A 61,247-nucleotide genomic window follows, 5' to 3' on the forward strand; every position below is an offset into this window, starting at 1 on the left:
ATTTATATTCTACTTGGAACCTCCAACATAGAACGTATATCTAACATGCAACATGTCCGAACGTTTGGATCAAATCTGAACATGAAAGACTCATTATGCTTTATGAAAACCCTTTGAAAAACCATGCAACCCTTAAGATGTGGTGTTCATCTTAAGTGAAATTACAATTATTAATCACAAGAAGCCAACGCCAATTTTAGGGAACCTTCCAACCAAAATTGCATCAAATTACTTTTCTAAAGATCCTAATGGTGATCAGGCATTAAGACAATTAGATAGTTTTAATCACAGTGATTAGTAATTCAAAGTGCACATGCAATCAATCATAAGCAATTAAATAAAAATTACATATTAATGCTAAGGCTCAAGGCTTTGCCCTAGCAAAACGAATTAGTTACGCATATTCATAATTGAAATCATAGAAAATATTATTAAGAAAAGGATTGAAAACACCTTAAAATAGAAAATCTCCAAGAACCCTAGCCATTACTCTCTGTCTCCAAAGTTGCATAAAAAAACCATATCCCCAAACTAGGGCTGACTAAGACCTTTTATATCTCCCTCAAAGCCAGCCGCACAAACCCTAGGAACCAAGTATCTTATTTCCACTAGGAAGCTAACTAATAATAAAATATATTAAAACATAAAGTCCTAATTAAGTTAGGATAAACTGCACAAAAACTGTCAAGCAACGTTTTAGCCTCAAATCTCCTTCAAATCAGGCCCATAATAGCTTGTTTTGAAGATCAGGAAGTTCTGAACATATCTCCAGAAGGCCACGAACCCATCCGAGGTCATCTTGAGCTCCAAAAACGCAAGTTAAGCCGAAAACGTCACTATTCCAGCACTGTGCATTGCTCCTTTATTTTATCGCCAAAAAGTAACCGCTTGGTGGAAAAATATGATATTTTGATACGATCAAGCTAAGTGACTCACGAACATCCTCCAACTAGAATTACTCCAAAATTCGTCCATTTGCCCATGTTTTGCTCCAAAAGAAGTTGAGAATCCTATATTGGAAATGCAATTCAAAGTATCAAAATTCTTCCAAATTATTAACTAAAATATACTAAGAATAGGGTAAAATATATAATATGAAATTGGCTCAACAAACCCAAACTTAGCTTTTTGCTTGTCCTCAAGCAAAATAAAACTAGAAAACAAAAATAAAAACTAACAAACTAAAAACTTAACTAAAACTAACTGACAAAAATTTCAACCTTCAAAGTTGCAATCCATAGAACATGTTAAAAATCAAAACATCTTTTCAAAAGTTCCAACCAATCTCACCACAGAGTCTAAGCCATTTAGAATCAATTAGAAAAGAATTCACAAACTTCGATTGGTGTAAAGTGAATCAACATAGCTAAGGAGACTCGACTAAAACTTTACCTCTCGTCCTTCTTTATTTCACACATACTAACTTTAAATATAACTATTTTTTTGTCTTTCTTCTTTTCAATTTTCTCTTCCTTTTTTTTTTTTTTTTTCATATATAATATTTTTTTTAGTAACAGTAGTGGTCGTGCAATGTCAGTTCACTTAAGCTTTCGATTCAACCCATGTAGCAAGCTTTAGGTCAATGACTCCCAAACCACTAGGGCTTTAGGGCACTAGGTGTAGAACACCCCTAAGGACTTATTAACTCGAGCTGAAAAGGCTACGAAACTAACCAACCACCCTGCCCTATGCCAAAACTTTACCGTTTGACGCGAGAATCACTGCTAATTAGGCAGGACTGGCCCGGTTACTAGGTAAAGCCTCGGGTGAGACAATTATTACTTTATAACACATACTAACTTTATGTTATTTAGAACAAAAATTAAAAATGAAACTTAGACTAAAAGCAAGTGTTTCAATCTCAATCCCCACAAACCATGTTGATGTGAATGTGCAAATTGTCAAAGTATAACTCATGAATTAGTGTCTAAGCAACGATAAATAGAAAAGACTCTAATGTGAGATTAACATTCACCTTGTCTATTTGTTCTAACGTTTAAAATATTCTATGGATATTAACTTAAAAAGAATGAAAATTTAACTTGACACAAAAATTAAAAACCTAAAATGTTATTTCCTACCCCCAAACTTATTTCACACTTTGTCCTCAAGGTGTGGAAAAGAAGGAATAAACTAAAAACTGGAACTAAGATAAACTAAACCATGTAAAAACATGAAAATAAAAATAAAGAGAAAAATAACTAAAAGAGAATGAATTAACAAAATAAAATAAAATAAAATAAAATAAATGAACAAGGAAAGAGATACCTGGGGTGTCGAACTCATGAACACGTGGAGTAGAAGGCTTGGATCCTTGCATATGCAGTGGGCCGCAAATAAGGAAAAACTTAAAAAATTGGCATGTTTTCATGTAGCCCGGCAGGCCATCTTGGGGCTCACACGCACGCCACACACGGGGGCCGAAAACCCCTAGCTTTTAATCCCACATTGGATCCCCTTTGTGAACTTGTCTCGAGCCCAGAGCCAACGGTTCTCTTCTTTTCATCAAACCCAGAGCCGAACAGCTCTTTTTTTTCCCTCTTTTAACACAGCCTTCTCGAACAGACATGAAAGGCTCCAGATTTGTACACGTGTCGTGCATCCTGGTGGTGAGTTCCTTGGGATTCCAACTGAAAAGCTCAATGATGTTCCATTGCTCTCAGAAACCATTTATCTCTAAAATGAAAAATAGATCTCCTTCCCTCACATTTCTCTCATTTCCACACCCCTCTTGTGACATCCCACATCGCTTAGGGGAGTGATCCTTATATGTATATTCTCATCCTTACTTAGCACGAGGCCTTTTGGGAGTTCACTGGTTTCGGGTTCCGTAGGAACTCCGAAGTTAAGCGAAAAGGGGGCTAGAGCAATTCCATGATCGGTGATCCACTGGGAAGTTGATCGTGAGTTCCCAAAAACAAAACCGTGAGGAAATGGTAAGCCCAAAGCGGACAATATCGTGCTACGGTGGTGGAACGAGCCCAGAAAGTAATCTGTCCTGAGCTGGGATGTGACACCTCTTCACCCTTAGCCGTTTTTCTCAACCAAACCTTTCGTTTCCCATGCCTCAAACCATCATGGATTTAAGCTCAGATCGTTATCAACGTCATTCCCTGAGCAAAGTTATGCTCAGAAATCAGAGATTGGAGTTCCATCCGTACATGCAAAGGTAAAGATCCCTTAATCACCTACTATAGCTTGTGTGTGACCAACAAATCTTGAAAACCTGCTTAAATATTCATGCATGTGTGTTTTCTGTGAAAAGGTACCCTCGATCTGCAAGGAAAATGAAAAGAACTGTACAAATTACAACCCAGGCTCGCAGATACAGAAAAGATAAGTGGGAAGAACAGTCTAACATCATAGATCCATGAACTCAAAACTCACAGATCACAATGATCCACGAATCTGAAGGTATACAACTCGTCTTTTTCACCGATATAGAAAAAGATATGCACCTTGAATATGGACCCGAGGATGAAATCTATACAATCTTGACTACCCCCAAACTTGAACGCTGTAATAGTGATATGCTGAGTTTATATCTCATTTCAAAGTTTGTGGTTGTAGATTCGGATAACCCAGCAAGGCACAAAATCAACTGGAGCTACTAGGAAGCCAAGAGAAAATCCTAGATCCGCATTTGCATAGGTACAATCTCGAACTTGCTCCATACTTCCTTCATTGATTTATACTTTAAGTAACTGATGTGGTTGATAGTAAAGTAGACTTGCTGCTAGGTGCATCCAGTACTTTCATTTCAGTCTCTTGTTTGTGCCTGGACTGTTTTGAAAGCAACCTGCATATTCGTAGACTTGTGTATCAGATTCACATAGATACTGCTAGAAAAAGATAAATTAAAAACAAATATTTGTGTAGTTTGCATTTTTATTTTTATTTTTTTTGGATGTTTTCTGTTTCTATTTTTGTTTTTTTTCCAATTCCATAGTAAGTGAAACAAATAGTAACAAAATTAACAACCATAAAATAGGTGATTGAATTTAAAAGAAACTAAAAAGAGTAGGGATAGAAAATTGGGTTGCCTTGCAACAAGCGCTTTAGTTAACGTCCATAGCTAGACGTCGCCGAAGCTTGGTGGTCAGATCATTGGTTCCTTTAGAGTCAATGACTCGCGTGCACTAAACTTCCTTAGGAATGGCTTTAGTAAAGACTTCTTGACCTTGAGCACACAACCCCTGCCCTCTTTTTGAATGTCCACGTTACCGTTATGAAAAACCTGCTTAACCATATAAGGGCCCTTCCACCAAGACTCTTGTCTACCTGGAATTGACTTGAAATCTGAACTTAACAACCATACTTTTTTACCAGGCTATATTTTTTCGTAACTTGGATTACCTTGCAACTTTTTATTCTTGCCCTTGACATTTTGGTGTTTTTGGTCCATCTAGTTGCTCGGATCTATTTTTGATTTTTGCACTTCAAGCAACTGAATTTTGTGATGCTGTGCTTTACCATCACACTCATGAATCACATTTTGAGTCTTTATGGGCAGATTGTCAGTTGATGATCTGGTCACAAATTTGGTACGAGGCAAACCATCTAATGCATCAACACGCATGCATTCTTGCTTGTCACCTGGATGTGTGATAGCTTCAAACAACCTAAAAACAACTGTTTGATCTTCAACCCGGAATGTTAGAGTTCCGGCTTCAACATCAATAAGAGTCCGGGTTGTTGCCAGGAATGGGCGGCCTAAAATGATGGGTGTTGTCAAATCCTCATCCATGTCCAACACCAAAAATCAACTGGTAAATATAGATTGTCAACCTTAACAATAACATCTTCAATGACTCCTCTAGAATAGGTAATTGAACGGTCAGCCAATTGAATAATGCTGGAGGTTGGCTTCAGCTCTCCTTCACCTAAACGTTTAAAAACAGAATAAGACATTAAGTTTACACTAGCACCTAAGTCAATTAAAGCACTACTAAAATCACAATTTCCAATGGTGCAAGAGATAGTAAAACTCGTTGGATCTTTCTTCTTTGGAGGCAATTTATGCAATAAGACCGCACTGCACTGTTCTGTTATAATCACTTTTTCAAAATCCACAAGCTTCTTTTTCTTTGTACAAACGTCTTTCAAAAACTTGGCGTAAGGATGGAATGTTCTCGATTGCATCAATTAATGGAAGATTAATTTGAACTTTAGCCAAAGTCTTCATAAAATCTGTCAACTGTTGATCTTTAGCTTTACGCTTCAACCTTTCAGGATAAGGCATTGGAGGCACATAAACACGTTCTGCATTTTTTGTGGTAGCTTCTGCAGTATTTTTGGATCTGTCTTGTTGCTACCCAGAATCTGCAAAAATATCAAATTTTGCAAAATTTCCCGAAACTGTTTGTGGTTGTGGCGCTGCCTGCAAATTTCCAGCGCAGTTTTCATGTATGTTGTCGTAACTTTTGCCAGATTGTAAAGTCCGTATAGCGTTGCATTCTTCTCGTCCTCTTGGATTAGGTACTGTTTGACTAGGAAATGTACCCAGTGCTCTTTCTGAAATCTGCAACGCAATCTGCCCAATTTGTTGTTCCATATTTTTCATTGTTGCACGCATATTTTGGATTTCCTGATTGGTCTGTTCAAATCTTGCATTTGTAGTAATTGCTAATTTTTCAATTGCAATTTCCCAAGTAGCCTTAGGTGCAGCAGGTTGCTGTACCTGCTGTTGAAATTGTGGCTTTGCATGTTCATCTCTATCCCACTTCAAATTAAGATGATCTCTCTAACCCAGGTTGTAGAAATTTCAATATGGGTCATTTCGAGGACGTTGAAAATTATTAAATACATTAACTTGCTCTGCTGTAAACTCCGGATAAGCATCTTTATGTGGACAACTCAAAAAATCATGGGTTGTTATGCTGCAAATACTGCAGGCAGCTTCTAAAGGCTGTTGTACAGCAACCTGTGAACCTGGAATTATTTGTAATAACATGTCAAATTTTGCATCAAATCTTGCAAGCTTTTTCGCCATTTTTTCAATTTGTGCCGACATATATGGTGAACCATTAGACATCTCAAAAACAGACCTAGATTGTGGCTGCTTAACTGCCTATTGCTGTGTATCTGCTGCTATTTTCTCAAATAATAAACAAGCGTCTTGTGCTTTTTTATCCTTGTATGAACCTTCACATGAAGCATTGACAAGAATTTTTGTAGTCATATTTAGTCCTCTGAAAAATATGTGCATTTGATATGTACAGTTAATACCAGAATGTGGACATTTTCTAATCAACTCTTTGAACTGTTCCCACGCCTCATGAAACTCTTCATTTGGTTTTTGGGCAAAAGATAAAATTTGAGTTCTCATGTCAAGAGTTTTTGAAGCTGGATAATACTTGCTTAAGAATTTTTCATTGAGTTGGTTCCAAGTGCTAATGCTTCCAGATGGAAGTGTGAGGAGCCATCTCCTTGCTTGATCTTTTAGAGTGTATGGAAATAAACGGAGCTTAATAGATTCGGATGAAAATCCTCACCAAAATATTCTTGCATCCCATTAAAAATTCTGCAATGTGCATGTTAGGATCGTTGGTTGAGAACCCATGAAATGTAGGTAAAATATTCAACATGTGCTGCTTTATTTCAAATGTAGACCCTTCCTCCACTTCCGGATAAGTAATGCAACTTGGTATGTTAGTGGCATGAGCTGTTAATGAATTCTCTAAAGGTTGCCCAGCCTCTAGAATAACAAATGCCATTGTTTCCTTACTGTGCATATCCTCAGAAAATAAAGACTGCAGAAAAGTCTCCTGCAAAGAAGGAACCCACTGTAAATTTTTCTCCCTGCGTCTCCTCCGTACAATTTGCTCAGGTTCTGGATCAAAATGAAACAATTTCTGCACTGCTGAAAGGGTGCTGACCATGCACATATTGTTGTAATCTGCACTGTTGTACTGCTGTAATTTGTAAAAATAAAATAATAACGAATATTACTTTTGTTATTTTTTTTTATGTGTATAGACAGCGATAACTAATGGAAAATCTGATTAGAACAAATTATTTTAAATAATCCCCGGCAACAACGCCAATTTCTTGATAGAGATTTTACCACACACGCAAACGGGTTAAAAACTCCTATATTACTTGCAAGAATGACAAGGTTGTTGTAGTATAAACGGTTCTCGCAAGGTCGTTCTCCACATGGATTATTAAATAATTCGAAACAAACGAAATTTCAATTAATTATTGTAAAGCAAAAAATTGAGATGATTGCTTTTATAACCTACTTAAATTAAAACGAATCTAATTAATAAAAATAAACTAATCTGCAATATTAAAGATGAAGGGGAAAGAAAACTGTTTTGGAAAAATCAAATTAAGAAAGCACTAGGGTTCCACCATCACCTAGCAATCCTATGCATTTTTAGCAATTACTTATGATCTACACATGCCACTTTGAAGGTTAGGTTTTCCTAATTTATATTCTACTTGGAACCTCCAACATAGAACGTATATCTAACATGCAACCCGTTCGGACGTTCGGATCAAATCTGAACATGAAAGATTCATTATGCTTTATGAAAAACCTTTGAAAAACCATGCAACCCTTAAGATGTGGTGTTCATCTTAAGTGAAATTACAATTATTAATCACAAAAAGCCAGCGCCAATTTCAGGGAACCTTCCGACTAAAATTGCATCAAATTACTTTTCTAAAGATCCTAATGGTGATCAGGCATTAAGACAATTAGATAGTTTTAATCACAGTGATTAGTAATTCAAAGTGCACATGCAATCAATCATAAGCAATTAAATAAAAATTACATATTCATGCTAAGGCTCAAGGCTTCACCCTAGCAAAACGAATTAGTTACGCATATTCATAATTGAAATCATAGAAAATATTATTAAGAAAAGGATTGAAAACACTTTAAAGTAGAAAATTTCCAAGAACCCTAGCAATTACTCTGTCTCCAAAGTTGCATAAAAAAACCATATCCCCAAACTAAGGTTGACTAAGACCTTTTATATCTCCCTCAAAGCCAGCCGCACAAACCCTAGGAACCAAGTATCTTATTTCCACTAGGAAGCTAACTAATAATAAAATATAAAGTCCTAATTAAGTTAGGATAAACTGCACAAAAACTGTCCAGTAATGCTTTAGCCTCAAATCTCCTCCAAATCTGGTCTATAATAGCTTGTTTTGAAGATCAGGGCGTTCTGAACACATCTCCAGAAGGCCACGAACCCATCCGAGGTCATCTTGGGCTCCAAAAACGGAAGTTAAGCCGAAAACGTCACTATTCTAGCACTGCACATTGCTCCTTTATTTTATCACCAGAAAGTAACCGCTTGGTGGAAAAATCTGATATTTTGATACGATCAAGCTAAGTGACTCGCGAACATCCTCCAACTAGAATTACTCCAAAATTCGTCAATTTGCCCATGTTTTGCTCCAGAAGAAGTCGAAAGTCCTATATTGGAAATGCAATTCAAAGTATCAAAATTCTTCCAAATTATTAACTAAAATATACTAAGATTAGGGTAAACTATATAATATGAAATTGGCTCATCAGCGCACTATCATCAACACTGGCCAATCATCACACCAATAAAGAGGACAACACTGAAGAAAAGGTCTAAGATGTCTTCCACATCACAATCCAAGAAGACAAAGAAGACGAAATCCCCGAGGAAAACGTCGTTGTTGCGCCACCACAACTCGAGGATGGGAGCAAGCCAAGGTTGATGATCTTAAGGAGCTCAACTTAGACACAAGCGAGGAACCAAAGCCTATCTTCGTAAGTGCACTACTAAGTGCGGCAAGATCGAGGAGTACTACCAACTGCTAATCGAGTACAAAGACATATTTTCTTGGACCTACAAAGAAATACCCGGCCTTGACCCTACCATTGTCGTGCATCGTCTTGCAGTCAAGCTTGGAATGCGTCCAATAAAGCAAACTCAAAGATGCTATCGATCCAAGCTCATCCCACAAATTGAGGCCGAGATTGACAAGCAAATCAAACCAGGCTTCATTCGAAAGGTGGAATACCCTAAATGGATCTCTAACATCATCATTGTCCTTAAGAAATCTGGACAAATACGTGTTTGTGTAGATTTTCACGACCTCAATGATGCTTGCCCGAAGGATGAGTTTCTGTTGCCAATCATCGAAATCATGGTGGACGCAACCACTAGCCACAAGGCATTATCATTTATGGACGGCTCCTCTGGATACAATCAAATCCATATGGCTCCCGAAGATGAGGAACTAACAACCTTCCGCACTCCAAAAGGTGTTTACTACTATAAGGTAATGTCATTTGGCTTGAAGAATGTTGGAGTTACATATCAATGTTCAATGCAGAAGATCTTCAACAACATGCTACACGAAAACATAGAATGTTATGTAGACGACGTAGTTGTCAAGACCAAGAAGAGTTCTGATCACTTGAAGGATTTACAAATGGTGTTCGACAAACTACAACACTACAATCTCAAGAGGAACCCGTTGAAGTCTGCATTTGGTGTCACCTCTAGGAAGTTCCTCGGCTTCATTATCAAGCACCGTGGCATTGAAGTGGACCAATTGAAGATTAAGGCCATTCAAAGCATGCCCAAGCCAAGGAATATACACAAGTTGAAAAGTCTACAAGGAAGACTAACCTTCATTAGGCGCTTCATCTCTAACCTCACTGGACACTGTCAACTCTTTAGTCGACTCATGAAGAATGACACTTCACTCATATGGGATGACAGATGTCACAATGCCTTTGAAAGCATAAAACGGTACCTGGCAAGCCCACTTATCTTGGGAGCTCCCATGCCTAGAAAGCCGCTCATCATATACATTGCCACACAAGAAGGTTCCATTGGAGCACTCTTGGTGCAAGAAAATGATAACCAAAAGGAAATAGCACTATACAACCTAAGTAGAACTCTCATTGGTACTGAACTTAATTACTCACCGATTGAGAAGATGTGTTTTGCCTTAGTCTTTGTTTTCCAAAAGCTAAGACACTACATGCATGCTTACATCATCCACTTAGTTGCTAAAGCTAACCCGGTCAAATATCCAAACCAATTTTGACAGGGCAACTAGCTAAATGGGCATTGCTTCTCAATCAGTATGAGATCATCCACGTCCCAATTAAAGCCATCAAGGGACAAGTGTTAGCAGACTTCCTTGTCAATCATCCAATCCCAGCCGATTGGAAAATCTCAGATGACTTACTTGACGAGGAGGTGTTGTACATCGACATCTTCCCATTATGGACGATGTTCTTCGACGGATCCGCACAAGCAGACGGAGCGGGGGCATGAGTAGTATTCATGTTGACACAAAGACAATTACTACCCTATTCCTTTTGACTAAGCAAACTATGCTCCAACAACGTCGTTGAGTACCAAGCGTTAATCATTGGACTCCAAATGGCGATTGACATGGAAATCACAACACTAGAAGTGTATGGTGACCCCAAATTCATAATCAATCAACTCTTCACTGAATATGAAGTAAGGAAAGATGATCTCATCCCATACTTTCGGCTAGCAACTCAACTACTACAAAAGTTTGAGGCCATGCCGTTAGAACGTGTGCCAAGAAAATAAAATCAAATGGCGGACTCTCTCGCTAACCTAGCCTTAAGTATGGCACTAGAAGAAGACGAAGTTGCGGATGTGCCAATTTGCCCAAAGATGGGTGATCTCTCTCGTTACTAAAATGCTACTAGATGACACAAACATCGTCTTAGTACTTCCAGTCGACACAAAAGAATAGAGATAACCGCTGATCGATTACTTGGAGTATGGAAAGCTTCTAGATGATCCTAGACACAGCTCTGAAATACGTCGACAAGCACCTCGCTTCCTCTACTACAATGGAACACTCTACTGATTCTCTTTTGAATGAGTACTTCTGAGATGCTTAGGTGAGGAAGAAGCCGATCAAGCCATGGAAGAAGCACACATAGACGTATCCGGTGCACATCAGTCTGGACCAAAGCTACATTTCCAGCTCAAAAGAATGGGTTACTATTGGTCAAGCATGGTGAAAGATTGCCTGTAGTATGCTAAAAAGTGCCGAGCCTGCCAATTCCATGTCAACTTCATACGTCAACCACCTGAGCCATTACACCCTACAGTTGCTTCATGGCCGTTTGATGCATAGGGATTAGACGTTGTAAGACCAATCACACTAAAGTCATCTATAAAAGAAGCCTACATCATAGTCGCAACGGATTACTTTTCCAAGTAAGCTGAAGTCGTACCCCTAAGGGAAGTCAAGAAGGAAACTGTCGTCTATTTCATCAAAGAGCATATCATCCATCAATATGGTGTGCCTTGCTATATCATCATGGTTAACGAAAAACAGTTCTCCAATCAACTCATGGATGAGCTCTTCGAGAAATACAAATTCAAGCAGCACAAGTCTTCTATGTATTATCCTCTGGCCAATAGTCTTGCAGAAGCATACAACAAAACAATGTGCAATCTCCTAAAAAATGTGATCAGCTGAACAAAGAGAGATTGGCACGAAAGAATAAGCAAAGCACTTTAGGCATATAAGACGACACATAGGACTCATACTTAATAACCAATATAACAGAAATGCTATATGGCATTATCTAGAAGATGAGTTAGTTATTATAGGTAGAAGGGTACTGTTGTAATTAACACTTATGGATATATAAGAGGTGATAGGGCTTTCATTTCAGTAAGTAAAACATTGTAATATTTTTTGAAGCATTAGTACAATCTCTCTCTTTCTCTCACTCTCTCATTTCCTTCTTCTTTGACTCTGTCATCCATTGATCTTCATAGTTTTGCAATGTAGTTAACATGGTATCAGAGCCACCTGGCTTATGCTATGGATTCTGGTGGTTCCACTTCTCATTCGTTTCATCTATTTCTAGTTTTACTTATTTTCTAATTTTTATGTTAAAGATTTCTTTCTTTGGTGCTTCCGCAATCGTTCAGTTCGTTTTGTAATTTTGGGGTAAATTTTTGTTCTGGGTTGTGATCAAAGATCATCGGTGATATGATATCTTGGTCTTTGGAATTGTGGCAAATTTTTCTTCATCTGTAAGCTTGAATCTTAATCCTTTAGGCCAAATTAGAAGTGGGAACTTCTTGGTTCTTGAATTGGGGATTTTTTTTCGGCCTTCCTGCCGTCATAGTTCGTCATCACAGTAGCATCTATCTTGGCGGTGATCTCCTTGGCCGTGTGCTTCTTGGCAGCTATCTCTTTGTTTCTGAATGTTGTTGGCTAATGGGTTCCTGCTATCACGTGTTTGATTTTATGATTCAGTGAAATTGAATGTCAGAACAATGCAACTACATATCTTGGATGTAAGTGTTTGAGGTTCTACTATCCTTTCTCAGTCATTCTTTCACTTATGAAAATTGGGTTTAATCCTTTTCATCCAATTTAAGGCATGAAATCATCACTTTCGATGATCTTTTATGTGTTTCAAGTTGTTTTTCTAATATTGGGGTTCAGTATTGTCAGAAAAAGTATTTTGTTGATGGTTTATGGATTTTACTTTCAATTGGGTGATTCTTAGTGACCTGTTGGTGAAGTTACTCATGGTATACAGAGAGTGTTAGTCACATCCTAAAACACACATGGCATTGTTAGGCTGAAGATTGACTTGCAGAAATGAATCTTTCTCTCTTTAATGGTATACATGTTTGATGAAATGCACATCTCAAGTTGTTTTGTGAAGTTGGTGAAGACATATGATTCATGTTCTATTCTTTGGTGTGGAGTGATCTTGTCGATATGGGTTTATATTGAAATTTGGGGTTTTATTTTGTTGTTTTTGGATGAATTGTCTGAGATAAACTACTGTTTCATTCAATGATTTTTGTTGGATTAAGATTTCAAGAAAGTGTCATTCTTTCTTGATGGATAAGAAAGTATCAATCTTTCTTTGATTCCATAGAATTTGTCAAGAGTATCATTCTCTTGATGCTTTAGAATTTGTCAAGAGTGTCATTCTCTTGTTGCCTTAGCATTTGAGTCAAGAGTATCATTCTCTTGTTGCCTTAGAATTTTTCAAGAGTGTCATTCTCTTGTTGCCCTAGCATTTGTGTCAAGAGTGTCATTCTCTTGCTGCCTAGAAGAATTCATTTGTGTTTTTTTTTCTTTTTTGATTTCTGGATTATACTTGTGTCTTTTATCATAGCTTCACCAACGGCTAAAGTTGTAGTCTTGTGTGATGATAATGGAGTGAGTAGAGGTTTTGGTTTGTGTCACAACTCTTCAAGAAGCTGCAACAGCTCTTTGTAATCTTTTGGTCAGCAGTTATGTACATTAGGAGGAAGTTTTGAGTGGGTAGACATGCCACCAGGTTTAACCGATTGGGTAGAAGAACTAATTGTAGGCATGATATGGAGATCATTCTTTACCTAAGCAGCATTGAGAAGTGATGCAGCATCTAAAGGAAAAACAACGCGTGCCTCAGCAGCAAACGCAACGACTCTTACCATACTATCAGCCTTCATGGGACTACGGTATAGCTTCAACAGTAGTAAATTGCAAAGAGTTACTTGTTGCATTTGTTCCAGCAAGCTTGCTGTCAAGTTAATCCAAAGTTGGTGTTGTTAAAAGTGCTACAATGTTGGATCATCAACTTTATTCGAAATGGTTACTGTCAGCATCAAAAGTGGAACTTGTATCAAAGATGTGGGACTGAACATTCAATTGTGGATCACTTTATATTTTCGAGATAGCAAGGTTGTCCAGATACAATACAATTTTTCGAGCACTAAACAGCTTTTATCACAACTCATTTATCTTCTACCTTCCATTTGCTCTGACAAACATCCAATCAGGTGGAGCTTCCTTGGCTTCTGTTCAGTTAGAGTTCAAGACAATCGAAAAGGTGTTCACAAAAGCTCAACAACTTAGGTTTAAGGCACTTGAGTTGGTGTTGAAGAAGGTACTGAATCAAACTGATGCGGCAGAGTTCTTGGTTGCATTCGAGGGAATTCAAGAAGCAAGTCACCAATTTGCAGTAAATCAGAGGTTCCAAAAGGGTCCAATCATAGTGCCTTAATGTCAACAACTCTAGACTATCATACACTGCTCCAAACTGCAAGAGACAAGGGTTTGGGATTTCCTGCAGTGTTTAGCTTCATAATAGTAATTGCAGATGTATTTATAAAAAGATTGCATAGTCCAATGTTTGTAAAGCACTGTAAACATCTTACTATTACTGTTTCAGATCAGTTTCAAATGCCTGGATGATTCAAACTTTACTTGGAAATTCCAAGTTCGGTTTGAGGGGGAGTAATAACCAATATAACAGAAATGCCACTTGGCATTATCAAGAAGATTAGTTAGTTAATATAGGTAGAAGGGTACTGTTGTAATTAGCACTTGTTGATATATAAGAGGTGATAGGGCTTTCATTTCAATAAGTAAAACATTGTAATATTTTTTGAAGCATTAATACAATTTCTCTCTTTCTCTCACTCTCTCTTTTCCTTCTTCTTTGACTCTATCATCCATTGATCTTCATAGTTTTGCAATGTAGTTAACAATACCCAAGTTACGTCGTATTCTCTCGTATATGGCGTGGAAGCTGTTCTGTCACTCGAAAGTCGAATCCCCCTTTACTAAGGATGGCTATACAAGAAGGCTTAACTAAAGAGGAAAATGAAAAGCTACAACTTCAAGAGTTGGAAGCACTCGATGAAAGAAAGCTCAAAGCTCAACAACATTTGGAATGCTACCAAGCACGGCTATCCAAGGCATTTAACAAGAAGGTTTGCCCAAGGTCTTTCCAAACTGGAGATCTTGTCTTGGCATTACGAAGGCCTATCATCATAACTCACAAGACAAAAAGCAAGTTCACATCAAAGTGGGATGGACCTTACGTAATACAAGAAGTCTACACCAACAACGCTTACTTAATCATGGCGGAAGACGGCTTAAAGATCGACCCCATCAATGGCAAATTCTTGAAGTATTACTACCCCTAAACCAAACAAGCAATGCTTATTACCTGTATGAGCCTAAATTGCATATGGCACAATGCTCCTTGTTCGTACGAGCTTAAAATGTGGCACTCGACACTTATTGTTTACATGAGTTTAAAAGGTGACACTTAATGCTTCTCACCTGCATGAGCCTAAACTGCACACAGCACAATGCTCTTTGTTCGCACGAGTTTAAAAGGCGACACTCAATGCTCCTCGCTTGCATGAGCCTAAACTGCACACGGCACAATGCTCCTTGTTCGCACGAGCATAAAAGACGACACTCAACACTCCTTGTTTGCACAATTTTAAAAGACAACACACAAAGCTCATCGCCTGCACAAGCCTAAACTGCACATAGCAACAATGCTCCTTGTTTGCACAAGCTTAAAAGGCGACACCTAACGCTCTTGGCCCGCAAGAGCATAAACTGTGTACGACAAAACAAAAAACAAAAAAATCAAAATCATCATCAAAATACTCACCCAACCAACTGTATGCATAGTAGTAGGGGAGTACTGCAACACAATCTTCAGTGCTCATTCTGTTCGAAACAATACTCAAGTCATCATAAATATTAGCTAAAATCAAACAGCAAGGCTAAAAGATTCACTTGCAACCATCTTGTTAGCCACTTTAAAGACTCCAGGACGAATAAAGCTGACGTCATCTTTGTGGAAAACAAACTTACAAAGCCAACAAGCTAAGAAAGCGGCTAGGTAAGATTCTTCCACGTGCTCTGATGCAACGCTAAGATCCTCAAACACTTTCAACTCGGCAAGGACACAACACCTAGTTGAACTAATGGCACCTGATGGGTCTGAGGCTCCCTTTGGCTTAGTAGTCTTGTTGTGGCCACTTTTCTTCGAAGGCTTTTTGTACTTCATAGCATTCAAATACCAAAATCGAATCCATGAAGAAATCTTCACACCTGACTTACCCTGAGCCTCCTGGGAAAGCTTATAATATGCCCAAAACAAATAGCAACAACTCGCAGGCAATCCTCAGCTATTTCGAGAGAAAATTCATCCACGCTAGGAACAACCTTGTCATAACACTTACCATGGATTGGCAAGCCTTCTATCTTGTGGAGATCCCAAAGTGAAAACAACATCTCCCCTTAAGTCGTGTGAAGTGTGTTGGTCACTGAACACCAATGCTCAAAGAATGCACGAATGATGGAAAGATGACAATCATAACTAAACAAAGATGCATATACAGCGTGATAAAGGCCCACGTTAGTAAGCACATCTTTGGATCAGCTCAAGACATCTTCAAGCCACTCCCAATAAAACTCAACAAAGACGGCTTCTCTAGTAGTCGACAAGGTGCTATTCCAAGTCATAGCTCCGCTATGGATGCGATCGCTAATAAGCTTAAACGAAGCCAGTGGATTGTCACGAACATGGTGTGAATGACCCAAGATAAGAATCCTCGATGTACATGCTTTCTTCTTCGTATTTGGCCGACCAAAATTTGTCACCTCCTAGGATACTTTAGAAAACCATGACTTGATATGCATCGAGTTGTCTTTTGCAGGAAGAACAAGCGCCTTAGGGCCAATCAACAGCACACAAAGTTTCAATGTCGTTCCCCTATCTTGAAAATCGCCTTCCTTCGCAAGAATAGTGATGGTATTGCTCATAAAACACTTGAAAAATACCATGGCTACAACAAAACAAACAAGGCAACATAAGCATAAGAGTGGGGCAGCAAAAAAAAAAAAAATATTGCTTCACTAAAGCAAAAGACATGCGAGACAAACCTCGTGAGCATTAAAGAATGACGATGACAAAGTCACAGCGACAAAAAGAAATCAACCACAAAGCTTGAGCATCATAGCAATGAGGGCAGCTACAAGACAGTCTTCAAAATCATGCTACAGCAGCAAAGAAAACCAAAATGCTACGCAATCGCACTACGCAACCCCACAACAATTACGTAAGCAGTTTCTTGCATTGTACGACAACATCACCACCGAAGGATAACTGTGACCAAAAAGCACTACACAACGTAACCCACTGCAGTCTTTTGCATAGCACCATGCGGTAAAAAGTGATGCACTGCAACAAGCACCAAACAACAAAACTCACGGCAACAAGCAGCAATTGCACACGACACAGCAGTAAGCACATTGGTAGTGCACGGCAAGGGTAGTTTGTGACAAAAACACACACCCAATTGCCTTATAAATAAGGGTCAATTGTTTTCTAATGCTATCGGGAGAATACATACCAAATAACAAAAGAAAAATCAAAACAAGGAAGCACATTCCAACTGCAATAAGGAAGCAATTCCAAGCAAAAAAAAAAAAAAAAAAAGGAAGCTGATTTCGGCCATAAAGAAAAAAAAATGTTGGTTTTTGCAACAAAAAAATCAGCAAAGAAAAGAAAAGGAAAAAAAAAAATGGAAAGGGCTTCAGAATTTCCAAAACATCAACGAAAAGTATCTCTCCTTGCCAAAATACAAAAGGTTATCCCTCCAAAGCAAGGACAAGCCTTCAAGTTTCCCAAACCAAAGGGGAAAACACCCCTTTGACTGAAAAAATAAAATAAAATAAAACAAAATAAAAAGAAGAAAGGGAAAGGAAAAATGCAAATCCTACTTACCCAAGGACAAGTATTAAATCTTTCTAAAACCTTGAAGAAAACCACCAAAGCTTTCCAATATTTTGAAGGAAATCACCCTCATTACCAAAATTGAAGGAGATTCCTATCTAAGGAAGGAAAAGCATTTTTACCACAACCACAAGGAAAAAAAAAAATCCAAATCTCAAAATACACCAAATGTAATTTGTCAAAATTATGGAAAATCAATACGCACAATAAGTATGTGCCGATTTATCCATTTCCAAAATTTCATTTCTTTCAAGATCAAGCCTCTATGGCCCTTGAAGAAAAATTTCATTGCTCTCAAGATCAAGCATCTACAGCCCTTGAAGAAAATTTCCAAGAAAATTTCCATTTCATTCAAGATTAAGCCTCTACGGTCCTTGAAGAAAATTTTCATTTCATTCAAGATCAAGCCTTAACGGCCCTTGAAGAAATATTTTGTTCAAGAAATACGCCTTAACAACCCTTGACAAAATTCATCCTGTCAATTCAAGAAATACGCCTGCAACGCTTGAGTGAGAACATTCACATTGCAGGACTTCAACCCTTGAGTGAGAACATTCACATTGCAGGACTTCAAAACACGTTTCCTACATGTGACAAGCACATGCCTGCAACGCGCCTTGAAGTGGGGGCATTTGTAGACATGTAAATTTCGTTGCATACAAATGATGCTTCATAAAGCTCCACGTGGCATATGACTCATCACAAATAGATAAGTCATCAAAGACATGCGGCACAAATCAAGCAAAGGAAGTACAAAACCTTCCCAAAAGTCTGTAAAATGGATAAAATCCCTCTTAAAATCACCAAGGGGTCCAAGTTGCTCCCAAAACCGAAAAGAAGGCTAAAACATCTTCATAAAACAAGCAAGAATTGAAGATTGCTCACAAAATAGGTAATAAGCCCTATAATTCGGCCAAGGTAAAGGAAAGTGGTTGAAACAAGACACAAGACATGCCTAAATTCTCCCATGGATGAATCAAGACACAAATCAAAGCCAAATCGATCCAAAAGCAAGCTTTGAGAAGTCTATAAATATAAGGTCCCAAGACAAGCACAAAGGGTGGACAATTTCTACATTGAAGGGTCGAAATTCTCACAAAAGAAGAACCTCTGCCAAATCTTTGAAGACTAATACACTGCCAAAGCTCTCTTCGAAGAACGTACAACCAAAGCTGAAGCTTTCTTTTGACCAAAGCTAAAGCATCCCCTTGAAGAATCAACAAGCACTTGTGTCGATTCTTTCAAGGCTTTGTTACAAGCTCAAAACTTGTAACAACGTTCGATTCAAGATCAAGTCGCCAAGACCCTTGGATGAATAACCTATGCATCTACATCAAATTTGAAGATTGAATCAGAGGAAAATTGTAAACAGAGATTGTAACCTTACAAATTCATCAATAGAATTCTACTTTGTACACGTGTTCTCATTTCATTTGTTACAGAATTTTCGTGTTCACAGTTCTAGGTTAACTAAGATCCATTTTAGTGCACATTTTAACTCTGACAATCTTAGTTTCTTGGACTAATCTCTTTGCAAATAATAAAGAACATATAACACAAGCAAAGGGTAAGATAAGTAAACTAGAAAAATGATAAATTGCACAAGATGTTTTTGGTCGGAAAAACCCACCTCTGGGTAAACAACCGGGGACTCTCCACTGAGTCCAATCCACTAGTGAAATCAAGATCCTTACAAACTAACCACACAAGCTCAATTCCTAGATCCTAATATGGAGCAGCTTGTACCTTTGTGCAACCTTGCTTTTCACGAGGTGGACTTCTTTAATCTTCACAAAATGGTAGCTCATCTTGAGCTCTTCCCTTGTGGCACCGAAATCCAATCAAATTATGCAAATGATGTTATGATGAAGTTGATGCAAATCTGGATATGATCATCTAGTCAGTTTCACCAGGCAAACACTTGAAAGATGAAACTGATGCGAATCCAAAAAGAGATCAACTCAAAGATTTGAAACTGAAAATGCTTGACCTAAAACAAAGATCAAATTCACAAAAACAATGCAGCCTTAATAAGCAATGATCTGGTATTTAATGCATGAATGTGATTTTGTGGCGAGGGTTTTCAAGTGAAAACCAAAGGGCAACTCCAAGCTAAAATCAACCTTTTTCAAAAAAATTAAACTCTCATGCCAAGTTGAAATGAAACCCTAGATGAAGCATTTATAAAGGGCTTTGTTTCAGACAAAGAAAAGGGATGGAAAGGCCACGTGTCATGTGCCAAAGCAATCAGAAAAAATCCAGGGTTGAAAAACACTCTTGGGGAAAAGGCTATCAAAAAGCTTATTTGGGTTGCCTTAAAGTGTGTGCCCAGCTCGCGTAACAGCATCGAGAAGATTTGACTAAACAGAACCACTAGACCAAATAAACTGGAAATAATGACGTGAAATGCATATGTATGAACAAACCCTTGATGAAAGTATTTAAGCTCTTGAAATGATATTTCTAGCAGCATGATCACAGAGAAGCAATTAAACCCTAAATCTAATATAGCATATGTGGTACAATTTACAACATCTGACAAGGGAAGCCAAATACTAAAAACTAGACTTCACAATCTCCCCCTTTGGCTTTCCTTGACAAAATAATCCAAACCCTATATATAAATTCACCCAACCTCACTCAAGAGAACACAAAATGACGAATCCTGCAAAAAAGTACTCTTGACAAAGAACAAGTGAAAAGTTATCATGGTTAACGAAATTGCAAGGAAGTAAATTGTTTAGCATTGTACACGATAGCAACACAACACAAATTTTTCAAATTTTAATTTTCTCCCCCATTTTGTCATGGCAAAGACAAAGGATGTAAAATGAATGAGATGCCATGTTCATTAAACAAAATAAGCGGATATTTCAAATAAGCTCATCAAATAAATATCCAACCACAAATGAAGTATATAAGAACCAACAACAAAGACATCAAATAAGTTTAAGCACAAGGTACAATTCTCGGCACCAAAATATTGAAATCATAAAAGCATGTTAATGAAATCTGTTCAAAACACTCATTTGTTTAGGATTAGCAACAATAGCTGAGCCAAGAGTAGCACAAACAAGATACAACAAAAAAAGAAGTTCAATTGCAAAAGGAAATTGTTCGAACAACCAACAATTAACTTGAACTCCCCCAAAATGTGTGTTTTCCAAAAGTCATACACTCATAAACTATACCCCCACCCCCCCCCCCCCCCCAAAAAAAAAAAAAAAAAAAAAACCTCACTCCTCCATAATGTAGAACTCCTCAGATTGAGAAGAGCCATCTGAGCGAAGCTATGATTCTGATGCATCAATTTCTTCAATGATATCCTTAGAGAATAGAGTCTTGGCAGTATCAACAACATCATCTTCATCATCCGAGTAGGTAAACCTTACATGCTTTGCCTTGGGAATTGACTGAGCAGGAGATTGATAAACTTCATGAGAGATTCCCTTTCACTTGGCATCAAATATGGTAGCCATTTTTGCAGCAACAGCACCAGAATTACCAGATGTGGCAGCAAAAAAATAAGAAGCAAATGATAGGGCCACAGGATGTTAAGGTAGAAACTTAGAAGCGCACATAACAAGCTCAAGCACAAAGAAGATTGGTCCCATTAATGATTGAGAGATACGGCTCATAGATTGTGCAGGAGACAAATGACTCATGTAAGGTGAAGTTATTGTTTGACCCATTGAAGATTGAAACTCAACAAATTGTTTTCAAAGGGAATAAAGTTCAGACTCAAGGTAGGCAATATTTCTCTCCTGAGATGCATTAGGGGGAGAAGACAGATGAAGATCACCATGAGAAATGGTAGACATCACGTTGCTCAAGTTCAAGAGGCCCTTGTCCAATTCCTTTGTGGACCTAGGACAAACATCATCTGGGTGAAATGGGACACCAACACACTAACAGATAAAAGTTATGAGACAATGATTAACAGTGGAACCACACCGTTGTTTGCTGGGACGCTTAGTCTTAGACATGATTAAATGAAAAATTAGGAAAACCAAATGGCATATTGGAAAAACTCATCATAGCATAAAGAACCCTAGTAGCTTCTAAAGTACGATTTCCTTTGTTTGAGGATCCTACAACATTCCTACGCAAAAAATATGCCCACGGTCTATATAAAGGCTTAAGGCGAGACTTTGACACTTGATTCTTAACCAGAGCTACAGAAGAGTCTAAGTAAGCTTGACGGTGGTAGACATGAATATCATAATGATAGGTGATTAAATCAAAGGAATGTATGTTGGATGCATTGAAGGGTTCTAAGCCTAAAATATCACAGATGACATTGGAATCAAAAGGAATATTAACACCACTGACATACACTTGACCTCTAGAATCTGGAAATTTGGAGGGAACATTCGCATAGAACTCTTGAGCCACTGACAAAATAAAAGTGGGAGGAGGGGAATTCACCTTATGTAACTTGTAATGGTCTATGAGATCATTTGCAATTATGGCATCTTCTATAGGAAGATCATCCCAAACTACTTGACGCTCTGGAACAATAGCCCTAGCAATCACCACCTTATAGAATTTCACAGCCCGAGTTGTAAGAAAGGTTGGAATGACAGATGATTCAAGAAAGGTGGATGCAACTTTCACGGATTAAGACCGAGTTTGACGACAAGGAAGAAATGATTGAGAACTGGAGTGACATAGTGATGCCTAACTCAAAGACATGATGGCAAAGATTTCCCGCAATAGTTGATCGAAGCTTGAAAAATAAAAGGGGTGTACGGATGAAAACCAACGACACAAGTAAAGATGAATGTAAAAACTTGGTGAAGTTAGAAAGGGTAAATACCTTGGACTCTATGAAATAATTTGACACGTAGAGATGAAATCAACAATTGAGATTAGAAAGGTTAAAACATAACGGACAAAGACAGGAATACCCTTAATGAACATCTATTTTCCAATGAGTTCCAGTGATCGGACAGAAAAAGCAAACCCTCATTTTGAGAACAATTTAGTATCAAAACAATAACCCCCAGAGCATACCACGCTCAGGACCAAAAAATAACACAGAAGACAAGCACAAACTTGGTACTATTAAGCTACAACTATCCAAATAATTCTCAAGGAGAGCCAGGATAAAAAACAGGTCCAATGTCTATGCTTCCAAGCAAAAGAACTAAACTTAAATAAAGACTTGAAATGAAATATGATATGCAATGCTATCTATAAGTCTTCAAAGTCATACATGGATAGTAAAGCAAGGATTAACACATGTTCATAAGGCAACCATTATGTGTCAAGGTATGGGAATGGGATTGGAGATAGCCATCTTTAAATCATAACATCATTCCACTAGGCTCAAAGTTAATTTTAAGGCTTTCCATTAAGTTCAAGAAACAACACTAGGAACATAAATTGGCCTAAAAAGCAAAACACAAAACTACGCACAATGGGAAGCCAAAGCCAAATGGAACTTTGAAATGGCATATGGAAGTAAGAAACCCAAGTCATTTGATATGGTTGGTGCAAGATGTATTTGAAGCACCCCAAAACATTTTTATACTTTTTATGACAAGTGGGAATGATTTGATTGAACATGACATTGCATGTGAGAACATGTTTGTAGGGAAAAATGATTTAGATTCCCCTTTTTCGATAAACTTTTGAGAAAATTGCTCATATGTGATGGTAATGATACTCAAATTAATGATTTTTCTTTTGTGAAGCATTGAGCAAGAAAGCAAGACAACAATAGATGGTGTTTGGCACTGGAATTGATACTTAAACTCAATTTATGGATTAAGTGGAGTCACTGCAACCCAATCAACCAAAGTAAGCCTAACCCCACAATTAACATAAGTTTTTTGCTAAATGAAAGAATGATTTTTTAGAGACTATCAACCAAACTAGGGAGAACCTTTGACATCATAATGGAAATATTATTCAAGGTTAATCCATAAAATATCACCCATGTATGACAGTTAAGAGATGCAAAACAAGAACAACAGAATTGACTGATGAGAAGGTTATCTAGTCACATACAACTAATTAAATTATACATACAATAAAGAAAATTGGAAGCATAGTTGTTCAACCTATTCAGTTGATAGCACAAAGAGCAACAGACCATCGAAGATTTTCATGCCATTAATGGTCTAAAGTGCTTATGAGATAGTTAGTTAGCTAGTTCTCAAATGAAATTAAGATTGAAGAACATGCCTTTCTTTCCATAAACTCACCAATGAAATGAAATTGAGTTCCAAAATGATTTATGGTTACGTGCAAGATAGGGCCATTCCAAAAATCAATTTCACACGTACTATTACAATGAAAGAAAACGACCAATAGTTTTACACCAAAGTTATGCCACAGATACATCAACCACAACCGAATATCACAAATAGACAAAACAAGGTCACAATTTGCAATCGCATGATAAAGATAGACATACCTTTGTTTTTCAGTGCAATTGACAATAGAGACTGTTTTCATGTGAGACATCATAGATTGTTTTTCCAAGTTGGATGATTCACACAAATAACTTTGAGAGAATAAGAGATGGCTGCCCCTTAGAACCCACGATATATAGGTTTCTTTGTTCCAATTTGTATGCCCACCACCTTTAGGAATGACAAGAGAGTAGCAATTACCTTTGAACTTGGAACAACCAACATATTCTTTTTATCTTTTTCAATAATTTTGCAACGTCTCTTTGAGAAACGAATTGCATCAGCAACATCATCACACAGTTGGCTGATGCTCAGAAGGTTTGTCTTCAACCCAGCCACATAACAGACATTTTCAAGCTGGGGAAGTTTAGGAATCTTGACAGCACCTTTTCCAGTAATGTGGGCCATGCAACCTCCACCAAACTCAATGATATTGCCATTAGTAGGTACAAGTGATAGGAATGCCTCTTTGTCACCCATCATATGATAGAAGCATCCACTATCAAAGTACCAAACATCTGGTTTAGGAGCATAAGGAGCACAGTGAGTTACTAGACATTTATCAGAAACCCTTTGAGGATGACTCGAACATGACTTGACCTTGCCAGAGCTAGAAGAATCAACCAATTGAGCCATTATGTTGATTTCCACAGCTAGTTGATCAACTTTACTTTTTAAGTCATTCTTCCTTTATGAGAATAGTTTTCTACACCTAGGTCAAATATGACCAAATTCACCACAATGATGACGCGTGGAAATAAATCTTGTCCTTGAAGAGGTACTGACCATAAGAGTCACAAACAAAGATTCCTCCATAACCTGAGAGTTTATGCTCTTTAAGCATGAACCACTATCCACAAAAACAAGAGCATTATTGGCATCATATGGACTTCTAACACATGGAACTTCGTTGAATTTTTCAGCATCAAGAGTCAAATAATCAATTTTGTACACAGCCTCATTCAACTTAAATGATAGCTTTAAGTTAACCTCATGAAGCATTTCGTTGTTCACCTTCAACTCCTGAATTTATTATAGTAGTCTTTCTTGAGATATCATCAATTCCTGAACTTGAGCTTTAAGGGATGTAATAAGATCATCTCTTTAATCTTCACCAATGCAAATAGGAGCCATTTCATTTTCTCTATGAAGTTTAACTTGAAGAAAAGTGACTTTCTCATTCAACTTTGTTCTGACTAGACGAAGAGACTCAATTTCTTTTTATAGCTCGGACACCTTCTTAATTAGCTCCATATTTTCCAATTTTAAAACACAAGTCTTCTAGAACAAAGAGTCATACATGTCAAACACATCATGATGCACTACATCTTCATAAACATTCAAAACATCATCATTGTCATTAGTAGAGGCTTATGTTATAGATGCAACAAAGGCAACAACCTTTTCTTCATCTTCTGATGACTTGTCAAAACAGACATAATCTCCATCTTCATTATCACTCCATGTGGGCATCATGGCTTTGTCACATTTTTTACTTGACATTTTGTTATTTGCACACTCAACAACACGATGTCCTCTTCTACCACATTCAAAACACGGTCCAGGTACACTTGGAGAAGACTTGTACCTTCTATCAATAAACCTCCCTTGATTTCGTCTAGAAGTAAGCTTATCATGATGTTGACTGATAGAATTGTTTGATGACTCCCAAACCTTTTTATCATCATTTCCTTTGTTCTTGAGAATCCTTCAGAATTATTTAACAAATAAGCTAGATCTTCATCAGGGGATTGATCACATGATTCATCCATTGTTTTAGATTTGTCAACACTTTCAAGAGCAACCTTTTTTCTTTTCTTTGACTCACCTTCTTCTAAGTCCAGCTTCATCTCATAGGTGATGAGTTTTGAAGGAAATATTTGTGAAAACTAGTTCATTTGAGCAACATCTAGGCATGCAATTAACAATTAAAGGCGGAATCATGCTTGTATGCACTCAAAACAAAGCTTTACCCATGAAATTATAAGCCTAGTAGTTGTGGTGAACCAAGACTCAACTCAAGAACAAAGTGAGTTGAGAAACTTTTATACCTTTGAAGCACTTCTTTGCTTAGCAAATGATAATCACCAAAGAGAGGGGGCCTTCATTCCTTGCTTCTTAGCTCCATGGATTTCTTGGATGATAATGGTTCAATGGATTCTCCAAGTTCCCAAAATAGAGAACCTTTAAGTCTCCACACCAAGAAGAGACTAAAAAAAGAGATGATTAACCTTAGAGGAGGGAAGATTGCTAGCTAATCTCTTCCAAGGGACCGGCCTCCTAGAGAGAACAGGGAGAGACTTTTCTTTCCAATTTCCTCAAAAAGAACCCTAAATGAATTTTGGCTACAAAGTTCTTTATATAGCCACTTCACTTAAGTGACTAAAAGAACCAAAACCTTATTTCATCAATATGGCCGGCCTTCTATGGTCTTTGGGCTATTTGGGCCCTCTTGAATCTTTATGCATTAAGTTGTCATATAACTTAAGTCAATGGGCTTGACATTCGAAGCCCATTGGGCCTTAAGGCCCAAAACTAACCCGAGGTCTAAAACGAACTTATTCGTTTGATTAATTAACATATTAATTATTCCTAGCCATAAACAATTAAACTATTTAATTGTACTTACTCAACTCTATTGTTTCTTCAATCTCTACCGTACACGGTGTACAATCCATTAGTTCCTTTTAGTGAGGCAGTGGGTGATTGTTACTCTTAACGATCGATTGTGAATTGAAACAACATTTCAATTCTCCCTTTGATGAAGATTACCAGGGCTTCCACAAATCATGAGTGACACCTAGCAGTATGTCATGGCTACCCAAGCTAATCAAAAAAGGTAGATAACCTATTCAGTTTAGAATTACAATGCAATACGGTCTTTCTCTAATACAATACTCTTGACCACATTGTTTGGTTTGATAGTTTATTCATGTCTACTATCCAATGTGATTCTTTTACTTATATGATTACCTTGAATGTGATTTGGAACAACTTCCTAAATCTCATTTCATTCATGTGATTTGGAACGACTTCCTAAATCTCATTCATAAAGTATTCTCCCTCAAACAGTTTGAAGGTTAAAGATCCCTTGTTGTGCATTCACTTGCCTCCATGGCTAAGTGGCTTCCACCCAACTATGTCGTGGACACCCTTTGACGAAGTGACTTTGATATAGTCAAATATCAAGGACCTAACCATAAGACAATTATGATGTCTTAGGTCAAATGACTACTTTGCATTATCACAACCATGAGTTCTCATGTGACATGAGTATGAGAACTCCTTGTTGATCTTGTTCAGTGGACTCATTCTCTATTGAGCACCTACATACTTGTCTTGGTGTCAGTCACACCAATGACTCGAGACCAGTCACTCTCCCTAAGAGAAGACATAACACATACTGATCTTAACGGACTGTTAATGCCCAATCGGCAATCCTCTGATCAAGAACGATTAGGATATGTATAAGAAAGAGAATGGTCTCTTGAATCTAACTTCTTTAGATCACATTCTCCCAATTACATGTTCCTTGGAGTTATCATTTAAGCATATAACATTTATATAAGACGGCTTAAAACAATAATATTTATTAAACTAGATTAGTCTAACATGTGAAATGTCCGTAAAGTATCATCATATGATTGGCTTTAGGGCACATTTCCAACAAGTTTTCCAACCAACTTTCCAAGTTTAATTTCATTTAAGTCTTGAAATTCTTGTATAGCAGCCTTCTTTGTTTGAAATCTCTTGGGTAAGGTCCTCAATAATGTTGTCTTATTAATAGGTTTTCCTAACCCCAATGCCTCATTAGTCAACATTTCAACTTTCTCATAAAAAGACTGAGAAAGTCTTAGACTCCAACATTCTTAAATCTTCAAACTTTGAAAGAGTCATTTGGAATTTAAGATCCATCACTTGTTTGTCACCTTCATGTAGAATTCGGAGTTTGTCCCATACTTGTTTTGCCGTAGTGCAATAACGAATATGTGCAAATTGAGTTGGTGAGATGGCAGAAACAATGGCGTTCCGTGCTTTTCTATTAGTCATAGCGGAATTAATCTCCCCTTAAGTCCACTCACTTTTGGCATTTACCATAGATTCTCCATCAACTGTCCTCAAATGAGCCTTCCATTCAAAAATAAGATAATCCATATCAATTAGATCTTATGCCTACAGAAGGATTTGAAACTTCTCACTCCATGTGACGTAGTTTGTTCCATCAAAGAATGAAGGAAAGTTGCAAGATCCCGCAACACAATCATGATCCATGGTGAGAATCCACTCAATACCAACAGCTCCTAGAAACCACTCTATGTATATCTAGGGCACGACTCTGATACCAATTGAAATTGGTACCAGGTGGAATAACTTGTAATTTAAAATCTATATACATGCTTGTTTGACTAGTTAGCAACACTTATCAACTAAGATCATATATGTTAGTTTAGTCACAACGGAAATAGTCAATTTTAAGTTCAGTTTACAAAAATGTTCTAGGTTAACTAAGATCCATTTTAGTGCACATTTTAACTCTGAAAAATGAACATATAACACAAGCAAAAGGTAAGATAAGTAAACTAGAAAAATGATAAATTGCACAAGATGTTTTTGGCAGGAAAAACCCACCTCTAGGTTAAAAAAATCAGGGACTCTCCACTGAGTCCAATCCATTAGTGAAATCAAGATTGTTACAAAGTAACCACGCAAGCTCCATTCCTAGATCTTAATCTACGAAGCAACTTATACCTTTATGCAACCTTGCCTTTCACGAGGTGGACTCCTTTAGTCTTCACAAAGTGACAGCTCCTCCTGAGCTCTTCACCATATGGCATCGAAATCCAATCAACTTATGCAAATGATGTTATGATGAAGTTGATGCAAATATGGATTTGATCGCCTAGTCAGTTTCACCAATTAAACACTTGAAAGATGAAACTGACGCGAATCCAAAAAAAGATCAGCTGAAAGATTTGAAACTAAATAAGCTGGACCTAAAACAAAGATCAAAGTCACAAAAACAAAGCAGCCATAATATGCAATGATATGGGTATTTAGTGCATGAATGTGATTTTTGTGGCCAGGGTTTTCAAGTGAGAACCAAAGGACAGCTCCAAGCTGAAACCCAAGATGAAGCATTTATAGAGGGCTTTGTTTTAGACAAAGAGAGAGGATGGAAAGGCCACGTGTCATGTGCAAAAGCAATCAGAAAAGATCTAGGGTTAAAAAACACTATCGGGTAAAAGGTTGTCAGAAAGCTCATATGGGTTGTCTTAAAGTGTGTGCCCAGCTTGCATAACAGCAACGATGAGATTTGACTAGACATAACCACTAGACAGAATGAACTGGAAATAATGACGTGAAATGCATATGTATGAACAAACCTTTGATGAGAGAAATTAAGCTCTTGAAGTGATATATCCAACAGCATGATCCTAGATAAGCAATTAAACCCTAAATCTAACTACATCATGTATGAACTAGACTTCACACATGCCTTAATTGGGCTCAGGGTAGGCTGCTTCAGGTTGCCCAATATAGAGGTTCAAGCTTTAGGCTTATGAGTCGAAGGGAAAACAGCCTAGCAAGTATCAGGCTTGCTAGAGAGGTGGTCTAAGGCGCGAAAGGGTTCAAAAAATCAAAACTGGGAAAAAAAATCGAACCAAAGCAAAACAAAATTTGAACAAAAAAAAAAAATTGAACCGGACCAAAATTGGTTGGTTCAGTTTTGGTCCTGGTGGTCTAGAAACCAAACTAGCGGAACAGAACAGATATATTATTAATTATACAAGTAATCAAAATATGGAGGTGTGAGGGTTCGAACTTCTTCCCCTTAGGTTCAGAGTAGTTGTTTCAAGCCAACTTGACTATAGGCTTTGTGTTGCTATAATTGTATGAGTAAATCATTTATAATATTTTGGATCTTTAATTCTTTATAGATTTCTTTAGTTTACAAATCCTAGCCGTCCAATCCCATTTCACCTCATCGTTTTCTCAATCACTCTTTCTCCCACCCTCCTCTCTACTTTCTTAGTCTCTTTCTCTCTTTTTCTCTCTCTCTATCTCTCTCTCTCTCTCTCTCTCTCTCTCTCTCTCTCGCAATCTTCTCCAATTCTCTTAGCAAATTCCTTCTTCCAAACCATGATTTTCCCCCGCCCTTTCGAATCGTTACCCCTTTCAAATCGGAAGATTCTAATTCGGACTTTCCAATCTCTCTCAGGTAATTTTCAAATTGAAATAGATATGATTTATAATGTGGGTTTGCTGAATTAAAGTGGGTTATTTTTTTAAATTATTTTGTTGGGGTTTTGCATATTTTTTTCTCATTTGCTAATTCATTTTTATATCTAATTATATGTTAAACAAATGATCAAATATCACGTTAATTTGATTCGGGTTGAAATTTCTTTCAACTTGTTTTGATTATATTTACTTTGTACAGCAGGTCTGGCTTATAGCTTGTGTTTATGCAGGTTTTCTACATGGACATATGGACATAAGGTTTAAAGGATTGATGTGTACTGTATTGCTAAAGAAAAAAACCGAAACTGAACTAAAACCAGATCGGGAAAAATTGAACCAAAATTAAACCGAACCAAAATTTTGGTTTGGTTTCGATTTTGACAAAAAACTGAACCAAATGAAACTGAACCTACCCCTAGCGGAAAGCCAAGCAGGTTGCTGGCTTCAAGAGTAAGCCGACGCAAGAAGCCCAACATAACACTGGTTTCTGGAATGCAAGCCGAGACACCGGCTGAGGTTGTAGACCCGGAGTAAAAGGCTCAGGCACACAAGCGTGGTGACGCATACAGCGAAGCCCAGGGGCTATTGCAGTGGTCCTCGTGTCAGAACGAATGAAGTTGTCTTGCTCGGCTCGACACGACTTGGCTTCAGACCAGCTGTCTGGCTTGGCGCGACTTAAAGTTACAACTCAGCGCTATGTCCCATATATATATATATATATATATATATATATATATATATATATATTATTTTTTATTTTTTTTTCTAATTCTAGAGTTTTCAAACCCAAAAATTCATGTTTCTATTTTCTTTCGTTTCCTTGACTCACAATAACACCACATAGCAATTATAAATTGTATATGCATGAACATACATATGCAATATACAATATATATATATATATATATATATATATAGAAAAAATATATATTAGGGGTTCATATATTATGGGGAATGTGTTTATGCTTCAGGTCGAAGAAAATATCAAACTTGTGTTTTAGGAGAATCTGATTGGCAGAAAATGAAATTGAGCCTTTGAATTTGTAGGAATCCAGAATTTCAGCTCTGATGCGTTGTCTCATGTTCAACACAAAAAAAGTAAATTGAATCAATAGAAGTACATTAATTCAATAAATAAAAAGTTAATCATAATAATAATGATTAGAACATAATAATCCCTTGAAATATGAACAAACTCTCTTTAGCGTAGCGTCAAGAGTGTGCTGATAATGTGTTATATGGCCTATCGAAATGATGTATTATTGAGAGATGAGAGAGAGGGTGCAACAAGCATAGAGAGAGGGTGTGGCAAGCATAGAGAAATGTGGGAAAAATCATATTATCTTCTCTAATTGCAGTGTGGAAGAGAAGTTTGAGTAAGACTTCTATATATCGTTACCTCACACTTGAGAGAAATCATTTGATGTGTAAAATAAGGGAAATTTCTTTATATGAGTGAATTATTGTTCCATATTGAGAGTATGAATCCCATGTCGGGGACAAAAGAGACTTTATATGTGCTTATAAGTAATTGGTCTACTCTTTATATTACCAATTGATTTTATGGTAGAACCTCAACTTTCTTCATGCTATCAGAGAAGGTTGTCCTGCATGTGAAACCCAACGGCCGCACGCACTTCACGTTACCCTATTTATGTTGTCCATGTGTTAGGCTTGAAAATTCACCACACATGAGGGGGCATGTTGAGAGTATGAGTCTCACATTGGGGAGTGAGATCTTACATGTGCTTATAATTAATAATTGGACTACTCCATAGATTGTCAATTAAATTTTATAGTGGAACCTCAACTTTCTTCATCTTATGAAATGGTTGGTGAAGAAATATGGGAAATTTCTTGATATGAATTCATTTTTTTGTCTTACCTAGATAATGGTTTGTTGTGGCACTCCATGCCAAGGTCATGTGGCTACCGATATGTGCCATGTGCTCCTGCTTCCTGTCCAACTACATTACCGTCATACTTTTTTTGTGCTTCTGCACCTATTTACCAATGTCTGTATACTCTAATCTATTGATTTTTTTTTTGTGTTTACATTCGTATGTGTATTAAAATTATTCTGATTCACAACGATCATGTGGTAATTATCATATATCGAATAAAAAACTATTCGAATTTCACATTGCAATTCATAATCCAAAACCTAAAAAGTAAGGAACTAGATTGATAAGGGTAGGATAATTAATCTGATCATCCACATTCCTTCTCTCCCCTATTTTTGATTTTCGTAATCCATCTTATTCGAAGTAAGTAAACATGTCATACGTGAGCATACTTGTAAATCTAAGCTGAATTGTAATCTGTAAATTTGGATGGGTAATTAGTAAGTTTTGAGGTTGAAATAGATACATACAAGAAGAGAAGAAATGGATACATACAAGAAGAGAAGAATAGACAAAAAATGAAGAAGAAAGTGTGGGGGGTTATGCCGAATGCATCTGCCCACCTGGAATGATGGGTGATTGGTTGCTGTCGAGGGAACATCCCAACATAATTTTGTGATAACTTAAGATGTGGATGGTTCATCCGACTCATATATCTTTACTCTTTACCAAATCACAGTCTATTTATTTTCTCAATCACTTTTAAAAGATACGCTCCAACAGCCCATATGTTTAATCATACTTTTGTTAAATAAATAAAAAATTATATTTCTGATATCTTCATCCCCCACCCCACTCTTACTCTACGTTATTGGATTACTTTTATTTTAGGGCCTATTTGATAATTAATTCGTTTATTATTTTTACTTTTGTGTTAATAATAAAGAGAGTACATGGGAAAACGAGATATAAAAAAGAGCGAATGAAGGATGGTAGGAGAGATGAAAAATATAACAATAAAACTAAAAACTATTTTGACTTTATTTATATTTTCGAAATTTTCTTTTCACTTATTTAATTCTTTCTCTCTCTCTCTCTCTCTCCCATATTCTCGTTATCCGTCTTCCATCTTACACAAAATAAAATGGATTATCAAACGGAAGTTAGTACCATGGAGTTTGCAACAAGTTGCATTTTATATATGTGGTTCCAATTTTGATTAAATATTCAGCACCGTTGCATATCAAAATCATGACAATTACTGCACCTTACAGATAAAAAATAAAAAAAATAAAAACCAAACAAAAAAACAGAGAAATGGGGATTTTAAGTTCAAGACCTCCAAGAACCAAAATTTTGATATCATATTTTACAACCCACTAGTTCCCAAATTTTTAAGCTGATAGGATGTTTTATTTTCCCGTTATAGTTTAAAAAAGAAAAAACAGGACACAAATCGAAATGGATGTGAAGATAATTAGTGGGAAAAATCAACACTAACCTAATTACGAAATTATATTTTGGTTAATTAATGTAAGAACGCTCAGGAGTCAACATTGGATTCCAAGCAGCCAAGGCAACTAGTGGGGTGTTGGAAACAGACTGACATCGAATCTCCCATGCATCCAATAATTGCCTCTCTCTCTCTCTCTCTCTCTCTCTCTCTCTCTCTCTCTCTCTCTCTCATACATATATACACACACACACACATTATAGTATACGTATATATATTGCCACCCAAAACTTGATCTGGAAATCACATTCTTCTGGTGCAAGTCATAACTCATCGATCATTGACCAAAAAAATCCATTATTGTGAAGTTTTATTGTTACTAATCACAATTATACAGTATGGCGAAGGGTAATATGTCTTGTTGTAATTGGTATAGGATCATAGTAACGTAAATCTAAGTTACTTTGTTTTCAGGATGTGTTTTCGATTTCTTGTTAGCACATCAAATCAGCCATAACACAATATCCAAAAAAATAAAATAAAATAAAATAAATTAAAATAAAAACTTCAATTTAGATAGAAAACTTGTTTAATATGAAGAAAAAAAAAAATTCGTAGAAATCTGTTTATGAATACTATGCATGGCATCATCCGATCGATAAGAAACAACATTTTCGAATATAGTACGCATTATTTTTAAACAAAAAAAAAATAAGAGCTTTGATTTCAACATACATGAGCAACTAGTGATTTAGATACTTTTTCTGGAGGGTGATTCCAAAATTCTTGTTGATTATCTTCTTCGTCAATGTTTGATGCATTGGTGAATTAGAATAGTTTGCACATATATGGACTTTCTAAACTTGACTAGTGATTTCTCATCTATTTCATTTCATCATAATTTTAGAGGGATCAAATTTTCTACTGATGCTATTACTAATCTTTGGCATCAACAGGCCTCTGATTGTCAATTGTTGATGACCATGGAATTTATCATTTTGACACTCATCAATGACTGACATTTATGTCAAGATTTTAAAGTTGGGCTAGTGGCACTCTACTAATAATACCGATGTTGTCCCAACTTAACGACATGCACAACCCAACAGGTGTTGACTTTAATCACAAAAGGTCTCCGCGTTATCAATGGTGGAACCATTCAGTTACAAGTAGTTAAGCATTATGTTATGTTTCTAATGTGGGATTGCATTCTTACTGACATGGGACCACGCCTTTAGTGGGCCATAAGTGCAACCAATTCCATGTCGATAACCTTCCTTTTTTTAAAGCAGCGGAAGATTCATCGTTAGGCCAAGTCAAGCTAAGTCAAGTCAGGATCAAGTTAGGGTCTTGTTCACAATTGGAACGTATAGGTCTTGTTGGGTTGGGTTAACCCACTCTGATACCATGTCAAGATTTCAGAGTCAGGCAAGCGGCCCACTACTAATCACACTGATATTACCGTAACTTAACCACCTACACAACTCGGCAAGTATTGGATTTTATCAAAAAATGATGCAGTGTTGTTAGTAGCGTGGAATCTTCAACAAATTATTCATGTTTCTGATGTGAGATTCCATTCTTCAAAAAATGATTCTATCTTGTTTCTGATGTGAGATTCCATTCTTCAACAAATTATTCACATGCAAGTAAACAACTGTCTTCGGCTCATTTGTCAAAAACATGTAACAACCGCATGATCAAGTATATATAACATCTCCGTACATATGCATGTATGATATGGTGTCTGTTTTGTTCTTGTCATGACATAATATTTTTCACCTTTGAAGTAATATAGCATTTCTCTTTGGATACCATATCCTTGATTATATTAAAATAGAGAATAAGTATAGTATATTAATGGCGATGATCCTCATAATGTGTTAAATAATTAACTCAAATTAGGTTAGAGAAAGAAACAAAACCCCCAGATCAAAAAATGGGTATTTTAGGAATATCCTAATTAATGACAGAAGTGAAATGAAATGGGAAGGGGTTGATAGGTGAGATTGAATGTGGCCAGAAGATAGCAAGCATGAATCTTGTTGTCGCTTTCCCTTATCCAGCTCACGACTCCCTGGTTGGAGCTTTGACATGCCTCTCTGAACAAACCACACGAAATTATTGAATGAAAATTATTATCATCTAAATATATTGTCAATTATTTCAACAGAAGAAAAAAATTAGAGAGACTTGAACAACTACAAAAAGAGTCATTACCATTTCATAATTTTCCATTGTTCTTCTCCTCCCTTGTTTTCTCTTTAGCCCCATAAACCCTAATTTATTTATTTATTTATTTTAGAAAATGAGAGAAATCTTGCACGTTCAAGCTGGACAATGTGGGAACCAAATTGGAGGCAAATTTTGGGAGGTGATGTGTGATGAACATGGGATCGATCGCACGGGAAAATACAACGGGAACTCTCACCTTCAGCTTGAGAGGGTGAACGTTTACTACAATGAAGCAAATGGAGGGAGATATGTGCCTAGGGCAGTGCTGATGGACCTCGAGCCGGGGACGATGGACAGCTTAAGAACAGGTCCTTATGGGCAGATTTTCAGGCCGGACAACTTTGTGTTTGGCCAGAATGGAGCTGGAAACAATTGGGCTAAAGGGCATTACACAGAAGGAGCTGAGTTGATCGATGCTGTTCTTGATGTGGTTAGAAAAGAGGCCGAGAATTGTGATTGTTTACAAGGTATTTAATTTGTAAGTTGAGATTGTTGGCCATTTTCTTCTTTCTAATTCTTCTTTTTTTCTTCTAAAGTCCTAATTGATGTGATCGTATATTTCTAGAAAAGTTGGATACAAAATAGAAGATTTACTAGAGAATGTGGTTTTGATAGATTCTAAAGATAGATCAAAATTAGTTTGGACAAATTATTGTGTGGTACTGTAATACGATGATGTTGTATAATCAGTTCACGTGTTATAATATGAATAAATATTTATTGATATACACCCTTGAAAATATATGAACCTCAACTTATATTATAACATTTTAACTAGTTATATTACGTGACCATATTCCAATACCAGACAATAAATTTTTCCCCTTTTTGTATGTTTTACCTACGAAATGAACACTGCAGGTAACACCGGAAAAAATGACAAAGACAACATGGTTGGCTGGCTATTTTGATTTTCTTAATTATTTTTTCATTTTTGGGTTTGGTCTTAATTAATTTTATTAAATTTAATCCTTCCAAACAAATTATTCATATCTTTCTGCAAGGCTTTTTAGTCAAAATGGTCCTTGAGATTTGCATAACTCCTCACTTTAGTCCTTGAGATTTGAAACCAATAGAATTGATCCCTGAGTTTGTCCACCATCAATCATTTTGGTCATTCCTTGAAAAATCTTCATTAAATAAGAATAGAATGACCATAATACCCTTAATTTTGTCAAATCATTTTTATCATTGTTTATTAAATTGAGGGTATATTTGTAATTTTGATCCTTACTTAACATAATTGTGCACGGAATGATCAAAATAATTAATGGTGGACAATCTCAGGGACCACTTCTATTGATTTCAAATCTCAAGGACCAAAGTGATGTGTTATGCAAATCTCAATGACCATTTTAATTAAAAAGCCAATCAGGCACAAGATCTTCGCTATGTTCATCATGATCAATAAAAATTAATTAAGTGTTTAATAATCTGTTGTAGGGTTCCAGATTTGCCATTCACTGGGAGGTGGGACAGGGTCAGGAATGGGAACCCTACTGATATCAAAGATCAGGGAAGAGTATCCAGATAGAATGATGATGACTTTCTCAGTCTTCCCGTCACCAAAAGTCTCAGACACTGTGGTTGAACCCTACAATGCCACCCTCTCTGTTCACCAGTTAGTTGAAAATGCTGATGAGGTCATGGTCCTTGATAATGAAGCCCTCTATGATATCTGTTTCAGAACTCTCAAGCTCACAAATCCAAGTTGTAAGTATTAATCAGTAATAGCTTTTTAGTCATATAAATGCAAGTTTTCCAACAATCTAATATGTTGCGTTGTCAGATTAGAGTTGTTTGAATCATTTGATTACGTGAGTTTATTTAAACATTAGAGCTAAGTTAAGAGTGTGACAACTTAACATGCATTCACATGTTCTCTTTTCAGACAGACATGTTATGTTATTAAGTTGTCAATCTTAAGGTTCATATTGGAAGTTTGATGACATAACTTGTCAGCTAAGAAACAAAAAACATTATCACTTCGTTATTGTACTTCTAAATACTAAAAAGTCCATTTGCATTATACATGCTACAGTCGGTGATTTGAACCATTTGATTTCCACAACCATGAGTGGAGTCACATGCTGCCTTCGCTTCCCGGGCCAGCTCAACTCCGACCTCCGAAAACTAGCCGTGAATCTCATCCCCTTCCCCCGTCTCCACTTTTTCATGGTTGGTTTCGCACCCTTGACCTCTCGCGGCTCCCAATTCTACAGAGCCCTCACAATCCCCGAGCTCACTCAACAAATGTGGGACGCTAAGAATATGATGTGCGCCGCAGATCCACGCCACGGCCGATACCTCACAGCATCGGCCGTGTTCCGGGGAAAAATGAGCACAAAAGAAGTGGACGAGCAAATGATCAACATACAAAACAAGAACTCCTCATTCTTTGTGGAGTGGATTCCAAACAATGTGAAATCAAGTGTTTGTGACATTCCACCAACCGGTCTTTCCATGTCCTCCACATTCATGGGGAATTCAACGTCAATTCAAGAGATGTTTAGGCGGGTTTCGGAGCAGTTCACGGTCATGTTTAGGAGAAAGGCCTTCTTGCATTGGTACACAGGTGAGGGCATGGATGAGATGGAGTTCACTGAGGCCGAGAGCAACATGAATGACTTGGTTTCTGAGTATCAGCAGTACCAAGATGCTGTGGCACAAGATGAGGGAGAGTATGAGGAGGAAGAGCTGGAGGATTGAGGAATGGGATTTTTCCAATTTTAGGTTGCTTGGGAAGGAAGAAAATAAACTGGATTACGTATTGGGCTCAATAACTTGTGCTTGTTCTATCTTGATTTTTCTTTTTCTCTCTTTTTTTTTTTTTTTTTTTTTTTTGGTTATCAATAAGGAAAGCCTTTCCATTCGTGGGATTTGGGTTCAATTATGTTGTGAATATGTGATTGCTGTAATTTTTATGAGTTTTTATAAGAGAGAAAAACAATAAATTTCTGTCTCATTATTACGAATTATATTTTTATGACACTAATCAAATTGAGTGATTTGTTGCTTTTGCTTATAATGTTGAGACCACTTCCTACACATTGAAAACTTAATTTCAAATTTAATTTTGAGTTCAAACATTACATTTCACCTCTTCATTGCATCTGAATTTAAACTCATATATAAGTTTTTTTTTTTTTTTTTTTTGGATAGGATCCATATAACTTATAACATAGGAACATTATAAGTTGGTTGATGCAATAACAATTGAACAGATGTAATTCATTATATTAAAAAAAAAAAAAAAAAAAAAAAAAAAAAAAAAAAACAATTTGATCTGTCGAAGCCTTAGAACCCAGAACCCTATATATAATCTACAAAAGAACTATTATTCACAATTGGGTCCATAGCTCAGTGGTAGAGCATTTGACTGCAGATCAAGAGGTCACCGGTTCGAACCCGGTTGGGCCCTTGTTTTTGGGTGCTTTCTGTTTTATTTTTTGGTTTCTTCCTACATTCGTGCATTTAATGACGTTTCTTTTGCTGGTCAATCATTCAACAAGATTTTTCAGTTCAGAAATAAGCAATGTCGACCTCCACCGGGTTTCTTAGATTAGTAGTGATTAGGATTCTTCAACCGTCATACACACTTTCGTATGATTGCAGAAAATATTTCAACATATTCAATTTTGAACGTAGATGACTAAAGACTGAGTTATTTTTACCCTGAGAATAGTGTCAGTCAGAGACATCCTTCTTTAAGAAGGCTTTCGTCATCCCGCTCGAAAACGATGTTAGGATGCGAAAATTGCTACCCAATCAATTTTCATTTGAATTATTTGAGAAAAGAAGGTAGCTTTGCTTGTGCCACCTAAGGGGTTCTTCGAAATCCTATATCCTAGCTCCAGAAACTAGAAACAATTTAGATTTTTTTAGCCATAAATCAATGAAAATTTTACTAATTAGCCATTTATCAATGGCCAATTTTTATTCTAAACTTAATGAATACAATATTTCCATTAATTATGTTTATAACAATGAAAAATAAGACGTGTTGCATGCTCATATAAATACATGAGTTTTTGTTTGATCTTGTCAGAAAAATGCTTGTGGGTAATGTTTGTTTATGGTGCTTTGTGATATGGAAAAGTTAGAAAATACACCTTTTTATACGCTTTGTGGTCTCAATATGTTTGTTTATGGTGATCTCTGTCTTTTTTTGTGCTTTGTGGTCTTGAAATTTGTGCTTTGTGGTTCTGAAGTTTGGGTTTTCATCAGTTTAATTAGGGTTTTTTTTATGCTGGAATTTCAAGGGATGATGAAATTTTCACAATTAAAATGTATCATGGCAGGGAGCTTAGTGATGACTTCTATGTCAGAGGCAAGGTTGATTTTTTTTCTTTTGTGACAAAGACTTATTGCTAGAGGTTTATAATATGGTTGAGGAACTAGGATATGGAAATGTGTTCATGAGCTACCGTTATAGGTTCCCAAGGATGGAGATTCAAAATCGGTTGAAGCTATTGATGACTGATTCATATGTAATCAATACGTGCAAATATGTGCCAAAACACATGATAATTGATGTCTACATTAAGAAGATAATACCTTAAGAATGTGTCTCTCAAGAGATAAAGTTTATTAAGTCATTTGAACCGATTACTCAAACCAGTGTGGTTATTCAAGAAATTAATGGTGATAAGGATGACCAAAAGAGGCTAGTGCAAGTTAATATAGGAAAGGGCAAGCTAGCCATTGAATATCCAGTAAGTGGGCTTGGTGATGATTGTAGTGTGTCTTCCCAATCTGTGAATCAGAGGGTGTATTTTTAAAGTAAGCCAAATTCAAACCTTTGCTATTTGAAAGTGGAACAAATGAAGGAATGGCTTTTGATCAGCTATAAAAAGGCCTTGATTCATTGGGGTTTGGTGATCTTAATGTTGATGAAGCTGGAGATGTACCGTCCTGTGTTGAAAAAGCTGAAGATGAATTGACGGTGGCTTTGTGGAATATGAATTCCATGAAGATGAAGTGTTGGCTAACATTAAGGCACAGAATAATCAACAACAAGGGAATGGATTTAAGCAACAAATGAACTTTGAACAAGAGACTGATGCGTAAGCCAGACTTCAATTCAGATCGCATTTAAAGTGTCCATGAAGATAGAGATGGCTATCAAAACAATAGTGAGTTATATCATGAGTTTAACAAGAAGATTGACATGAAGAACCCACATATGTCAATAGGATTAATATTTAGGGATGATGCACAATTTCGAAGGACAGTAGTAATGCACGTATGGGGATGTCCATTTTCTACGAAACGAGAGGTTTAAGGTTGATGCAGCTTGCAAAGAAGGATGTCTTTGTTTTGTTAAGTGTGGAAAGATATGTAATTCAAACAACATGCAAATGAAGAAATTGCTAGATTTTCAAACATATAGTAGATTGTGGGTCAATAAGAATATGAAACAGACTTGGCTTACTGAAATATACTTGGAAAGGATCCATCTTAATCCAATAAGGCATGTTGATTCTTTTGTGGAATTGGAGCTGAATGGAAACATGGTTGCTTGAAGAAGAAAAGCCCATAGGGCAATGACTACTGCTTTGAAGATTATTGTGGGTAAACATGCTAAGCAATGCACTAAATTATAGGATTTTGCTGACGAAATCAAGAAGACAACCCCAGGGAGCACCGTGAAAATTATACTAAATGAGGGAAGGTTTCAAAAGATGTTTATGTACTTGGCTGCATGCAAGGAAGGATTTAAGGTTGAGTGTAGACCTTTGGTTGGTTTAGATAGTTGTCATTTAAAGTCTTAGCATGGGGGTCAATTGTTGATTGCTTTGGGGATAGATCCCAATGTCCCATGATGAGACTTGGGTGATAGCTTATGCAATTGTTGAGATGGAGAACAAGGATTCATGGATTTGTTTTTCGGATATTTTAGCTAGGAACATTGATATTGTAAATCAACATGGTTAGACCTTTATTGTAAATCAACATTCATGGATAAGGGTTTAATTCCTACATTCTTGAGGGTTCTTCCTGATTGTCACTATAGGTTTTGTGTGCGGCACCTGTATACAAGCTATAAAGATCAATTTAAAGGCAAGGCATTGAAGGATGCTTGATGGGTTGCTGCCAAAACCACCACAATTCCACACTTCGAAAGAGTCATGGAGACACTTAGATTGTTTAACAAAGATGCATTTGACTGGCTCATAAAGATGCCTACCATTCATTGGAGTAGGTCTCATTTTTTAATTTTACCAAGTGTGAAATGCTGCTCAATGACTTGTGTGAAAGTTTCAATATTGTGATAGTGAAGGCAAGGTCCAATCCAATTGTAACCATGCTTCAAATCATTCATATTCATGTTTGATGAAAATAATTCAAATAAGGAAAGACATTATGGGAAGACAACATAAAGTTTTGTGCCCCAAGATTAAGAAGTTGGAGGATGAAAGATGGGAGTGTGTTCAATGCATTACTCAATGGTCTGGTGAGACAAAATTCTAAGTGGATGCTAGAGAAGGTGACCAATATGTTGTTGATTTGACTAAACGTACATGTTTATGTCGAACATATGACCTCACATGCATACCATGCAAGCATGCTATTACTGCCATTAATTACAAGGGAGAGAAGCCAAAGAACTGTGTGGATTAGATGTTATTCCAAGGCCATGTACTTGGAAATATATTCTCACTTAATCCAGCCAATGAATGGGATGTCTATGTGGGAGGTCACTGAAAATCCACCTATCTAGCCTCCTCTATATACCAAACAACCTAGAAGACCCAAGAAGAAGAGAAACAAAGACGTTGTAGAAAGGACAAAAGAAGCTGATCCTACACAAAATGAACCCATTAACAAAAGTGGAGATTCCACAACCACAATAGCTCTCAAGAAAAGGCCAAAGGACCCTCAAATGTAAGATATGTAAAAAAAGGGCCACAATACCAGGACTCATCACATGCCTCTACCTACAAGACAAGAGGTGTAATATAACCCTTTACATAGGTATATGATTTTTAAGTTGATTTAACACTTCGTAAATCCTGCAATCCTTTGATTTGTTTTAGGCATCAAGTTTTGCACAAGGAGCAACATCCAGTAATCGAGGTGGTGTACAAAGGAAGAGGGGAAGGAAACCCAAGGTAAGAACTGCTCCACTTGTTTTATTGAGTTTAGGTTTGTAAATCAACTTGTGGCTTATATGATGATGATTTAGGGATTTTTTTGTATACTGAACCTTGAATGTTTTTGCTAATGTGGATGTTATTATACTCAACATTGGATGGAATTTTTGTGAAACATTGGTAGCAGATAGGACATTATTTGCAACTTGTTAGGAACTATCATTTTGCTTAGGTACTTGCTGAATATCTTTTTGGGAACACACTTGTTATTTCTAGTTGAACTACCACATGTTAGCTTTGGTTGCCAATTTTTGGAACATGTTTGTTATTTTCAGTTGAACTTTCGTGATATAAATGCTAATTTAGTTGTCTATTTGGATATTAGATGCATTTCTGCCTATTCGTTGATTAGCATGTCTCATTTTGTGGGCATATGCCTTTTTGCATATTTTTGCCGGCAAATCCCATAAACAAATATGAAATTCAAAAACACATTATTTTGAGTGGGAAATTTGAATTTTGGGTCACGTGGCACTTTTTGGGGAGTTGATTGACGTCGCAGTAGGATGTCTATGTGTTTACGTTTGGGAGGGAAAATTGAGCCCTATGGTGAGATCCACAACTATCACGTCAACTTTTAACAAACAAATAGATCAAAAATCCAACAAAAGTATTATATTGAAATAAAATAGCAAATGATGTATGAAGTGAATTGTTTTGAAAATGTTGTATAAGTAAAGAAGCAGAGAAATTATACAATTACAAGCATGCAATTGCCAGCAGCATTTTTCTCTTCACCTTTTCAAAGTAAGATCAAAACAACAGATATATACATAATGTTTCAAATGAATCATATGATAATTTCTCAAGATTCTTGTATTGGAAACAGGTCATTTGAACAACAATGAAGGGCAAATTCATCGTAAACAAAAGAGACCAAAACAACCCATCCAATAATTTTGCAAAATAATGCTTCAAGACTCATAGCGCATGAACCAGTCATGCAATAGAAGATTAAGGTTTTACTTATGTTCCGACTTTGTGGTCTACTCGATGACTGATAGTCTCTTTTTAATTTTGCCTAAAGAAATTGAGATCCCTGTACAGTGCTCGTTTTTCTGGGAAAGAGCAGTCCAATACAGAGGAAATATGTTCATCTTCGACCTTTAGCATCTAATCGTCAAGCGCTTGCATTCCTTTTACCTTCAATTACAGAACCCTCTTTGTGGGCTATTTGCACCTCGTCACTCTTTCCAAGTGCAAAAAGAGATGCGACTTGCAAATACAAGGCAGTGTGCCAAACAGGGGAAATAATCTCGGTGCCTTCAACCATAAGACAAAAAACCCAGAAAAAATGTGCATAAATAAAATGTCATAACACACTATACAATCATTAAACAATATTGCCTCAATTTATTTTCATTTCTCCAATATAACAGACTTACGGTCTTCTTCTTAACTCTTCTTGATCATTTACTCATGTTTGGTACAGAAGAAGGATGGAAAACAAAGCAGCTCTAAAGGAATAGGTCTTCGCCTCCTGCTATTTGGTATGCATGGTGGTACAGTATTGCATGCAGATGGGAAGAAAGATAAGAATCTTCTTATCTAGCTACCATTCAACTTCTTTCCTTCCCAAAGTAGATTCTAGGTAAGTGTAAATCTAAATTATAACTCACAGTAATTCGATCCATCCGAAGTTTGAAAATGGTAACTCGGTGAGTGCACTACTGCTCCACTTTTCCCTCTCTACCAAGCAAGCTTCCCTTTTCCCCTTTCACCCTTCTAGTTTCTTTCCCTTTCATAGTCTCTCTACCAGACATACAGTTAGAATTGGTTCTCCCGAAGATTAATCCTCATTCCCACATCAGGGCATCATCAACTACCGTGTGGACATCATTTACTTTAGTTTTTAGAATTATCTGAGCTTACATTGGTGACAAGCCTGACGACTGTCTTAGGGTTTTCTAGTAGTGCTGGCTATCATGGCTGGGTGGGTGCAAATAACTGAATAGTGACACGTGGTGAAGGTGGTTAGGATGGGTTTGCTGGCAATGGATTATAGATCTGATAGTTTTAGTGGTTATTCTCATGCAGGAAGAACAATCAAGGTAGTGATGCATGTCGATTTTGTAATGAATTTATGGAAAGTCTAAGGCAGCCAAGTGAGGATTGGAAAGCCCCACTTCCTAAACTCAGCTCAGGTTCACTCTAGATAGGGTTACCAGAACGCATATCTCTTGGTGAAAGCAACGTTACCCTTTTTTCTTTGAGTTCAACGTCGCCTGCATCTGGTTGGTCTGTTGTGCTAAGATAACACCAAATCAATCAGAAACCAACTCAAACTAACTCACAGGAAATATACAAGATGAAATGCAATAAAAATATAAAAGACACCAAGATTTAATGAGTACATCCTTGGAGCAAAAGGAGTACATCGAATTTACTGTTCGGTTTGGTTTTTCTTCGGTTTTTTTTGGATTCAGTTTGGCCTTTTTTCTGATTTTTTTTTTTCTTTTTATAAAAAAAATATGAAGTTTGATAAAGAATGTGTGCTTACAATTGCAAGTACTTATTGTAAGAAAATCAAAACATAATTACCATAGTAGGGTTCTATAAGAAAACCCTTGCAGAACAAATCCGAAATTATACAATTGAGGCACAATCAAATTCACCACCACAATTTTTGCAGTTTGACAATGAGAAAATGCAAAATGGAAAACCCTTGCCAAACAAATCCGAAATTACAAGAGTCTTACAACCTGATATAGACAAAAAAAAAAAACCTTCATACACTTGCAGCATTGACCAGTAACCATCGTAGAAAAGACAGAAAAAATTGAACTTCGAAAAAATGAGAGCCCTTTACCTTCACCATCTGAGTCTCATGCCTTTTTATACACATAAATTAGGAAGGACGAAGACACAGAGTTGCGATTGCGAATGGCAGAAGGACGAGGAAAAAAGTTGAAAGACGAAAGAAGGAAGGAATTTGTGATTAGGTTCAGGAATGATGAAAGAAGAGGGAGAGAAGACGGTTGGTGGGGAGAAACAAAAGAAAAAGAAGAGGGAGAGACATGCAGCTACTAGGGAGAAAGTAGAAAAAAAAGACCTAGCTTTGCTGTTAATCAGATTTCTCTTAACACATTTGGGCTTCAAGTTTGCCTTTCAAAACATTTGGCTTTGAAGATTGGGCTAAAAAAATAGAAACCCAATATAAATTAATTAATTAATATATTTTCGGTTCGGTTCGGTTCGGTTTTCGAACTACATAAACCAAAACCGAACCAACCAAATTCGGTTCAATTTTTCACATTCGATTCGATTTTTTTCGGCCTTGTTTCGGTTTCGGTCCTTTTTTTTTCAGTTTTCGAGTTTTTGAACCCATCCTTTCTATAAACCAAATGGGAGTGTATACAAAAAAATAAATAAGGAGGGAAATATAATGATTAATTTCCTCACTATACAAAGCTCAAACCTATTACAACAACTTCAACTTTGATAGAGTAAGTGCTAACTATGTGGTGAAGTTGTTGTAAAGATTACAAATTTACCACAGGCACAATAACTATGTGGTGAACAAAAATTTTTACCATAGACAAATTTTAGCCCATTTAGAATAGTTGTGAAAAATCACGCACAAAGTTGCAAGTTGTAAATATACTAAGCCACTACGGACAATGATCATGGTTAATATTATTAGTATCCATAATGCCTTTTTGTTATCTATCACGGACATAAGATGTAGTATAATCATTCATGCTTAATTAAAAAAGATTAAAGAGGCAGGACACCACAATTTTACAAAATTTTAAACTATCTTTGAGATTTGACAAATCCACTTTGCTCTCTATCTCCTCTCTGTGCCCATCTCTTCCACCTTATCTTCCTTTCCCCTTCATTAATTTCCGTCATCTCTCTACACATCACGGAATTTAAAAAAAAAAAATAATTATGTATGAATAAATATTTCAAAACAAATAAAAAAATCAAAAGAAAAATAAAAATAACGCACGTCTCCCACTCAACCTCAACCCCCTCCCTTCTTCTTCCACGCCCTTTTTTTTTTTTTTTGCCCTCCCCTTCTTTCAAGGCCATTTAGAAAAAAGAAGTTTTATTTTTTCCCTAAGTTCCAAATAAAAAAAAAACTGAAATGAAACTACACGTTTTATTAGAAACTGTGAGCAGAAATCAACCCCACCCACTTTTTTCTTCCATTCCAATTTTCTGATCTAACTTCCTCTTCACACAAACCTCTCCACAATCGATCATTCCTGGCACGGAGGAAGAACAAACAAAAAAAATAAATAGAACTCAAGGTTTTGATTTCCATATCTTTTTTGTTCTATCACATTAATTAGGGTTTTTATCTCTATCTCTATCTCTTTTGCATATCTTTAACTATTATTCATGATATGTTTAGTCTTGAAATTGGTACTAGGCGAAATATCTTGTAATTTAAAATTCAATATATGTTTGACTAACTAGTCAGCCTCACCAGTCAAGTAAAAATAAATTTGTTAGTTTACCAAAAGCAGGAATAAACAATTAAACCTATTTTACTATCGGGATCCTAGTTAACTAAGGTTCAGTTTAGTACACTTTTAAACTCTGATAGACTTAGTTGAAAGCACATGTATATTTGCATAAAAGTGAGCAATGTGACAAGTAATAAATGACTTTCAACACAAAAAGTTTTTGGCCGAAAAAACCCACATCTGGGTTAAAAAAAACTAGGGACTCTCCATTAAGTCCAATCCACTAGTGTAAACAAAATTCATACAAAGTACCCACACAAGTTTAATTCCTAGATCCTAATCTATGGAGTAGCTTATACCTTTGTGAAACTTTGCCTTACACAAGATGGACTCATTGTCAGTCTTCACAGGATGGCAGCTCCTCCTGAGCTCTTCACCTTGTGGCACAGAAAACAAACACAACCAATGCAAATCATATGATGATGATGGTTATGTGAAATCTGGATTTAATGACCAATCAATTTCTGCAATCAAATAGTTGAGAGAAGAAACTAACGTGAATTTGAAAGACTTGGTCTTAAATGAAGATTTAAAACTTAGTAATAGACCATAAAAAAATGCAAACCTACTTCACAATGATTACATGTTTAATGCATGAAGAAGGTTTGGTAGCTAAGGTTTCATAAATGAAGAAGAGGCAAACTCAAGGTTTTGAAAAACACTCTCTCTTTAGAATAAATTCTGAAACCCCAGAACCAAAAGAAGCCCTAAGCAAATGTTTTATGAAAAATGAATGTTTCTTTTCAGCTAGCAAGGACAAAGACACTTGTCAAATTAGAAAACAATCTGGACAGATCAACGTCTAAAAGCTGGTAACCAACAAAAATGTGTCTGTCAGCTCATGTGGACTATCTTAATTTGTGTGCCCAGCTTGTATAAAGTCAGAAAGCAAACTAACATGACAACTTAAACTAGTCAGAATGAAGACATGAAATGCACATGCATGACCAAACCTTTTGATGTGAGATGAGCCACAACCTTGAATGTATATTCCCAATAGTAGCAGTTCATAATTAGAAAATAGCCTAAAACTAGATTGAGCATGTGGAAAAATTACAATATTGACAAGGAAAACCAAACATTAAAGTTTAGACTTCACAAGTCTGATGTTGTTACGAGGAAAAGAGACACAAAAAGAAGGAGAAATAAGGCGGTAAATGTCTTCCACAGAAGTTCCGCTTGCTTCAAAATGATTCCATGTTTTACAAAATTCGATTCCAACATTTTGGTTGCCTGAAAACTGAAAAGAGTAATCAAAACAAGTGGGGAAGAACACAGCATGGAAGGGGAGAGGAATTTTACACACTTTGTTCATGTCCATAGAACTTTTTTCAATCAAGAACCATGCTTTTTCCATGGTGATTATTCTCATTTCAATTTTGGCTTCTTTGTTTGTTTGTCTATTTCGTGTTTTTTTTTTTTTTTTTGGCTGCATTTGTTTTGTTGTTAGCTTTAATGTACATTGTAATGCTTGTAATATTTGTGGTTTTTTTATGTAGTTATTTTAATTGTGCATTTTTGTTGGTTATTTTGTATAAAAATATTTAAATATAATATTTCTTAAATAATTTTGTTAATTTTTTTTTATTTTAATCTTTTATAATGGGAATTGGCCATTGTCAATTAAGGGTGTGTTTGTTGTATCGGACTATCTCGGACTGTACTAACTTCAGGGACTAAGCAAGACTAAGTTGGATTGACTTAATGATGCGTTTGGTGCAGTGTCGGACTAAAAAACAGGATAATTAATAACTATAATATTATATTATATAATACACATCTAATAATATTTTATAACTAAATCAAGCTTTTTCTTTTTTATTTCTAAAGCAGACACTCCACCTCTCGTTCTAGAGAGTTCTTCCCTTTTCTTCCTCTTTAGTTTCGTCCCCCATCACTTCTTTTCTCCATCTTTTTTCCTGAAACACAACATCCTTCAAATCATTTTTCTTGTAAATCATCCCCGTGCTACTCTCCCCTCCCTCTTTGTCTCTCCATTTTTCTTTGTCCCAAAGCTACTATCTCCCCTTCTCTATCTATTCTTTCTTAAATTTTCTGGAGAAAAGGAAAAACTTTTGGAAATTTTCTGGGAATTTTCGGGAATAAGGAAGAATTTTGCTATTGGGATTGTTGTTATCGCTTTGCATATATGTTTTGAATTTTGGTGTTGAGATTTAGGTAGTGGGTGGTGTTGGGTTTCATATCTGGACATGGGTTGGCAAACGGAGTTGCCCAGAAGCATTCTTGCAGATTTGCAGTTCACAAGACTTGCTGCATGCAATCGTCCTACGCAAGTTTGGAGACGGGATTAGCAATCCCATGGTTTTTGGGGGGCTTAGCTAAGACTGGCTAGGCCCTGTTTTAGTCGGGACGAGTGAGAGCTAATCTCATTAACTCTAAGACCTATGGGGAACAAACACGGGACTGGACTAACCTTAGTCCAGTCCAGTCCAGTGAACTTTAGTGAGGGAAAACAAACACCCCCTAATAGTCCACAACGGTCATAGGGCGTGGTGTCATATCCCAATTTACCATAGGCATTATCCGTGGTTACATCACATTTGACAACGCCCATTATCTTGATAGAAAATGTAACACTTTATCACATATTATCACGTCCAGAATCCTAATAGGCATAATATCCATGATAGATTGCAATTTACCGTTGGGATCAATCGTATTAGATGAACTTTTTTCTTCTAGTGTAACCAAAAGGAGAGCAGCAGCTCCACCTCTCTCTAAATGGGGTTGTCGGCAAAACTTCTTTGGTGGGGCAGTGGCTACTTTTCTTCTTCTTCTTTCACTAATAACCAAAGGGCAACAGCTGCCCTGCCTTGTATTTAAAATCCTAGCCACCACGTGGCATTAAAGGTAACAAAAGGACCCAATTCAATTGGGCTGCTACGTTCACTTGAGGCCACTGAAATTTGGCATCAAATTCAACAATATCCACCTTAGCCAAATTTTTTAAAGTACTATGACGAGCCAAACCAACATAATTAACAATTAACATAAAACTACTCTCGAAAGTAACAAGAGAATAACTCATGCCCATCAAAAAAGCTCCAAAACTCTTAGTGCTCAACACTTTCTTTATATAGGCAAAATATGAGCCAAGTTCAAGCAATGAACAAACTTAGCTACACCAACAATCTTGGTTAACATATCAGCAGGGTTGTCTTTAGTTGGAATCTTTTGGAGAATAATCTCCCCTTCACCAACAACCTCATGTACAAAGTGATAACACACTATGTGCTTAGTCCTCGCTGATGAACCTGATACTTTTCCAAATAAACGGCACTCTAAATATCACAATGCACCTCCACCTACTTCTGATCAACTCTCAAATCTCTAATAAGTCCATATATCCAAATGGCTTCCTTTATAGCTTCAGCAACTGCCATATATTTATCCTCTGTAGTGGAAAAGGCAACAGGCGACCGCAAAATGAACTCCAATAAACTGGCCCTAGCCATAGTAAATACATAGCCTATAGTAGACTGTTTTTTTTATCCAAGTCACTTGCACAATCTGAATCAACATAACCAACTGCAATGTTGCCAATACCAGAGTCATCCCTCTCAAAGCATAAACCAATATCTCTAACACCATGAAGATACCTTAATATCTAGTTAGCAGCATGCCAATGCTCTTTACTTGGATTGTGCATATATCGACTCACCATACCAACTGCATGAGCAATATCTAATCTAAAGCATACCGTTGCGTACATCAAACTGTCAACCGAATTAGCATATGGTATATTTTTCATTTGCATGTTTTGTTTATCAATTTTTGGACATTATAAAGAACTCAATTTAAAATGATAAAATGACGAACCAAAGGGGTACTAAACGATTTGGGTTGAATCATGAACTCCAAACTTCCGAATCAACTTTTCAATGTACTGTTTTTTATTCAAGCACACCAAACCCTTTTCTCTAGCTCTAATGGTCTTCATGCCTATGCCAAGGATCTTCTTTGCTTATCCAAGATCCTTACTCTCAAACTCATTCTTCATTTGTTCCTTCAATTTCTCAATCTCATCAACATTCTTTGAGGCAATCAACATATCATCAACATATATCCACAAATAAACTAAATACCCATCTTGCAACTTCTTGCAGTAAACACAATGAACATATATCAAACAATAATACGAAAAATTCTAGAGTTGACACGTGAAATTTTACCCATAAGATATGACAATGCCCTCATGAAATTGGCGATGCTCACATCTGTTCCACACGCAATACAACCGCAAAAAATACCTGAACTACTAACTACGACTTAAAGATAAGACAAGGGAATTAAAGATAGGATTAATAACTAATCCCTATCTTTAAACTTTCTTATTAAAGACTAACTCAATCAAGCAAAGAATCACAATCAAACCCAATCAAGGATTCTATGAGATAATCCCAAGATATTATTTAATTAATAATATCCTCGAGATAATTCTCTCCTTCATCCAACGAATGCCACACCTTGACCAATTGGACGTCGACACATGGCATCCAGACGCATATAGGCGCCTATCTCCCAATAAATACCATATTCTACTCCCAATTATGATAAGCTTTTGCTACTCAACTAAGCCTTAAAAACTCTCTTTCTTTTCAAAGAAACTAACTTAGGCATCTGAGTTTCATTGGCCACAACTAATTATTTTGTAAATACAAATTCATCAAGATTAAAGATGACAGTTTTTGCTACCACATCAGGATTCTCAGTCAGATCAGTCTTAAACCCATTGAAGATATGACTTGTCTCCCAAGACAGGAAATCATAATTCAAGTCAAATTAGGATATCTTAAGGATTAGGCAATGTAATCATAATCTTAGGAGGATTGGATATCTTATCCTAGATTTCATCCAAGATAGCCTCTCAATTTAATAGGATTATTCTCTATACAAGGACTCTCAAGATCTCTTTAAATACTCTAGCTTAGTATTTATGAGGGGATTTGGACTTTTCTCCGACCATTCTCTATACGAGGGTTGATATTCTCTACCATACACATATTCTCTTATACACGCCATTGACTAAGCATAGTCATCGAGAAACATCTATCACACGCCTCGCCATAGGCTACTGGTCAAAGATGGTTCACAATGTTGTACATATCAAACCACTCTTTCTTTAGAACTACACCAATGATTTCATTTTCTTTCCTGGAGGTATGTAGACAGTCTGATCTGAATTCAACCACACTCCCTAGTCAACCCTATTCCCCTGTTGTCGAAGATCATCGATAATTCCGACTGAATTTCGCCTTCGTCCATGAATGTGCGCAACTTTGGTTCCAACAAAGAATTGGGGCTTTCTAGTTTTTTCATAAGGTTTTATTATTATTATTATTATTATTATTATTATTATTATTATTATCATTTACTGTACCTTTTACTCAACCAAAAAGATATAATTTTAAAATTTTTTAATTTATAGGTGTTAGTATAATTTCTCAAATAAAGAGACTTTAGTAAAAACATGATGAACTTCATGTGTTAGTGTAGACATTTAAATTTCATTGCATACAAATGATGCAACACAAAGCTCCACATGGCATATGACTCATCACAAATGGACAAGTCATCAATGACATGTGGCACAAATCAAAGCAAAGGAAGTATAAAACATTCCCAAAATTCAGCAAAGGGGAGAAATCTCCCTTTCGGCAAAAGGATCCAAATTGATCCTAAAACCGGAAAGAAAGTTAAAGCATCTTCATAAAACAAGCAAGAATTGAAGATTGCTTGCAAAATAGGCAACAATGGCTCTTAACTTTGGCCAAGCAAGGGAATTAAGACACAAAACATGCCTAAATTCTCCCATGGATGAATTAGGACATAAATCAAAGCCAAATCCAACTAAAGGCAAGCTTTGAGAAGCCTATAAATACAAGTCCTCCCACAAGCATAAGGGTCGAAAAATCTCTACACAAAAAAATCTCTGCCAAACCTTTGAAGACTAATACGCTGCCAAAGCTCTCTTCGAAAAACATTCAACCAAAGCCGAAGCATTCCCTTGAAGAATCAACAAGCGCTCGTGCCAATTCCTTCAAGACTTTGTTGCAAGCTTATAAACTTGTAGCAACGTTCGTTTCAAGATCAAGTCGCCAAGACCCTTGAAGCAACGAAATCCTGCATCAAGCACTACCCTTTGCCACACCTTTGAGGGGAAGATCATTCACACATTATTTTCAAGCTCAAAACTTGAAGCAATCGTTCAACCGTTCGTCCAAGATCAAGTCATCGCAACCCTTGGATCAACAATCACGCATCTACATCAAATTTGAAGACTAAATCATAGGAAAAATTGCAAACAGAGATTGTAACCTACAAATTCAAATCAATACAAATTTACTTCGTACACGTGTTCTTATATCATTCGTTACAGAATTTTCATGTTTACAGTTAGTATAACAAAGTCTTCACAAATCACATTTTCAGCAAAAAATTTGGGCATGTACGACATTTGATTCTGATTACGGGATATACCTCCATTTACTAAACTTAGGGAGTAAAAGAAAAGGTGGGATCACACAAAATTTTGGAATCCAATTCCAAAATTTGGGGAATTTGGATTCCTTACAACTACATGGTACTTGGACTCCTGATTGTTAAGGTAATCAGAATAAAACGTTTGCTCATATTATGCCCCATTTAGATTTTTATTTCCAAAAATATCCCTTATATTAACCCATTAAACCCTAGACACTCTCACTTCCTCTTTCACTGCAACCCCTTTCTTTTCAGTGGCAGCTTTCGTTAAAATTACAGACTGGTAAATCCCTTCGTCTGTTAAGTTTTCATCTTTGTGAATTTTTTTTGTTTTGAATTCATCTTTGAAAATGATTTTTTTCTTCCGACAGCCCCATTCTTTGTCATCGTTGATGAGACCCAACTTTCTCGATGTTTAATTTTCACTATAAGCTCTAACCTCAGTTTGTAAATTCTTGAACTTCACCGAGCAAGTTTTCAAACTATATATCTATGTCTACTGTATATATTTATGTTATTAGTCAAATCGCATTATTTGTAGTATTAACAAAGATTTTATATATCTATAAGCTAAATCCTATTTAACCTACTTTATCCAATCGTATCTTATATGATAACAATGCTCTTTCAGATGGTACATAAGCGTTATTTGATTTGAGTTATGTGGAATTTGTAACTTAAATAATTCGATTAGGATTATTTCATGTCCTGCATGTAGTGATTAGGAAGAGTGATAGTTTATCCCAATACTTTATGCTCAAATGCTTATTAATCAAATTTTTGCCATCTTCATGAAATTAGGAAGAGAGAGGACAAGGTTGTGGGCATATTATGATTTATGTTGAATTCCATTATATTTTGAGACTAGGTATGGAGGAAAATAAATAAATTATTGTAACTGAATGTGTTATGTACTGTTAATTTAATTTAGTTTGGTGATATGTTAATTATCTTGTAAATTAAAGTCCTTCATGACATTTATTTTCTTTGTTATATCATGTAGACAAATGGCTCATTTAAGTTTGTCCACAAAGAAGAAATTACATGATGTGTTGGATGTGTTGGTTGTCTATCTTCGAACTATTGTTGTTGCCAGTACTACTTGTTTCTATTCTTGGTATCGTTTCCAAAAACGCCTTAAAAGTCCCTCACCTTCTCAACGGTTTTATTTTTAATTTAAGGTCCAATCTTCTCCATATGTATTCTAAGTTATATGATCTATTTATTGTAGAATTTAAATTAAGCTTCAAACTTATTTCAAGAATATTCCCCGTATATAATTGATTCCAACAAAACCACAAGCCTTAAAAATTTATTCTGACAAAGAAAAAATTTTGTTAGAAAAAAATATGATTACTTCCGACAACAACTAATCACCCTCGAAAATATAAAAGTATTACCAAGAGGACTTTTTTCCCTCAAAAATATAAAAATATTACCGAGAGAACTTTTTTCCCACGAAAATATAAAAGTATTACCGAGAGGACTTTTTTCCCTCAAAAATATAAAAATATTACCGAGAGGACTTTTTTCCCTTTCAAAATACTAAATCAATTTCGTCAACATGAGTAAACCTTCGGAAATAACCATTCTATTTCCGATAAGAACTTTACTCGTCATTAATACAACAGGCGCCAATTCTTCCCGCCAAACAAAAGTGCATTTCCGACGAAACTTGAGACTTTTTTCGAGGACATTATGTGTGTTAGTAATAAAACTTGTTTCATGTCATGTTACAGACGACCCATATTTTATGGTCGCAAAATGTGCTTTTTTACGACGGTTTTTTTTAGGCCCTTGAAAAATCTTCGTCAGTAATGACTATTTTTCTTTTGTAGCGATCACTGTTTAGGTAATAACGTTTGGAATGCTTTATTTATTTCTATGTTAAGAAAGACATCACTGTTTGTAATCAAAATCATTTGGAATGCTTATGTGACACATCCTAACCCGAATTGTCCACTAGGACTCCGAATCGAGTTGTGCTAACCGACACCTGGAAGGTGACGAAGCCATAAAGTATGGTGATGTGGAATATGTGAACAAATTTAAATCTAAAAGTGCCTAAACATGAGAGTGCGCTATGAGCGGGAATGAACTCATTTTACACGTGACGTCAGAGCACAAGTAAAGTACAGTAAAGTGGATTGAAAATCATACCGTCGAAGGTAATCTCCAATACCAAGACTTGTTACGAATCCTCGTCGATACGAAAACTCTGCTACTAGAACCTGGAGGGATAAAAAAAAAAGTGAGTGGGCGTAAGTATAAAGCTTTAATAAAGACCTTCTAAACAATATAACCCTTCGCTATAATACCTGTATAGTTTCCAGGAAATCATACTACATATAAGTATGAAGTCAAATGTAAATCAACATTAGATCCAAGAATAATCCAAAATCACTACATATCGGCAACATCATAATAAAAATCAGGTGCTCATTAATTAATGACAGCCCACGAGTCGGAGTTGCCTAACACAACCTGTACGATTCATAAATCAATCTATGACAACACATGAGTTAGAGTTGCCTAATGCAACCTGTACAACTCATAGGCAACATGCACGACAGTGTCGGAGTTGCCCATTACAACCTATACGACAATGTCGGAGTTACCTATCATTGCAACCTATACGACAGTGTCAAAGTTGCCTATTGCAACCTGTACGACAATGTCAGAGTTGGCAACCTGTACGACAATGTTGGAGTTGCCTAATGCAACCTGTACGACAATGTTGAGGTTGCCTATTATTGCAACCTGTACGACAATGTCGAAGTTGCCTATTGCAACCTGTACGACAATGTCGGAGTTGCCTAAAACACAAATATAGTCATGCCATCAATCAATCATTTCAAATAACACCATAAACTCACTTGAACTTACTTGAGCGTCCCGCGTCCACCTTAGCACTTCAAAGCATTCACAACATAAATCAATTTAAAAGTGTTTATGGAATTATCAATCATATATATACGTTAAAAAGGAAAAGACACACTCACTTGAGGTCCGCGCTATGACTCCCTAGCACGAATATCGAGACATCATGAACGATCTTCATCTAGAACAATTATTCAGTCACGTCTCAGAACTCTTATCAATAGAACATGTAACTTATATAAAACACATCCCAAGAATGTTCTAGAATGATTTGAGACCCATTTACCAAAAGTCAATCATCGGTCAAAGGCCAACGGTAGGGTCGACAACTCTATGTAACTCAATCCAGAAGATCCGCATCTCGGATTTCCATTCTGTAACATCCAAAGATCCACATTGTGCTTCTAAGACATCATACTAAAGTTTCATTACCATCCAACGGTTGGATCTCCGCCAATTGCCAATTCAAGTGACGGTCAATGTTTTATTTTACGAACTTACAAATCTAATTCGGAAAGATCCGGACGTCAGATTTCCAATCCGTAACTTTCTAATATCCTCAAATATTACATACTATATTGTATTAAAAGTTTGGTGATGATCCAACCGTTGGATCGTCAATTCACATAATGTTTAAGTAGTGGTCTTTATCAAAACTATGTTCCAACGATGAGGTTTCATCAATCAGACTTCACCTATGGAACTAGGATGTCAAACTTAGCTTAGAAAAGTTAGGGGATGACTCTGCTTAAGCGCCACCACCACGCGCCACCGCACATGGCGGTCGGCTGTCCCGATTCGCCGGAAAATTCAACTATCTCCAAAAATTCTCAAATTTTATAGAAATGAAGATCTCAAAGACTAAAGCAAGTTTTATACCTGTGGTCAAGTCCACCTTGGCTGGGAAAGGCTCCAATTTCACTCAAACCATAAACCTAAAATAGGTGAATTTCGTTTGTCCTACTTCGGTGTTTCAATGTCTCTACCACTGGTTGGGTCATGTTCCTGGGTCTAAAGGGAGTTGATTAAGGGTGGTGGTGGGTAGTGAAACTCACCGGAACAGTGAAATCGACTTCGAACACCTCCGATGCTCTGGCACTGTTCTTGGTGATTTTGGACTTAAAAACCCACGAATTTGGGTGAAGATGGAAGAAGGAAGGTTGTATAAGAGGTTACAGGTGTTGAACAGTTATGATTTGATGGAAGAAATGGCAAAATTCGCCGGAATTGGTTGGGTTAGGTGTGCGAGTTTAGTTCCATTTAAATTGATTGGTCCTTAATTCCCTTGCTAAAAGCTGATTGGCTTCCTTCCCATAACTTGGGAGCTTAAATTATTTAACTAACTTTAAATAATCAACTTCAAACGTCTGTAACTATACCGTTAGAATCCGGACTCACAAATGACTTTTGCCTACATGTTCGTAGCTTCAAGATCTATTTGGAAACATTAATTGTGACTTCGAACGGTCAACGAAAGTTAAACATCCTTGCCTCTAAGGGCATTTTCGTGAAATCACCACTTTAAATTTTATAAAACTTAAAATTTTGGGACAATATGTCACAATCTACCCACCTTAAAAAGTTTCATCCCCGAAATTTAAAATCATTAGTTATACAAAAGTAGCTAAAAGACAGCAGAGAAATAGATATGTAAGGAAGATATCAAGTTAGCATGGTTGCATAAAATAGGATATTATTCCGTCACGATCGGAGTGCAGTGATTCCTCTTTCATGCCTCCAAACTCGTACTTTCTTTCTCCTTTCGTACAATACTATACTATACTACTTTATAAAACATACAGTCAAAATTATTTATATATATGTATGATAACATCCTGTCAAAATACATATATAATAATATAAAGTTATTGTACTAAAATTAAAACTAAACATAGACTTTTTTTTTTTTACCTACGCACTCGTTGCGTTACATACCCCGAAGATGAACATGTAGTATCTTTGGGTTGAGCCCAGACAATGAATAACTAACTAAATAAGTAAATACAAATGCTAACATAACATGACCTACTTATCTATTTGCTTAATGAACCCAACGAATAAGTTATTGATATTACGGTATGCAGCCAGCAATACAAACAACTTACTGTTGTCTCAATAAGCAAGTAACAAATTCCCGAGGGTGCAATATTACCATCTTACTCCTCATTGTGAATTATACATACATCGTTGATCTAAGTCTCAATCGTGCTCACGCACTACCCTCACAGGTAACATTAACAATAATCATAATTTTTCTATATGATAATCTCGATCATCTAAATACCTGTTCGCAATACTCTTTTTTTTCAAACTTGCTCAGTGCGTAAAATCTTTATACCAAGGCTCAGACAATACCATAGCCAAACCAGAAATGTAACCGTAGCTACAAGTAACTCTAACCAGGGTAAGTGCTTACCATGACTGGCTAAAACTGTAAAATATTCAAAAGCAATATGTCCTTCAATGTCCAGATAGTTCATTTAGACTAACCATTAGCATGAGGGTGAAATGCAATACGCGACAAAGCATAATGCATACGACCTTCAAGAAAGCTTTCCAAGATTCGGAAATGAAACATGTGTCACGGTGATATATAGTAGCGACGTACACACCACATAACCCATCAATGCAATTCATAACACCATAGTGAGCAAGTTCATATTGAATTTTCCCTCGAGTTAGCAAAACTACATCAATAAAAACAATCAAGAATTTGAAAGTCAAACAAGTTCAACAAATCTAGAATATAAGGAAATTTAAATTAATGTATGACATCTCACTTCAACGGTAGTTTCTAGAACATTCAATCACCAATGGTTAAGAGTCGTTTAACAGAGTGTTTGTTGGGTGATTTAGAATTTCATGTTCACGACTAAATGTCAATGTCCTAGCAACTCCTTTAGGTGATTTGCTTGTTTCAAAAATAATACCAAGTGTAGTAGGGAAGACATGGACCCAAAATTTACTAGAATACCTTCCAACACAAAGAGATGAATATGGAATCCCCATTAGAATAGACGCTAGTCTAAACGCCCAAGAAATCTAATAATCTCACGAATGAGGAATTTTACCAAGTGGTCTAAAATGTAGTCCCTCTGGACCAATACAAAAAAAAAATGGATTGACTTGTCAAGTCTATATATAAGCATTGAAGCATCATCATCATTTCCACATGATCAATGTCATCGAACGATGTAAAGAAAAAGGTAAAACCAAACTAATTTTCCTTGGTCGACAAGTGAAGAAAAACACTATAGTAAAAAAAAAATCAATAAGAATTTGTCAATAAGGTCGACAAGACCAAGAATTGTCTTGAATTTCACAACACTTCGTGAGAATTCCAACTTTATTCCGCTACTACTTTTTTGGAGAAAATAAAAGAATATCATTTACGAAATCACATCTCCCAGGAGAAGTATCAATTTACACAAAGGAAATAGTTACAAGACTATAATGAATTCGTCAAACTACATAAGGAAACTCGAGTTACAAAGGTTGGTCGATTAGACCATCAATTCAAAGTAGAGGATAGCGGTTTTTAATCGTTATTCGAGGAGGTTGCCAAAATCCAAGTACGATCCTGAAGCTCAGTCTTTCACCTTCGCAGATAGGTTTGAGATTTCCAAGATAAAATGTTTAATAACTAAGTTCTTCCAATAAAGTAGGATTTGTTCGAAAAGTCATAAGGAAAACTAATATAGGAGTTGTTTGATAAGAAATAGGGAGAATAAATGTGATGTTAACGAGGTGGATTAATGGTGTATTTTACTTCTCGCATTCGGTGGCATCCCAAGTAAAAATTTTGAGAAATGACACCAAGGGTATACATCCTCAAAACGTAATATACTACTAACCACTTTACGACATGAACTAAAAAGATCTTCACAACTTTCTCGACACTCAAATCACACTAACAGTGAGACATCATCTCTTATTTCAATTCTATTATCTATCTATGGAAGTAATCGAGAGGTGACTAGCTGAAGAAGTTTTGATTATCTAAATGGCTAATATGGTTAACATAACCGTGAGTTTACTGTCTTAAAACAGAGTTTATCCCTAACTACCCGAGATTGAGTTTCTTAGGCTCCAGCTGTAACTGTTAGTCAGTCTTTTGGTACACAAATAGTACAAGGAACTGGTGCCATAATTCTAGGCAAAGTACTTACTACTTCGAGGATTTCCACTGACCGTAGATATAACAATTCTTACTTCCGTGCCAATGCTCATCAAAATGACGGGTATAGCATCAAAAGTAATGTGGGAAGTTAGTATTGGTTGGAGTGTTTTAAAATCGGAAAAAAATAGAATTTTCCAGTAATCTACTTTAGAATGGACCTAAACGAAAGTCGATCTCCCCCCTGAAGATCCAGAATGATCACTAGCACGTTTGGAAAAAAAAAATTGTGCTATCAGGGACCAAAAGTGATTATCCCAAGATATTCTTTCGTCGAGCGCTACCCCT

The 61,247-nt window shown here is 36.4% G+C and overlaps 1 protein-coding gene, 1 long non-coding RNA gene, 1 other non-coding gene and 3 pseudogenes across 3 annotated transcripts; 4 read left to right on the plus strand and 2 right to left on the minus strand.

Moving 5' to 3' along the window:
* Nucleotides 1–4,731: 4,731 nt before the first annotated feature.
* LOC137712225 (uncharacterized) lies at nt 4,732–6,716 on the minus strand (annotated as a pseudogene).
* LOC137714034 (small nucleolar RNA R71) lies at nt 6,227–6,331 on the plus strand (annotated as a pseudogene).
* Nucleotides 6,717–35,650: 28,934 nt separating the features above from the next.
* Nucleotides 35,651–38,728, plus strand: LOC137713150 (tubulin beta-4 chain). The gene is made up of 3 exons (XM_068452416.2): nt 35,651–36,230; nt 37,207–37,476; nt 37,805–38,728. Exons 1-3 carry the CDS (start codon nt 35,837–35,839, stop codon nt 38,470–38,472), a joined length of 1,332 nt encoding a protein of 443 aa, XP_068308517.2. The 5' UTR covers nt 35,651–35,836; the 3' UTR covers nt 38,473–38,728.
* Nucleotides 38,729–39,112: 384 nt separating this feature from the next.
* Nucleotides 39,113–39,184, plus strand: TRNAC-GCA (transfer RNA cysteine (anticodon GCA)). The gene has a single exon. It is a non-coding gene; the product is annotated as a tRNA-Cys (tRNA).
* Nucleotides 39,185–40,933: 1,749 nt separating this feature from the next.
* On the plus strand, nt 40,934–41,571 carry LOC148691243 (uncharacterized; annotated as a pseudogene).
* Nucleotides 41,572–44,200: 2,629 nt separating this feature from the next.
* LOC148691244 (uncharacterized) lies at nt 44,201–45,938 on the minus strand. The gene is made up of 2 exons (XR_015955639.1): nt 45,730–45,938; nt 44,201–45,168 (listed from the first exon to the last, which is right to left on the minus strand). It is a non-coding gene; the product is annotated as an uncharacterized LOC148691244 (long non-coding RNA).
* Nucleotides 45,939–61,247: the final 15,309 nt, after the last annotated feature.

This window comes from Pyrus communis, chromosome 14 (assembly GCF_041283825.1).
Source record: "Pyrus communis isolate YQ-2024b chromosome 14, ASM4128382v1, whole genome shotgun sequence".
In the NCBI taxonomy this organism is placed as follows: domain Eukaryota; kingdom Viridiplantae; phylum Streptophyta; class Magnoliopsida; order Rosales; family Rosaceae; genus Pyrus; species Pyrus communis.

Excerpts from the sequence above, each read along its gene's own strand:
- LOC137713150 (XM_068452416.2), top strand. The coding sequence starts at position 35,837 with ATGAGAGAAATCTTGCACGTTCAAGCTGGACAATGTGGGAACCAAATT. Across the intron at positions 36,231-37,206 it reads GAATTGTGATTGTTTACAAG|GGTTCCAGATTTGCCATTCA; the intron begins GTATTTAATTTG and ends AATCTGTTGTAG. Across the intron at positions 37,477-37,804 it reads CAAGCTCACAAATCCAAGTT|TCGGTGATTTGAACCATTTG; the intron begins GTAAGTATTAAT and ends TACATGCTACAG.